The 72089-nt window shown below is 45.1% G+C and overlaps 2 protein-coding genes across 29 annotated transcripts; both read right to left on the bottom strand.

Moving 5' to 3' along the window:
- Positions 1 to 11236: 11236 nt before the first annotated feature.
- LOC123043793 (tobamovirus multiplication protein 2A) lies at positions 11237 to 22403 on the bottom strand. The gene is made up of 7 exons (XM_044466376.1): positions 22230 to 22403; positions 21825 to 22097; positions 13349 to 13448; positions 12431 to 12511; positions 12231 to 12335; positions 11686 to 11898; positions 11237 to 11565 (listed from the first exon to the last, which is right to left on the bottom strand). Exons 2-7 carry the CDS (start codon positions 22073 to 22075, stop codon positions 11458 to 11460), a joined length of 858 nt encoding a protein of 285 aa, XP_044322311.1. The 5' UTR covers positions 22076 to 22097; positions 22230 to 22403; the 3' UTR covers positions 11237 to 11457.
- Positions 22404 to 61971: 39568 nt separating this feature from the next.
- Positions 61972 to 70042, bottom strand: LOC123043801 (uncharacterized). Of its 28 annotated transcripts, XR_006419626.1 has the most exons (9): positions 69554 to 70042; positions 68387 to 69181; positions 68232 to 68291; positions 67851 to 67962; positions 67448 to 67550; positions 67011 to 67294; positions 63700 to 66011; positions 63266 to 63335; positions 61972 to 63103 (listed from the first exon to the last, which is right to left on the bottom strand). XR_006419626.1 is itself a non-coding variant. In XM_044466393.1 (5 exons), the coding sequence occupies exons 1-5, from the start codon at positions 68674 to 68676 to the stop codon at positions 65925 to 65927; spliced, it is 516 nt and encodes a 171-aa protein (XP_044322328.1). In that variant the 5' UTR covers positions 68677 to 68764; the 3' UTR covers positions 61972 to 65924. The 28 variants fall into 28 exon arrangements, 2 of the variants coding, with proteins under 2 accessions (XP_044322328.1, XP_044322319.1); XR_006419616.1 differs by having other exon boundaries at positions 61972 to 66011; positions 68387 to 68782; positions 68865 to 69181; XR_006419597.1 differs by having other exon boundaries at positions 61972 to 66011; positions 68387 to 68467; positions 68538 to 69181.
- Positions 70043 to 72089: the final 2047 nt, after the last annotated feature.

Raw genomic sequence — 72089 nt, forward strand, 5'->3', positions numbered from 1 at the left:
AGTCATTGTGTCCTCCACGGTTGCGATCAAGGCGTTCGGCGCCACATCCCGGTTATCGCCCTTCTTGGAGTTGGTCTTCCCTCGCGGACATGGCTTCTCGCCGTCCCCAACCTCCTCCACAGCATTCTTTGTTGGGAACGTAGTAATTTCAAAAAAAATCCTACGCACACGCAAGATCATGGTGATGCATAGCAACGAGAGGGGAGAGTGTTGTCCACATACCCTTGTAGACCGAAAGCGGAAGCGTTAGCACAACGCGGTTGATGTAGTCGTACGTCTTCACGATCCGACCGATCCAAGTACCGAACGCATGGCACCTCCGAGTTCAGCACATGTTCAGCTCGATGACGTCCCGCGAACTCCGATCCAGCAGAGCTTTACGGGAGAGTTCCGTCAGCACGACGGCATGATGACGGTGATGATGTTACTACCGACGCAGGGCTTCGCCTAAGCACCGCTATGTTATGACCGAGGTGGAATATGGTGGAGGAGGGCACCGCACACGGCTGGGAGAGATCAACAGATCAACTTGTGTGTCTAGAGGTGCCCCCTGCCCCCGTATATAAAGGAGCAAGGGGGGAGGCCGGCCCTCTATGGGCGCGCCAGGAGGAGGAGTCCTCCTAGTAGGAGTAGGACTCCCCTTTCCTACTCCTACTAGGAGGAGGAAAGGAAGGAGGAGAAGGAGAAGGAAGGAGAGGGAGGAAAAGGAGGAAAGGGGGGCCAGCCCCCTAGTCCAATTCGGTTTGGGCTAGGGGGTCGCGCGCCCTTCCTCCTCTCTTCCACCACTTGGCCCATGAGGCCCATTACTTCTTCATCGTATTCCCGTAACTCCCCGGTACCCCCGAAAATACCCGAATCACTCGGAACCTTTCCGATGTCCGAATATAGTCGTATAATATATCGATCTTTACGTCTCGACCATTTCGAGACTCCTCGTCATGTCCCCGATCTCATCCGAGACTCTGAACTACCTTCGGTACATCAAATCACATAAACTCATAATATAAACGTCACCGAAACTTTAAGCGTGCGGACCCTACGGGTTCGAGAACTATGTAGACATGATCGAGACACGTCTCCGGCCAATAACCAATAGCGGAACCTGGATGCTCATATTGGCTCCCACATATTCTACGAAGATCTTTATCGGTTAAACTGCATAGCAACATACGTTGTTCCCTTTGTCATCGGTATGTTACTTGCCCGAGATTCGATCATCGGTATCTCAATACCTAGTTCAATCTCGTTACCGGCAAGTCTCTTTACTCACTCCGTAATACATCATCCCACAACTAAATCATTAGTTGCAATGCTTGCAAGGCTTTAAGTGATGTGCATTACCGAGAGGGCCTAGAGATACCTCTCCGACAATCGGAGTGACAAATCCTAATCTCGAAATACGCCAACCCAACAAGTACCTTTGGAGACACCTATAGAGTACCTTTATAATCACCCAGTTATGTTGTGACGTTTGGTAGCACACAAAGTGTTCCTCTGGTAAACGGGAGTTGCATAATCTCATAGTCATAGGAACATGTATAAGTCATGAAGAAAGCAATAGCAACAAACTAAACGATCAAGTGCTATGCTAACGGAATGGGTCAAGTCAATCACATCATTCTCTAATGATGTGACCCCGTTAATCAAATGACAACTCATGTCTATGGCTAGGAAACTTAACCATCTTTGATTCAACGAGCTAGTCAAGTAGAGGCATACTAGTGACTCTCTATTTGTCTATGTATTCACACATGTATTATGTTTCCGGTTAATACAATTCTAGCATGAGTAATAAACATTTATCATGAAATAAGGAAATAAATAATAACTTTATTATTGCCACTAGGGCATATTTCCTTCAGTCTCCCACTTGAACTAGAGTCAATAATCTAGTTCACATCGCCATGTGATTTAACATCAATAGTTCACATCACCATGTGATTAACACCCATAGTTCACATCGTCATGTGACCAACACCCAAAGGGTTTACTAGATTAAATAATCTAGTTCACATCGCTATGTGATTAATGCCCAAAGAGTACTAAGGTGTGATCATGTTTTTCTTGTGAGAGACATTTAGTCAACGGGTCTGCCACATTCAGATCCGTAAGTATTTTGCAAATTTCTATGTCAACAATGCTCTGCACTAAGCTACTCTAGCTAATTGCTCCCACTTTTAATATGTATCCAGATTGAGACTTTGAGTCATCTGGATCAGTGTCAAAACTTGCATCGATGTAACCTATTACGACGAACCTTTTGTCACCTCCATAATCGAGAAACATATCCTTATTCCACTAAGGATAATTTTGACCAATGTCCAGTGATCTACTCCTAGATCACTATTGTACTCCCTTGCCAAACTCAGGGCAGGGTATACAATAGGTCTGGTACACAGCATGGCATATTTTATAGAACCTATGGCTGAGGCATAGGGAATGACTTTCATTCTCTCTTTATCTTCTGCCGTGGTCGGGTTTTGAGTCTTACTCAACTTCACACCTTTGTAACACAGGAAAGAACTCCTTCTTTGACTGTTCCATTTTGAACTACTTCAAAATCTTGTCAAGGTATGTACTCATTGAAAAACTTATCAAGCGTCTTGAACTATCTCTATAGATCTTGATGCTCAATATGTAAGCAGTTTCACCGAGGTCTTTCTTTGAAAAAACTCTTTTCAAACAGTCCTTTATGCTTTGCAGAATAATTCTACATTATCTCCGATCAACAATATGCCATACACATATACTTATCAGAAATGTTGTAGTGCTCCCAGTCACTTTTTTGTAAATACAGGCTTCACCGCAAGTCTGTATAAAACTATATGCTTTGATCAACTTATCAAAGCGTATATTCCAACTCCGAGATGCTTGCACCAGTCCATAGATGGATCGCTGGAGCTTGCATATTTTGTTAGCACCTTTAGGATTGACAAAACCTTCTGGTTGCATCATATACAACTCTTCTTTAATAAATCCATTAAGGAATGCAGTTTTGTTTATTCATTTGCCAGATGTCATAAAATGCGGCAATTGCTAACATGATTCGGACAGACTTAAGCATAGATACGAGTGAGAAACTCTCATCATAGTCAACACCTTGAACTTGTCGAAAACCTTTTTGCGACAATTCTAGCTTTGTAGATGGTAACACTACTATCAGCATCCGTCTTCCTCTTGAAGATCCATTTAATCTTAATGGCTTGCTGATCAATGGGCAAGTCAATCAAAGTCCATACTTTGCTCTCATACATGGATCTCATCTCAGATTTCATGGCCTCAAGCCATTTCGTGGAATCTGGGCTCATCATCGCTTCCTCATAGTTCGTAGGTTCGTCATGGTCAAGTAACATGACCTCCAGAACAGGATTACCGTACCACTCTGGTGTGGATCTCACTCTGGTTTACCTACGAGGTTCGGTAGTAACTTGATCTTAAGTTACATGATCATCATCATTAGCTTCCTCACTAATTGGTGTAGTAGTCACAGGAACAGATTTCTGTGATGAACTACTTTCCAATAAGGGAGCAGGTACAGTTACCTCATCAAGTTCTACTTTCCTCCCACTCACTTCTTTCAAGAGAAACTCCTTCTCTAGAAAGGATCCATTCTCAGCAATGAATATCTTGCCTTTGGATCTGTGATAGAAGGTGTACCCAACATTTTCTTTTGGATATCCTATGAAGATTTACTTCTCCGATCTGGGTTTGAGCTTATCAGGTTGAAACTTTTTCACATAAGCATTGCAACCTCAAACTTTAAGAAATGACAGCTTAGGTTTCTCGCCAAACCACAGTTCATACGATGTCGTCTCAACGGATTTAGATGGTGCCCTATTTAACGTGAATGTAGCTGCCTCTAATGCATAAGCCCAAAACGATAGTGGTAATCGGTAAGAGACATCATAGATCGCACCATATCTAATAAAGCACGGTTACGACGTTCGGACACACCATTACACTGTGGTGTTCCACGTGGCGTGAGTAGTGAAACTATTTCACATTGTTTTAACTGAAGGCCAAACTCGTAACTCAAATATTTTACTTCTGCGATCATATCATGGAAACTTTTATTTTGTTACGATGATTCTCCACTTCACTCTGAAATTCTTTGAACTTTTCAAATGTTTCAGACTTGTGTTTCATCAAGTAGATATACTCATATCTGCTCAAATCATCTGTAAAGATCAGAAAATAATGATACATGCCGCGAGCTTCAATATTCATCGGACCACATACATCAGTATGCATGATTTCCAACAAATCTGTTGCTTGCTACATTGTTCCGGAGAACGGAGTCTTAGTCATCTTGCCCATGAGGCATGGTTTGCAAGCATCAACTGATTCATAATCAAGTGATTCCAAAAGCCCATCAGCATGGATTTTCTTCATGCGCTTTACACCAATATGACCTAAACGGCAGTGCCACAAATAAGTTGCACTATCATTATTAACTTTGCATCTTTTGTCTCCAATATTATAAAAATGTGTATCACCACGATCGAGATCCAACAAACCATTTTCATTGGGTGTATGACCATAGAAGGTTTTATTCATGTAAACAGAACAACAATTATTCTCTAACTTACATGAATAACCTTATTGCAATAAACATGATCCAATCATATTTATGCTCAACGCAAACACCAAATAAAATTTATTTAGGTTCAACACTAATCCTGGAAGTATAGGGAGTGTGCGATGATGATCATATCAATCTTGGAACCACTTCCAACACACATCGTCACTTCACCCTTAACTAGTCTCTATTTATTTTGCAACTCCCATTTCGAGTTACTACTCTTAGTAACTGAACCAGTATCAAATACCGAGGGATTGCTATAAACACAAGTAAAGTACACATCAATTACATGTATATCAAATATAGCATTGTACAATTTGCCATCCTTCTTATCCGCTAAATACTTGGGGTAGTTCCGCTTCTAGTGACCAGTCCCTTTGCAGTAGAAGCACTTAGTCTCAGGCTTAGGTCCAGACTTGGGTTTCTTCACTTGAGCAGCAACTTGTTTGCCGTTCTTCTTGAAGTTCCCCTTCTTCCCTTTGCCCTTTCTCTTAAAACTAGTGGTCTTGTCAACCATCAACACTTGATGTTTTTCTTGATTTCTACCTTCGCCGATTTTTGCATCACGAAGAGCTTGGGAATTACTTTTGTCATCCCTTGCATATTATAGTTCATCACTAAGTTCTAGTAACTCGGTGATAGTGACTAGGGAATTTTTTCAATTACTCTCTTATCTGGAAGATTAACTCCCACTTGATTCAAGCAATTGTAGTACTCAGACAATCTAAGCACATGCTCACTGGTTGAGCTATTCTCCTCCATCTTGTAGGCAAAATACTTGTCAGAGGTTGCATACCTCTTGACACGGGCATGAGTCTGAAATACCAATTTCAACTCTTGGAACATCTTATATGCTCCATGGCGTTCAAAACGTCTTTGAAGTCCCGATTCTAAGCCGTTAAGCATGGTGCACTAAACTATCAAGTAGTCATCATATTGAGCTAGCCAAACATTCATAACGTCTGCATCTGCTCCTGCAATAGGTCTGTCACCTAGCGGTGCATCAAGGACATAATTCTTCTATGCAGCAATGAGGATAACCTCAGATCACGGATCCAATCCGCATCATTGCTACTAACATTTTTCAACATAGTTTTTCTCTAGGAACACAATAAACGGGGAGCAACATCGCGAGCTATTGATCTACAACATAGATATGCTAATACTGCCAGGACTAAGTTCATGATAAATTAAAGTTCAATTAATCATATTACTTAATAACTCCCACTTAGATAGACATCCCTCTAATCATCTAAGTGATCACGTGATCCAAATCAACTAAACCATAATCGATCATCACGTGAAATGGAGTAGTTTTCAATGGTGAACATCACTATGTTGATCATATCTACTATATGATTCACGCTCGACCTTTCGGTCTCAGTGTTCCGAGGCCATATCTGCATATGCTAGGATCGTCAAGTTTAACCTGAGTATTCTGCGTGTGCAAAACTGGCTTGCACCCGTTGTAGATGGACGTAGAGCTTATCACACCCGATCATCACGTGGTGTCTAGGCACGACGAACTTTGGCAACGGTGCATACTCAGGGAGAACACTTTATACCTTGAAATTTTTAGTAAGGGATCATCTTATAAAGCTACTGTCGAACTAAGCAAAATAAGATGCATAAAAGATAAACATCATATGCAATCATAATATGTGACATGATATGACCATGATCATCTTGCGCCTTTGATCTCCATCTCCAAAGTACTTTCATGATCTCCATCGTCACCGGCATGACACCATGATCTCCATCATCTTAATCTATATCAATGTGTCATCACATGGTCGTCTCGCCAACTATTGCTCTTGCAACTATTGCTATCGCATAGCGATAAAGTAAAGCAATTATTTGGCGCTTGCATCTTATGCAATAAAGAGACAACCATAAGGCTTCTGCCAGTTGCCGATAACTTCAACAAAACATGATCATCTTATACAACAACTTATATCTCATCACGTCTTGACCATATCACATCACAACATGTCCTGCAAAAATAAGTTAGACGTCCTCTACTTTGTTGTTGCAAGTTTTACGTGGCTGCTACGGGCTTTAGCAAGGACCGTTCTTACCTACGCATCAAAACCACAATGATAGTTTGTCAAGTTAGTGTTGTTTTAACCTTCGCAAGGACCGGGCGTAGCCACACTCGGTTCAACTAAAGTTGGAGAAACTGACACCCGCCAGCCACCTGTGTGCAAAGCACGTCGGTAGAACCAGTATCGCGTAAGCGTACGCGTAATGTCGGTCCGGGCCGCTTCATCCAACAATACCGCCGAACCAAAGTATGACATGCTGGTAAGCAGTATGACTTATATCGCCCACAACTCACTTGTGTTCTACTCGTGCATATGACATCTACGCATAAAACCTGGCTCGGATGCCACTGCTGGGGAACGTAGTAATTTCAAAATTTTCCTACGCACACGCAAGATCATGGTGATGCATAGCAACGAGGGGGAGAGTGTGTCTACGTACCCTCGTAGACCGAAAGCGGAAGCGTTAGCACGACGCGGTTGATGTAGTCGTACGTCTTCATGATCCGACTGATCCAAGTACCAAACGCACGGCACCTCCGAGTTCAGCACATGTTCAGCTCAATGACGTCCCGCGAACTCCGATCCAGCGGAGCTTTACGGGAGAGTTCTGTCAGCACGACGGCATGATGACGGTGATGATGTTACTACCGACGCAGGGCTTCGCCTAAGCACCGCTACGATATGACCGAGGTGGAATATGGTGGAGGGGGGCACCGCACACGGCTGGGAGAGATCAACAGATCAACTTGTGTGTCTAGAGGTGCCCCCTGCCCCCGTATATAAAGGAGCAATGGGGGAGGCCGGCCGGCCCTCTATGGGCGCGCCAGGAGGAGGAGTCCTCCTCCTAGTAGGAGTAGGACTTCCCTTTCCTACTCCTACTAGGAGGAGGAAAGGAAGGAGGAGAAGGAGAAGGAAGGAGAGGGAGGAAAAGGAGGGAAGGGGGCCCGGCCCCCTAGTCCAATTCGGTTTGGGCTAGGGGGACCGCGCGCCCTTCCTCCTCTCTTCCACCACATGGCCCATGAGGCCCATTAATTCTTCCTCGTATTCCCGTAACTCCCCGGTACCCCCGATAATACCTGAATCACTCGGAACCTTTCCGATGTCCGAATATAGTCGTCCAATATATCGATCTTTACGCCTCGACCATTTCGAGACTCCTCGTCATGTCCCCGATCTCATCCAAAACTTTAAGCGTGCGGACCCTACGGGTTCGAGAACTATGTAGACATGACCGAGACACGTCTCCGGCCAATAACCAATAGCGGAACCTGGATGCTCATATTGGCTCCCACATATTCTACGAAGATCTTTATCGGTCAAACCGCATAACAACATACGTTGTTCCCTTTGTCATCGGTATGTTACTTGCCCGAGATTCGATCGTCGGTATCTCAATACCTAGTTCAATCCTCGTTACCGGCAAGTCTCTTTACTCGTTCCGTAATACATCATCCCGCAACTAACTCATTAGTTGCAATGCTTGCAAGGCTTTAAGTGATGTGCATTACCGAGAGGGCCTAGAGATACCTCTCCGACAATCGGAATGACAAATCCTAATCTCGAAATACGCCAACCCAACAAGTACCTTTGGAGACACCTGTAGAGCACCTTTATAATCACCCAGTTATGTTGTGACGTTTGGTAGCACACAAAGTGTTTCTCCGGTAAACGGGAGTTGCATAATCTCATAGTCATAGGAACATGTATAAGTCATGAAGAAAGCAATAGCAACAAACTAAACGATCAAGTGCTATGCTAACGGAATGGGTCAAGTCAATCACATCATTCTCTAATGATGTGACCCCGTTAATCAAATGACAGCTCATGTCTATGGCTAGGAAACTTAACCATCTTTGATTCAACGAGCTAGTCAAGTAGAGGCATACTAGTGACTCTCTGTTTGTTTATGTATTCACACATGTATTATGTTTTCGGTTAATACAATTCTAGCATGAATAATAAACATTTATCATGAAATAAGGAAATAAATAATAACTTTATTATTGCCACTAGGGCATATTTCCTTCATTCTTCCCCCCACGCGACATGAGGGCGGCATATTGCGCCTTGGACTCCTCGTCTTTGATGACCCTCCAACAATGGGAGAGGTTGAAGGTCTTGCCATCGTGTTGGACCTTGAATGCCTCCAAAGCTTGGACTGCCTACAAATGAATTGCATGCAAGCATATTGACAAATGGATATGGAAATGGACATGCAAACATAAACGAAATGACACAAAGAGGGGCGCATGCTCTTGCGCTTCAGCTTCGCCCCGGCGGCTTGGTTGGCGACCTCGTCCTCGAACAAAGGCTCCCTGTCGATGTCCAACTCGTCCTCTTCTCGAGGTCGTAGTCCTCCGGAAACTCGTGGTCGAGCAGGAAGTTGTCCAGGTCTAGGCTGACCTGATCATGCATGAAGGCGACCTGGTCTTGACCAAAGGTCGACGGCGTGGCCCTCGGCCGTCCTGGCTTTGTGTCTCGTCGGGATCATAGCCAGCCCCGGCAGCATCGCCAGCAGCCGTCGCACCATCCTCGAGGATGATGTTCTGCATTAAGTCACCGTCACCGGAGGCCGGCATTCCGTCAAACAGGTTGCATGCGCCCGACAGCACGTCAGTTGGCATCTATCGCGCATGTTTCCTTGCCCTCCGGATGACGAGCCACCGGCCACACCGAGGTTGATGGGCGCGGGCGTGGAAAGCGCCACCACGCTCACCTCGAGCGAGTATTCCCCAGAGAGTCGGGAGGCTTGCAGGTAAACGTGGAAGCTGGGTATCGGTTCCGTCGCCGACGCGCGGGGTGACTTGAACAGCTGTCGGCGTTCTAGAAATCAGGGTACCCAGACTTGCCTGCCTGCGGCCCACGACGTGGCTCCGTCAACGGCCTGGTACGTCCCATCTACACGACCATCAAGACAACACCCTCGCAAGGGGCCAAGGCTCGTGAGGCGGACGACACCAAGAACTCCGAAGGGAGCAGCCATCCCAGGAGGCCTCCTGAGGAGTAGAGATTTCTATGCATGTGCCCAACCACATGAGGTTGGGGTGACGCAAGCCATGACGACCAAGGCCAGGCGGGCGCCAGCGGGCGCAGAGGAGCCAGTTTCCTCTTTGGTGCTAAGGAGGCAAGCGCAGGCGCGGGGTCCCGAGGAATTAGACAAAGGTTTCCATTCCCGTGTAACAAGACCAAGACCGTTAGGATGGCAGGACAGATGTCATCACCGAGCCCACCACAGCGTCACGACTAGAAGCTTTGCACGCGAAGACCAACTTTCATCAGGATTAGGTGTACTACTTGTCCCCTTTCACATTGGCCACTATGGGATCTCTTCCCGCCTTCGTTTTGGGGGAAGAGGACCGAGGCCACTATAAGTATAGGTTAGCCACCACCGTAGAAGGGGATCCGAAGCTGGTCAACCCATTCCCCCACCAGAGCAGACCTAGCGAGGTTGTTCTTCCCTTGTACTAGTTCATCCTCAGCCCCTTGTGAGGCAAATCCACCACAAAGCAGGAGTAGGATCTTACACGGCAAGGTGGCCCGAACCTGGGTAAAACTGTCGTGTCCATCTTCTTCCTTGTTCATCGAGCTAGGCCGTGGGGGCGACGAGCTGGTTGGCTGGAGAGGTTGAGTTCTTCGCACACGCCCCAGAGTTCTAACCTTTTCTTGGGTCTGCGGAGCCCTGAATCCGACAGCAGCACCATCCGAGGAAACGCAGATGACCCGGTGCTGGCCGGGGCCACGACGACGTTGACGGGGCCGTGCTGGTCAGGGTTTAACCCTAGGTACATCAACGCCTCCCTCGTTGCCGCCGCGACACGGGCGTTGGTGGCCTCCTGCTGCGCGGCGGCGACGATGGCGGCCGTGGCCGCTGCTTTGTCCCTCGCGTCCGCCGCGTGCCTCCGACCCTTCCTCTTCGCAGACTCCCTGGCCCGCTCCTCGGGCATCAACTTCTTCTACGACTTCCGTGGTGGCGGTCTTGCGAGGGCCACAGGGCTTGCCTTTGCCGGAGGAGGCGGTCGTGATGCCGGACGAGGCGAGGTTGGCGAGGCCGGCGGCAACATCAAGACCGTCGTCCATGGCGAGCGGGAGGGTTTTGGGGAAAGTGGAGGAAAATGGTGAAGGCTGCCACCAACTAGCGAGCCAGGGAGAGTAGTTGGCACGCGTCGCAGGCCTCCATGTCCATGCCGACAAAAATGAGGCTAAAAAATGAGCTGGGGCAAACGAAAAGCAGACGCGCATCCGTTTGAGTCGGCGCATTGGGCCTGACTTTTCTATCCACCATGACCCAAGCGGACGCGCGCGGACAAAATGAGTCGGCACGTTGGAGTTGCTCTTGCCCACCAATAAAAAAATACGTCTTTTAATTGTATTGTATATTGCATTAACAGATTAGATGACAATTGACGATGGAGTGACAATTTGCCATCACAGATCTAAATTGTCGACATACATACTCCACCAGGCACTCTCTCACCCATAAACAAATTAAACACCAACGCATCAAGCACACATTGACCAATCTGCGAGGCGAAGTTCGCCATTTACTCTAGTTCATGATACAAGTTGAAAGGGTAAACAAGGCAAAAATGGAATGCCAACAAAAGGAATCTGAGGAAAACATGAAATATAATGAGATATCAATGGCCAATACTCGTTCACACAAAAATTACAGGTGCATGGAGTTGTTCAGAAGACAGCAGATAAGATGAGCATTAAGGTAAAAAGACCTCCTATTCATACACCACTCTGAACAACACGGTATAGCCAAACTGTGCAAGCTGAGATGGCCTGTTCAAGAACCAACAATTTGGATAACGTCGTGAAGGATCTTCACATTACAGTGCAACGGCTCCTTTCTTCAGCTGGAGGTGCCCCATTTTGCTGATATCTGGTTGCATCTGATGGGTTGTAAGTAAATTGGCTTGTGTCCAGACCATACTGCATCAGGTAGAATAATTACATGTTTTGTAATGAAAAATAATAATAAGTACGATCAATGAGTTGAAAACATGTATGAGAATGATCAATGATGTTGAAACCGGTCTATGATGTATGTACCTTCTCTCGCATCCTTTGGCTCCATGCATCATTTCTGCTCGCACGTTGATCAAGTGTTGGGACGGGAACACCAGTAGCCGGAGCATTCTGGGAATGGATGAGAGGCTGACGGATGCTAGTGCTTCGAGCAGTTCCAATGATTTCATCATCACTGTCATACTCGGCAGGTTTGTTCATTGCCCTGACAGCAAGAGCTAACAAGAAAAGCAATACCTGCATACTGGTAAACATTAGTCTACCTGCACTAGACCAACTATAGCTAAAAGAGTACACACTGCAACTGACTGTCCACGACTAAAAATCATCACCAATTTCTATTTTCCCGCTCACCAGTACCGCAGGGTACGTCAAAACTAAATTTATTCACAACAAGCAGATCAAAGACAGGACACAGTAGAATGAAATATTTATCAGATGAAAAGAATGCACCTTAAGCCGGTAACAACTACACATTCGGAACATGATTAATAAACTATTAGTGTTTAGGAAGGCCCAGTGCTATCCAAAAAAAGGCACAACAAGAATAGACTTGAGTTTGCTCCTACCTCAAAAACAACAACACCAAGAGCAACCCATCTTGCAATCTTCCAGTTTTCATTCAGAAAGTCATACATGGCATCAAAGTTTTGTGTCTTATCCACTGGAATTACCTGAAAAGGAAGTTACAAAGAAGTACTTACAATGATTAAATAAAAGGATGAGACTATAACATAGTTTCCAAATTAGCACCAAACAGAAGCCTCACATCTTTCCAGCTATGGTCAAAGAATATGAATGCAGCACCTCCAGCCTCAGCAAGGATTAATAATATGACCAAGAAAGAATACTTATAACGTCAAAGGAAACAAAATTATGGATTACTGAATGGAATCACTAAACATCAAAGAAAACAAATTTAAGGATTATTGAATGGAATCACTAAACATCAAAGGAAACAAATTGTGGATTATTGAATGGAATCACTTAACATTCGAAGGAAACAAATTTATGCATTATTGAATGGAATCACTAAACATTATTCAGATCTCAGAAACAACTAAATCCTGCTCATTATCTACCTTTTACATTTTATGCCTCTGAATACAGCTTTAAGTAAAAAAAATTAAAAAGGGCAGCCCGGTGCATGTAGCTCCCGCTTGCGCAGGGTCCGACCACTTTGGGTCTATTGTACGCAGCCTTTCCCTACATTTCTGTAAGAGGCTGTTTACCACTGCGCCAAGGCTCCCCTTCAGCTTTAAGTAATTTACATATTGACAATTTACAGGGTAGCACTTTGACAACGGTTTTTTTAACTACATTTTTTATATCACAATAGTTATACGTTATGCAAATAACATTTCGGGATCAATCCCATAAAATACCAACTGCATGTCAGTAATTTAAATGTATATTTTTATATTCCGGGCCAAATACTTGGCCGGCATGGATTCTAGAATGACTCATGTTCATATAATAGGACATAGTATGGTGTATGCCTTTTCACTTACGTCACAGCTGGATCAAAAGTGCGTCATTTTTGCACTGCATGTTGTGTATCTAACGCATGCCATATTTGGAATTACCGATGATTTTAATAGCTGTTTTCTTCCTTTATTTGTACATTCAGTGGTCGTCTTTAAAAAACGAGAGTACTAATAAAATGGAAGACCAACTGTCAGGATACACAACACAAGCAACACGTATTCCTTGTCCCTGCTCCAATGCAGCCAAATAGAGAAACGACGAAGATAACAGCACCAACACCAATGAACAAATAGATGAACCTGCCAGGAAATCAGAAATTCTTTACTGAATGCAATCATTCACTTTCAAGGTAGAACTTAATCTTTTGGTAGAATAAACAAATGATTGACAAACTGTTGTGGTTTATTTTCTGTGTCAGGTCTATCAGCGTCGCCTCAAGGGCCGCGGCTCTAGTCAGGTTCAGGCCCTAGCCAATGCGGACTGAAGTCCAAGCTCAGGAGCAGCAATAGGAGTCACATACATGTTTTCGAATCGTAGTTAGTGTGCCAGGTGGAAGCACAGCTATTAGGGAAGTACTAATCTCGTAAGGAAGTAGAGGGGGTAAACGTGTACATGTTGGACACTAATTCAACTGAGTCGGTAGTCTAGTTGGGTATATAAGGTCATGTATCGTTTCTCCTCCCCTTTCGAGGAAGATGGAAAAAGTGTGCTTTGAGGAACGCACTCCGAGAACGCACCCAGCTCCAAGCATATAGGCACGTGGATGAATATTGTCTACAATTCATGTTGTTCATCTGTTGCTGTGAGAGATTGTCTCGTCAGCAAGTTGGCATATTCACAGCAGGACTCCTAAAGCCATTGCGTACAGATGTAGAGCCTTAAAATCCATCAAACCTTCAGACTGCTATGAGCTTTGCAAGGGCACATGAACAACCCCTGTGGGATGAACCTCATTCCAAGCCTGTTGTGACTCCTCAGGCAACAAGTCTGCACAAACTTCATATCATATTCTGTACCAGCACCCACCTGCTCACCAGTCAGTACTGCACTGAGCGCAGGGCCCCGGCATAAAGCAAGCACGAGCATACCTGGCCGCACGGCAACTGCTCCGGCGGTCGTGACTGCCATGGAAAATCCAGCCTCACGGTTCCACCGTCTTACACCGGAGGAGATGGCTGATCGGAAAGCCCAAGGACAATGCTTCAATTGCCCGGAGAAGTTCCATCACAACCACAAGTGCACACTAAAGGGGATGTACTGGATCGAGCTTGATGAAGACGATGTGACAGGGGATGACCATGGATGACGTCCAAATTTCCCTGCATGCCCCGACTGGGTTCCGGACAAGAAAGACAATGCAGCCCAGGGTGCTTGTCAACAGCGAGCCTGGAACAAACTCTAATTACTCTAAGGCCAAAAAGATAGTAATATTCTGAATTCTGATGCTTTATTGATCGTGGGAGAAGCCCCATATATAACAGGAATAGCTTGGCTGACAAGCCGACTCAAAGGGAATACAATCTGGACTCTCGAACAAGTTTTAATCTGGACTCTGCACCTATTTCGAATCTGGACTTACTAACTAATCTGGACTCTGAACCTAATACGAATCTGAACCTCAATAATTACTTGTAGCAGTACAGGAATCCTAGCCACTTTGGGCTGGACCAGGGGGTGGTGCGACCAGGGCTGGGGCCCTCCGACCATATGTGGTTCCCCATATAACATCTCTCCCTCCCTCCACAAACAGCTCGTCCTCGAGCTGAAACGTGGGAAAACGAGCAATGAACTCATCCAGCGGCTCCCATGTTGCATCATCTTCAGAAGCCCCAACCCACTGCACAAGAACATGCTTCACGGGCTCACGCCGCATCGAATGCTGGATCGAAGAATCTTGGTTGGTGCAGGCAGCACACGGCCATCCTTAATGGCGGGAAGTGCAGCAAGAGGGTGGTTCGCCATGAAATGTTTTAAGGAGACTGAGATGGAATACATCATGGAGCCGAGTACCAGCAGGCAGCGCGAGTTTATATGCAACAGAACCAATGACTTCAGTGAGTTGGAAAGGCCCATAGAAGCGAGGAGACAACTTGCCATGCTTGTGACCTGGTAACGATGCTGATGCAAGATGGTGAAGGCGAAGCCACACCCAATCACCGACGCCAAATGCCAGCTGCCGATGCTTGTCATCATAATAATGCTTTGCCCGCTGCTGCGCTTGATGGAGATGCTCACCAACCTCATGAACGAAGTTGGCGCGATCCTGAAAGGCGGTGCCCACAGCTGCCACCTTGGCCTCACCAGGAACATAGTCACAAAGACGTGGCGGTGGCCGACCATAGACAACCTCGAATGGAGTGGCACGAAGAGCAGAGTGGTAGGACGTGTTGTAGCAGAATTCCGCCCAGGGCAACCATTCGACCCAGCGGCGTGGCCGGTCAATAATGAGGCAACGCAGGTACATTGCGATGATTTTGTTGACAACCTCGGTCAGACCATCAGACTGGGGTGAAAGGCTAAGCTCATGTGAAGCTGAACGCCGGACAAGTTGAATAATTCACGCCAAAAATTGCTGGTGAAGACAGGATCTCAGTCACTGACGATAGACCGTGGAAGTCCATGGAGGCGCACAATGCCCTCAAAAAACGCCTTTGCCACGGAGGCAGACGTGTATGGATTGGACAATGTTTGGAGAAACGTCCAATGACCGAGAGGATCTCAGACTTGCCAGCACCCTTGCAGTGCCTCGATGAAATCCATGGAGATATCACTCCACACAGACGTTGGGACCGGCAGAGGCTGAAGTAACCCAGCAGGCAGGAGTGTTTCTGTCTTGTTGCGTTGGCAGACTACACAAGCAATTGGCGATCGCCAAGGACATGGAAATCAGCTCGGAGTCGATGTTGCAAAATCACTGGTATGGTCAGGGAGGTGGGCAACATGAAGAATCAAGTTGTCAACACAACTCCAGTGGTGGTCGCGATCACCAGCGCGAATACCATCACGAAGGGAGGTCAACTCAGGTGAAGCGTCGATCTCACGCCGTAGGTCCTCGAAGATGGTGAAGATTGGCAGCAAGAGAGCACAAAGCGCAGGTGCTGCAGGCATCACGACGGGAGAGGGCATCAGCGATGATGTTGAGGCGGCCCGGGCGGAACTCGACAGTGAAGTGGAATCCAAACAAATTGCTCACCCATTGGAGTTGAGGGATTGTCGAAAGCCGCTGGTCGAGGAGAAACTTCAGGTTATAATGGTCGGTGCGTACGGCAAAGCCTGAACCAGTCCAATGAGTTCCCGCTCATATGCAACAAGTTTGGCATGGCGTGGAGCAATGGGCTGACTAAAAAAGGCCAAGGGCCCTGCACCTAGGTGAAGAACAGCACCAAAGCCAGTCCCAGAGGTGTCGCACTCAACAATGAAGTGATTGTCAAAGTCCAGTGTCTGGAGCACCGGGTCTTGACCAAGGGCATGCTTGAGCGTCTGGAAGGTATCCTCTGCCTCTAGGCACCACCGAAATCCCTCCTTGCTGAGTAGGCACGTGAGAGGAGCAGCGAGCATGCCGAAGTCCTTGATGAACTTGCGATAGTAGCCGGCCAGCCCCAAGAAGCCGCACAACACCCAGACCGAACAAGGCATAGGCCAGTGCAACCGCGCGCACCTTATCCTTATCCATGGCCACCCCATCAGCATCAATGACATGAACCAGGTAGGCCACGGAGGACTCACCAAAGCAACACGTTTTGCGCTTGAGGAAGAGGGACTGCTACCGCATGTCCTGAAAGACAACACGAAGGTGGCGCAGGTGCTTCGACCAGGATGAGCTGTAGATTAAGATGTCATCAAAGAAAACAAGGACAAATATGCACAAAATAGGGCGCAAGATGTCATTCATCAAAGCCTGGAAGGTTGTCGGTGCGTTGGTTAAGCCAAATGGCATAACCAAGAACTCATAGTGGCCATCATGTGTGCGAAACGCCGTCTTAGCAACATCACCAGGGTGCATCCGTGCCTAATGATACCCCGAGCGCAGGTCAAGTTTGGTGAAGAACCTGGCGCCCCGGAGTTCATCCACTAACTCGTCAACAACAGGAATCAAAAACTTATCCTTCACAATATGATCGTTCAACGCCCGATAGTCGACGCAAAAGCGCCATGAGCCATCCTGTTTTTTGACGAGGACGGGTGAAGAGAAGGCCGAGTCGCTGGGGCGGATGATGCCTGGGACCAACATCTCCGTGCACTGGCGCTCGAGCTCATCCTTCTGAAGTTGCGCATAGCGGTATGACCGGACAGCTACTGGCGTGGTGTTAGGTAGAAGCCGAATGCAGTGGTCGCGAGAGCATCCTAGAGGCAACATGGTCGGAGTGGCAAAGAGGTCAGCAAACTCGTCGAGCATGTCACCCATGAGGTCAGAGTCCTCGCTCATGATCGTGCGAAGAGCAGGCAAGGCAGGCATCACCAGTCCGTTCCATGTGACTTGGGAAACAGCAAGGACAACAGTCACTCTGTGGTGATCAAAATCCCACAAAATCGGTCCGAGGGAACGGAGCCAGTCAACCAAGGACAAGGTCGAAGCCGCCAAGTGGAAGTGTGAAGCAGTCAACCCGGAAATGGCAGCCGTCGATGTTGATGGAGATGCCGCGACATAGGCCAACACTAACAAGTGTGTCCCCATTGGCAACCATGCCCCGCAGACCGGGACAAGTCTCTGGAGTTAAGCCGAGCGCGTTGACCACGGCTGAGTCAATGAAACCGTGTGTCAAGCCTGTGTCCAGTAAGGCAGTGAAGGTATGAGTGCCGATGACGACAGGCAGTTGTATGGTGTCAATCACACACATACTCCAAAGCCCGGTGATGGCGTGAAGCGAGATGTGTGGCATCTCTGGGTCCTCCTCCAAAGGTGCATCCTCAGGAGCAAAATCATCAAGCTCGATGGAGAACAAGCGTGCACATCGATGACCGGTGACGTACTGCTCAACACAATTGTAACAAAGACCTTGGCGGCGGCGGCCAACCATATCGATATGCATGAGGCGGCGCGTAGCGCGAGGAGCCGTCGATGTAGGGGCAGCAGTTGCAGCAGTAACGCCTTGTGGCATGGGACATGTAGCAGGCGGCAAGGTTGGTCCCCTTGCCCAAGACTTCGAACCTCAGGAACGTGACGGGGGCATGAGTGGTGGGAACGGATGGCGTTGTTCATATGCCTTAGCGAGGATACTGTTGTGGGAGGTCCACAAGTTGCTGAAGCTCGACATCGACTTTGAGGCCTTCGGAATGTCTGGCTGTGTACAGGAAACGCTGTTGGGCTGAGCTTAATGGTTCGCTGGTCCTGCACAACAGCACCATAAATCTGCTGGTGTAGTCAGCAACAGTAGAGGTGAACGGAAGCCGAGCAACTCGCCCAGGGGGTTGGCGCGTACAGATGGCCCAAACTAAAGGTGACACGCCTCCTTGAAGTGCTGCCAGGAGGGAATGCCATGATCACGCTCAAACTGGAGGTACCAAAACTGAGCATTGTCGACTAGGTGGTATGCCGCTGTCCACACCTTGTCAGCCTCCTCTGTGCCCTGTCCCCAAAAGAATTGCTCACACCGATGAAGCCAGCCAAGCAGATCGACGGAACCATCGTAAGTAGGAAAATCGAGCTTGTGAAAGCGTGGGACACCACCGGAGCCAGAACCAAGGTGTTGGTATGCAAAGAGGGCAATTGACGTGAGATACGGTGAGGCGGCATAGGTGGGCTGGGTTTGTAGTGTTTGAGGAAGTGGCTCGTAAGGATTGGCGGGTGGCTATTGGTAGGGAAGTGGTGGCGAAGATGCGTTGTGGAAAGCTTGGTTGAACGGAGGGGGGTAAACATGAGGTTGTTATGGGAAGAACAGAGAGGCCAGAAATTGGGGCAGTGACAGCGGTGGGGAAAAGCGTGGATCAAATCATGCGCTCAAGAGGATGGGGACAATGGTGGGGCCGGTGGTGGCGAGGGCGGCGGAGGTACTAGACGGTGTGGAGGAGGCGGCGGAGGAGCCGATGGATGTCGGCAACGCCAGCCGCAGGTCGACCAAGGTGGAAGGTAGAGCGCTGGTGCGCTGCTGTGTTGAGACGCTGGACGAGGCCCTCCATGAAGACCTGATTCGTGGCCCGTTGCACCACCATCTCCTTCAGCTGGGTCGCTAGCTCCTTGAGCACGAGGTTGACGTTGCCACCGTCGTCTTTGTCATCGTCCACCATCCTAGATGACGCTGATACCAGATGGAACAAACTCTAATTACTCTAAGGCCTAAAAGATAGTAATACTCTGAATTCTGATGCTTTATTAATCATGGGAGAAGCCCCATATATAAGAGGAATGGCTTCGCTGACAAGCCGACTCAAAGGGAATACAATCTAGACTCTCGAACAAGTTTAGTCTGGACTCTGCACCTATTTCGAATCTAAACCTACTAACTAATCTGGACTCTAAACCTAATGTGAATCAGAACCTTAATAATTACTTGTAGCAGTACACGAATCCTAGCCACTTTGGGTGGACCGGGGATGGTGCGACCAAGCTGGGGCCCTCCGATCATATGTGGTTCCCCACATAACAGAGCCACCCATGGCATTAGTCGATTCTGGCTCGACACATAACTGCATTCCCCAGGATGCACCACCTGGCATTCAATTGGAACCACGACCTAGACTTTACATTACTGTGGCCAACGGGACCGGGTTGCTAGCACTCGCATCTGTCGTACACTAGGCGTGGGCGTGGGCGTTGGCAATGAGCACTTCCCAATCAAGTGTTATGCTATTCCGCTCGAAGGCTTTGAGGTGGTACTCGGTGTCGAATGGCTTTGTTCACCGGGCACAATCTTGTGGTTTGAACTTCATTTTGGCACAAAGGTCACAAGGTCATTTGGCATGGAGTAGCGGCTACAATAGATTCTCCAATGCTCCAGGCGTGTGAGGTTGATGATCTTATGCCAGCAGTGCTACAGGAGTTTGCCTAAGTTTTCAAGGAGCCGCGTGGTGCCGTGGTGTACCTCCACCCTGCCATCATGATCATGGCTTCCACCTTCCCAGAACACCACCCTATTCTTTCTCAAGTCTGGGCTGACATTTCACTTCATTTTGTTGGCTCATCGGTTCTCCAAATATGCTCATTTCAACGCACTTGGTCACCCCTATTCAGCTGCATCGACGGCACGAGCCTTGTCTATTATAAGTGATTGTGATCCAATCTTTACTAGCGGGTTTCGGTCAGAATTGTTCCATCTTGTTGACGTCAAGCTTCAATTGAGTTCAGCCTTTGACAGTCAAACTGGCGGTTAGATGGAAGTCATCAACCACATCATTGGCATGTATCTTTGTTGCTTATCAGGAGACCGACCCAAGGATTGCATATAATGGCTACCTTATACAGAATTCTGCTACAACTCTCCTTTCCAAACGGCCTTGCGTGGTACACCTTTCCGTTTTGTTTATGGCAGAGGTCCACCTTCACTCATATCCTATGACTATGAGCCTGGGACTGCTGAAATGGCTGTAGTTGATCAGCAGCTTTTGGAGAGAGATGGATTTTTAGCCAGCATCAAGGAGCGCTTGCTGCTGCCTCAAGCCACAATGAAACAACAGTATGATGGGCATTGAGATATTGCGTTTGCAGTTGGGCAATGGGTTTGGTTACATCTTCGCCATCAACAAGCAACCGCCATCACACCGGCTATGCCTACTAAGCTCTCTCCACGTTTCTTTGGGCCATATCATATGTGGGAGTGGGTTGGCACCCTAGCATACCGTCTGCAGCTTCCTGCTCGCGCTCATATTCATGACATTTTCCATGTCTCCCTGCTAAAACAATTTCATGGTGAGCCTCCTGAGACTGTTGTGCCATTACCGGACTTATTATTGCATGGTCAGGTTCTTCCAATTCCACAAGCAATATTGCAAGCTCGTTCGAATAGAAGTGTTTGGGAGGTGCTGGTGCAATGGAAGGGATAATCCACCAAGAGACTTTGTGGATGACAGCACAAGCATTCCGTGACAGCTATCCTTTGTTTCAGCTCGAGGACGAGCTGTTTTCTGGAGAGGAAGTGTTGTGGACTATAGAGGGGTAAACATGTCCATATTGGACACTAATTCAGGTGTGACTGCGAGCCTACCTCAAAAAAAAGTTCAGGTGTTAGCAGGTAGTTTAGTTGGGTATATAAGATCATGTATCGTGTACGTTTGAGGAATGATACAGAAATCTTCTCCAAATAAGCGTAGCCCAGAGCTTCATCGCCACTGGCACACTAGCGCAAGTCATGGCAATATCCCGCCTGTTTCCATGCCAGAACTCACCACCTCCTCCGTTCCCCACTCAAGTTCCACCAAAAATCAGCCCGTAACACAAACTAATCTGGAAAATTGAAAGTGCGACTTCGAACCGTCCCAACAGAACCTATGGCAGAGTCAAACTAAATATATCAATTCTCTGAGCCCCCGGCAATTCCACGCTAGGGTTTGAGATCGCAGATTTGGTGATCACTAAATCTGCCGATGGACAGATGAAGAAGCCTTCAAATCCTAGGCATGCCGTTATTATTATTAAGCAAAGCTTCCAATTTCTCTCGATCTCAATCATTATCTAGTCACACAAACAGGAACATCAAACTATTGCGCGACAAGAAAGAAACAAGGATACGCAATTGTCTCACCATGCTTTGGGTAGCTTGTCGAAGAAACTGCCTCCTTCTCCAAGGGCCACGACCGTGAGCATCGGGCGGCCGAACGTAAGCAACTCAGCCGGCGGGGCCGGAGACGGCGGTGCCCCTCCGCCACCGCCGGAGATCCTCATCCACTCCACGAGCAGGTAGATCCCGTAGCCGACCACGGCAAGGCCGGCGACGGTGAGGAAAAAGTTGAGCAGCCTGAGCAGGCACTCGAAGAATCCCCGGCACGCCGCCATCTCGAAACAATCCAGGCACAATCTAACACAAACTCGCCTCAGATTTCAGAATTCCATAGAGAAAAATCAAAGTAATCAAATAGATTCGGAAGGAATTGTGCGCGGCGATCGTAAGCGGAGGAGGAGGAAGAGATGGGAGCAGATAGAAACCGACCTGTAAATTGATTAATACGGGATTTTCTTTTCCTTTGCCGTGGAGATCGAAGGAAGAAGAGGACGAGGGAAAGAGAGGGGAGATGCTTAGTGGTGGACGGGTGCGAAAGGGTCCACCTACTGCGGATGGACGGTGCGCCGTTGGCGGGTCGAGACCTGTAGATTGACGGTGATAAAAAAAAATTTAGGGAAACAACATACTTAAATTAAACAGAGTCAGGTAGCTCATCCGCTATTACAGAAAGGATACAATCAGAAGGTGCATGCCTCCAGACTTGAGAAAAGCCATCGCCTACAGCTACCTTAGCAAGCGTGTGAGCCCGCGCGATTCGCGGTTCTTCTTCTCCACGTGATTTTGCATCCTATCCAGCTCTGTATGAGATCTTTGATGTCTTTCACAACTGGCCGACAGGTTCCGAGGAGCCGAGTTAACCATGCTGACTGCCTCCCTATAGTCCATCTCGACATGAATCCGTTGAATGCCCAGCTCCCGCCCAAAAACTAGGGCTCGGCGACACGCCATCAGCTCGGCTAGCTCCGGTTTCGAGCAGTTTGGAAAAGGTTGAGCCAGATCCTATAACCGAGCCAAATCCTAGCCCTCTCACGATGTGATCGTTCTTGGCCGTTCGTTCATGTGACTTGCACGATCTTAACCATTGAATCTATTGTCGGTTTCGTCCTCCGAGCCTGTTATTTTTTACTGGGCCAAATGTCCTAAAGGGTAGGTGCTCCATGAAAAAAAACGGAGCCTTCTTGTTAATTGAGCCTTTTCTCAGCCCAATTAGAGTGCTCATCGCGGCAGTGATTACGAAGAAAGGCCGTATCGATCGATCGCAAACCATTCTGCGATACTCTCCGTGGCGGCGGACGACAGCTCCCGCTCGATCGAGAGGATGAGGGGACCGGTCATTGTTTCCAGATAGACGAGCGGGTCGAGGCGATTTGTGTCATGGTGGTCATGGGGCGAGTGCCGGACCACACGTTGATTCAGCTCGAGGCAAATCGGCGTCCGGTTGTTCGATGAAGCAGATCGTCCACTGGGAGTGATAGAGACAAAGGTGTCATGATGTTTCGATGAGATGGTGGCTATCATTTTCTGTGGGAGTCAACCTTGACGATCCGACTACGAACGTGCGAGATATCGCACCTTAGCAATCGCTAAACCAACTTTTGAGGGGTTATTGATCACATCGGAGCACGATCAACCTGAGCACGAGGGTCTGTTCCCTGTGAGCAAACGAAGAACAAGTAAGAAACTGAGATTGCAATCTTGATATTGCGAATATAAGATGAAATCTTTATTGATCAAGGTGGGGTTCTGTGACGTCTTGGTCTGGTCATTGAACACAAACGAAGTACGCGAAGTTGCAGCTATGGCGAACTTTTAATCTAAACAAACCCAAAGTCTAAACAATGCCCTAAGGGCTGTATATATGGAGGAGAGGGGGGGATTTCGTGGCCCTTGGAGGAGGGGTACGAAACCAACCCTAACTCTTGTTTTCACACACATACAGACTCTACAAACAGCCTATAATCAAGTATTTTAAAATTACATGGGCCTGGCCCAAAAATAAGGTGACGCATCACCTAGGATAGCCTCTGGACGAAATTTATGAAGTGGCATCTTCTGTATTTCGTCCAAGACTTCATGCACTCATTATGGTGGCTTCAAAGTCATGGAATCATCACTTGTAACTCCGTTCTTGTTCCCCTTGCGCACGCCATCATCTCCATGCTTAAACTTACTCCAAGGTTCATCTTTCTTGTCCAAGCTAGGCCCTTCATTTGTAAGCAAAACAAATATATCCAATTTAGACAGCATCATATTCTCATGAACATCAGAATCGTTACCAAGAAACGAAAGTACCTGGTAATTTAATTGGCGTGCGCGAGTTTTAGTAATTGGTCCAGTATGTATAGCAACAGGGGTTATGGGTGTAACAATGGTATTGATGTCCTCATCATCCTCCCCTTCTTGAAATGAAGTCGTCCTCGACGGAAGCTCATCTTCCTCACCCAAATAAGGCTTCAAATCTGCAATGTTAAAAGTGGGACTAACCCCAAAATCTGCAGGCAGCTCAAGTTTATATGCATTATCATTTATTTTCTCTAATACCTTAAAAGGACCATCAACACGTGGCATTAGTTTTGATTTGCGCAAATTAGAAAATCTATCCTTACGCAAATGTAACCAAACAAGTTCTCAAGGTGCAAACACAACATGTTTTCTACCCTTAACTCCAGTAAGTTTATATTTAGCATTCATACGCTTAATGTTTTCCTTAATTAACTCATGCATTTTTAAAATCAATTCAGCATGTTCTTTAGCATCAAAATTAATCTTCTCCGAAGATGGAAGAGGCAACAAATCAATAGGTGCACGAGGTAGGAAACCATACACAATTTCAAAAGGGCACATATTAGTAGTAGAATGCAATGAACAATTATAAGCAAATTCAATATGAGGCAAGCATTCTTCCCACATTTTCTTATTATTCTTCAAAACAGCCCTAAGCATAGTAGACAATATTCTATTGACTACTTCAGTTTGTCCATCAGTTTGGGGGTGACAAGTAGTACTAAAAAATAGTTTAGTCCCCAACTTAGCCCATAAACATCTTCAAAAGTGGCTAAGAAATTTAGTATCACGATCTGAAATAATAGTATTTGGCACACCATGCAAGCGAATAATTTCACAAAAGAACAAATCAACAACATTAACATCATCATCGCTTTTATGACATGGTACAAAGTGTGACATTTTCGAGAACCTATCCACGACAACAAATATGCCATCCCTCCCCTTCTTTGTTCGAGGTAAACCTAAAACAAAGTCCATAGATACATCCTACCAAGGAACACTAGGTACAGGCAAAGACATATATAAACCATGAGGATTTAGTCCTGACTTAGCTTTTTGACATGTAGTGCAGCGAGCAACAAAACGCTCAATATCACGTCTCATCTTTGCCCAAAAGAAATGTTTAGCAAGTATATCCTTCGTCTTCTTCACGCCAAAGTGTCCCATTAATCCTCCTCCATGCGCCTCCTGCAACAACAAAAGACGAACGGAGCTAGCTGGAATGCATAGCTTGTTAGCACGAAACACAAATCCATCATTAATGACGAACTTGTTCCACGCACTTCCTTCTTTACAATTCTGCATTACATCTTTAAAATCAACATCATGCACATATTGATCTTTGATAGTCTCCAAACCAAATATTTTGGAGTCAAGTTGTGAAAGCATAGTATACGACGAGACAATGCATCAGCAATAACATTTTCTTTACCCTTCTTGTGTTTAATGACATAAGGAAAAGTCTCAATGAATTCAACCCATTTAGCATGTCTACGATTCAGTTTAGCTTGACTTTTAATATGTTTCAAAGATTTATGATCAGAATATATAACAAATTCTTTGGGCCATAAATAATGTTGCCATGTTTCTAAAGTCCGAACAAGAGCATATAATTCTTTATCATAAGTAGAATAATTCAAACTAGGCCCACTCAATTTTTCAGAAAAGTATGCAACAGGTTTGCCATCTTGTAATAACACACCTCCTAATCCAATTCCACTAGCATCACATTCAGCCTCAAAAGTCTTATTAAAATCAGGAAGTTGGAGTAAAGGAGCATGTGTCAACTTATCTTTCAATACTGTGAAGACTTCTTCCTGTGCGGTACCCCAAACAAAAGGCACAACTTTCTTTGTAAGCTCATTGAGAGGTGCAACAATGGTGCTGAAATCTCTCACAAAACGCCTATAGAATCCAGCGAGGCCAAGAAAACTCCTCACTTGTGTGACCGTTTTAGGCTGCGGCCAACTCTCAATAGCTTCAATCTTGGCTTTATCAACTTCAATTCCCTGTGGAGTAACAACATAGCTAAGAAAAGATACTCGGTCGGTGCAGTAGGTGCACTTCCCAAGGTTACCAAACAAACGTGCATCATGTAGAGCAACAAAAACAACACATAAATGTTCCAAATGTTCCTCCAAAGATCTGCTATAAATCAATATATCATCAAAATAGACTACCACAAAGCGTCCAATGAAAGCACGTAAAACTTCGTTCATTAGTCTCATGAAAGTACTAGGTGCATTAGTTAACCCAAAAGGCACGACTAACCACTCATATAAACCAAACTTAGTTTTAAATGTTGTTTTTCATTCATCTCCCAATTTCATATGAATTTGATGGTATCCACTACGCAAATCAACTTTGGAGAAAATTGTAGAGCCACTCAATTCATCAAGCATATCATCTAGCCTAGGAATAGGATGACGATAATGAATAGTAATATTATTAATGCCTCTACAATCAACCCACATACGCGACGTGTCATCCTTTTTAGACACTAGTATAATAGGAACATCACAAGGGCTAAGAGATTCGCGTATGTAAACTTTGTCGAGCAGCTCATGTACTTGACGCTTAATCTCCTTCGTCTCCTCTGGATTGGTACGGTATGGTGCACGGTTGGGTAGCGATGCACCGGAAATTAAGTCAATATGATGCTCAATCCCTCGAATATGTGGCAATCCCGGTGACACGTCTTGTGGGAAGACGTCAGCGAACTCCTGCAAAATGTTAGTGACAGCAGGGTGCAAAGAGGAAGGCACGTCCTCGAATGAAAATAATGCCTCTTTGCATATAAAAGTTGTAACACCCTCGATGCGACTATAGCTCCCACGTGTCGAGGCACGACTTAGAGGCATAATCGCATTGAAGGCATAAGTCGCAAGTTAGGTAATCTTCACAACATCCCATGTAATATAAATAATAATAAAGGGGAGAAAACATAGTTGGCTTACACTCGCCACGTCAATCAAGTACATAAATAACATTACATCATCCAAACACTCATGGCCCGACTACGGCGCCAAAATAAAAGATAACCCAACATGCGACACCGTCCCAATCACCCCCAACTGGGCACCACTACTGATCGTCGGGAAAGGAAACATAGTAACATTGAGAGTCTTCGTCGAACTCCCACTTGAGCTCATAAGCGTCTCCTGGAGCGGAATCATCAGGCCCTGCATCTGGTGTAATAGTAATCTGTGAGCCACAGGGACTCAGCAATCTCGCACCCTCGCGATCAAGACTATTTAAGCTTATAGGTAACGCAAGGTAAAATATGAGTGGAGCTGCAGCAAGCGTCTAGCAAGTATGGTGGCTAACTTATTTGCAGAAGAGAGTGAGAAGAGGAGGCAAAGCACGAGCGAGAAACTAGAGAGCAACCTGCGCAAACATTACTCCAACACCGTGTCCACTTCTCGGACTCCGCCGAGAAGATGCCATCACGGTAACACACTTAGTTGATTCATTTTAATTAAGTTAAGGTTCAAGTTATCTACAACCGGACATTAACAAATTCCCATCTACCCATAACCGCGGGCACGGCTTTCGAAAGTCCAAATCCCTATAGGGGAGTTCCAACTTAGCCCATGACAAGCTCTCACAGTCAATGAAGGAATAGACCTCCTCCCAAGACGTTCCGATCAGACTCGGTATCTCAGTAATTCAAGACACTTCGACAGGTTAAAACAAGACCAGCAACACCGCCCGAATGTGCCGACAAATCCCGATAGGAGCTGCACATATCTCGTTCTCAAGGCACACTCAGATGAGACTAGCTACGAGTAAAACCAACCCTCAAGTTTCCCCGAGGTGGCCCCGCAGGCAGCTCAGTTCGGACCAACACTCAGAGGGAGCACTGGCCAGGGGGGTTAAAAATAAGATGACCCTTGGGCTCCGGTAACCCAAGGGAAAAAGAGGCTAGGTGGCGAATGGTAAAACCAAGGTTGGGCATTGTTGGAAAAGCTTTAATCAAGGCGAACTATCAAGGGGTTCCCATTATAACCCAACCACGTAAGGAACGCAAAATCCGGGAACATAACACCGATATGACGGAAACTAGGGCGGCAAGAGTGGAACAAAACACTAGGCGAGAGGCCGAGCCTTCCACCCTTTACCAAGTGTATAGATGCATTAAGATAACAAGATAATATGATGATATCCCAACAAGAAAATAAATATTCCAATAAGGAACGGCCTCCGATCTTCACCTGCAACTAGTAACGCTATAAGAGGGGCTGAGCAAAGCGGTAACATAGCCAATCAACGGTTTGCTAGGACAATGGTGGGTTAGAGGTTTGACATGGCAATTTGGGAGGCTTGCAAGCAAGTGGTAGGCATCGTAGCATTGGCATAGCAAAAGAGCGAGCAAACTAGCATAGCAAAGATAGTAGTGATTTCGAGGGTATGGTCATCTTGCCTGCACAGTTGTCAGAGTTGACTGGATCCTCAAAAGCAAACTCAACGGGCTCCTCGTTACAGAACTCGTCTCTCGGCTCTACCCAAACAAGACAAACAAGCAACAAGGATACAATCAACCACGTGCAAGACCAAGCAATATGATGAAATGATGATATACTATGCGGATTGCGATGCAGGATGCAAAATGCAAGATATGACAGGAAATGCATGAACCTGGCCTCAACATGGAAATCCAAGTGTTCCACAGGAAAGATGAGATGAAATCGCTTGAAAACGATATAAAGAACGCCGGAATCGGAGTTACGGTTTGGAAATGGCAAGCGATTCAAAAATGACACCGGTCTGCGATTTACAGCAAGTAGGCATCTAAATGCAACGCAATGAACATGCTACAGCCACCAAATATGACAACAAAATACATGGCAGGGATGCACACAAGATGCTTAATAAAAGTCTAGCACTGAGCTACAGCCAAATCATCCATTAACAGGTTCAAACAAGCATGGCAAAATGCATATGACAAACAGTTCTCAGACTTAGTGAAATTAGCACTTGTCTGGAATTTCAGACCAGGTAGCCCTCTTCGGAGCAACAAAACTACATGCTACAGGACCTGAACATGACAAAGTAAAGCATGGCATGGAGCTACTCAAAGAGCTTAACAAAAGTCCCTTAGTGACCTTGAGCCAAAAGGGATCAGAAAATACAATTGCAAGCATGTGAATATAGCAAAAACATAATCAGTTTTCGGACTTAGTGAAAACTGACACAAGCTGAAATATAACTCAAGTAGGCATGTTTACGAGCTCGATGCACTCACTACGGTGCAAGTCATGGGAAGAAAAGCATACCTCCATCAAGAAGGCACAAAATGCAAGCTAGAAATGGCAAGAACAACAGCATAGCATGCACGGATCAACTACAACATCACCGGCAAAATTGCAAACAAGTTGACAATCTGCCCAGATTCACAAAGTAGCAAAAGTAGAGCTCAATTGACTCAAGCTAGGGTGCTCCACAATTGCAAACAAAGGCATGGATGGATAGACACTACAATATTAACAAAACATCCTTACTGATCATCCTCAAAAGAGGCACGGATCACTAGGAAACAACAAGAACATATGGCATCATGAGATAAACCGCTCCAGGACTTAGTGAAATTACTAAGTCCCTGAAAACAGAATTAGCAAGTGCACCACTTTGCAAGCTTGCACTAGTCACCACACACATTCTAAAAAATACATGGGTTGCACCTATGGAGAGATGACAAAACCCTTAACAAAACACATGTAGAACTCACGGGCATAGCATGCACACATTAATCATGGCAAAAATGATAAAAGTGCTAAACGGAGTAGCAGATCTGACAATTAACTCAAGTAGTCCTCTTCTAACAGCATTTCGGGCATCAAGATGAGCTCAAATGAAAATGATGCAATGGAATGAAATGATGTACTCTCTGAGATGAACATTTTGATATGCTATATGCATAAATCGGAGCTACGGATGCAAAGTTACGGAGCCGTGAACAGAAGCACTTGAATCTGAGATTTGAGCACTTAGAGAAAAAAACATCTCGCGGGATCTAGGGTTTACTGTACATGCACACGAGCCGAGGCAGCGGCGCGGTTCGCCGGAGATGGTGAGGACGGCGGCGGCCGAGGTCGGCGGCGGCGGATACGGCCGGGGCGGAGTCGGCGGCGGCGGCTGCGGCGGGCGGCGCTGTGGAGGCGGCTGGAGGCGGCGGCGGCTCGGGCGGCGGCGGATCCGGCGGCGGCGGCAGGGCGGCGAGAGGCGGAGCGGGGCGGCGCGGCGGTGGCGGGAGGCGGCGCGAGGCAGCGTAGGAAGCGGGCCGCGGGGGCCGGCTCCGGGCTCCCGGGCCGCGCGGTGGGAGGCGGCGGTGGCGGCGCGGACGCGTCCGGTCGGATTCGGACGCGTCCGGCCGGCACAGAGAGGGAAAAATTAGGGTTTCGGGGAGGGGGATCCGAGATTTTTGAGGAGGACCTATTTATAGGCATAGAGGAAGCTAGGAGAGTCCAAATGAGGTGCGGTTTTCGGCCACGCGATCGTGATCGAACGCTCTAGACGATGGAGCAGAGTTAGGTGGGTTTTGGGCCAAATTTGAGGGGTGTTGGGCTGCAACACACACGAGGCCTTTTCGGTCCCTCGGTTAACCGTTGGAGTATCAAACGAAGTCTAAATGATACGAAACTTGACAGGCGGTCTACCGGTAGTAAACCAAGGCCGCTTGGCAAGTCTCGATCCAATCCGGAAATGTTTAAACCCCACACACGAAAGAAAGTTAGAAATGACCACCGGAGGAGAACGAAGCGCCGGAATGCAAAACGGACAACGGGGAAAATGCTCGAATGCATGAGACGAACACATATGCAAATGCAATACACATGATGACATGATATGAGATGCATGACAACGACAACAACACATGGAGACAAAAACCCGAACCCGAGATAATAAATTAACTTAACGCCGAAACGGCAAGAGTTGGAGTACAAATAGGGAAAGTTACATCCGGGGTGTTACAACACTCCACCACTACGAAAGGATCTCGTCCCGAGATCTAGGACTGAAAGAACGCCGGGTACTCAGAACGGAGATGATCCTCACGTTCCCAGGTAGCTTCACGGTCGGAATGGTGTGACCACTTGACTTTGAGAAATTTGATTGACTTGTTGCGAGTCTTGCATTCAGTCTCTTCAAGAATAGCAACTGGGTGCTCACGATAAGAGAGATCTTCTTGGAGCTCAATGTCCTCGAAGTTGACGGTGCGGTCAGGAGTCTTGAAGCACTTTCGAAGCTGAGAGACATGGAACACGTCATGAACATTTGCAAAGTTTGAAGGAAGCTCGAGTTGATAGGCGAGGTCGCCTCTCTTGCTGATAATCTTGAAAGGTCCCACGTATCTAGGGGCAAGCTTCCCTTTGATACCGAAGCGACGAGTACCTTTCATAGGAGAGACGCGGAGGTAAACATGATCTCCGATCTCGAAAGCCAAATCGCGGTGCTTACTATCATAGTAGCTCTTCTGACGGGATTGGGCTGCTTTGAGATTATCTCGAATGACTTTGCACATTTCTTCTGCCTCTGTGATTAAGTCATTACCCAAAAGCTGACGTTCACCGGTTTCAGACCTGTTGAGAGGGGTACGACACTTCCTGCCATACAGAATTTCGAATGGGGCCTTGCCCGAACTTGCTTGAAAACTGTTGTTGTAGGAGAATTCAGCATAAGGAAGACAATCCTCCCACTTCATGCCGAAGGAGATCACACAAGCCCTGAGCATATCTTCAAGAATCTGGTTGACACGCTCGACTTGACCGCTAGTTTGAGGATGGAAAGCTATGCTGAAGCGGATGTTGGTGCCCATGGCCTTCTGAAAAGAATCCCAAAACTTCGAGGTAAAGATGCTGCCACGGTCTGAAGAGATCACTTGAGGAGTACCGTGCAGAGAGACAATACAAGAGGTATAGAGTTCCGCCAATTGGGCTGCAGTGATCGACTCTTTGATAGGCAGAAAGTGAGCCACTTTGGTGAGTTTGTCGATGACAACGAATATAGCATCATTGCCACGCTTGGACTTTGGAAACCCAGTCACGAAGTCCATTTCAATGTGGTCAAACTTCCATTCTGGAATGGCAAGAGGTTGGAGGAGACCTGCTGGCCTTTGGTGTTCTGCCTTCACTCTTCTGCAGACATCACATTCATTCACGAATTGAGCGATCTCGCGCTTCATTCGAGTCCACCAATAAGCTTGCTTGAGGTCCTGATACATCTTCGTGCTCCCAGGGTGGATGGAGAGGAGAGAATTGTGAGCCTCGTTCAAGATCACTTTACGGAGGTCACCTTTGGGTACAACAATACGATCCTCGAACAAGAGAGTGTCCTTGTCATCAAGGCGGTAGCACTTGTACTTGGACTGACTCTTGGCAATCCCAATCTTCACCTTTTTCACCATAGCATCAAGAAGCTGCGCTTGGCGAATCTGGTCTTCTAAGGTAGGCGAGACTTGAAGGTTGGCGAGGAAACCTTGAGGAACAACTTGCAGGTTAAGTTTGCGGAAAGCTTCACAAAGCTCGGGTTGATAAGGCTTGAGAATCAGACTGTTGTAGTAAGCTTTCCTGCTCAATGCGTCAGCAATCACATTAGCCTTGCCTGGAGTGTACTCAATACTCGGATTATACTCTTGAATCATTTCGACCCATCGAGTTTGCCTGAGGTTGAGATTAGGCTGAGTGAAGATGTACTTGAGACTCTTGTGATCAGTGAGAATGTCCACTTTTCTTCCCAATAGAAGATGTCTCCAAGTCAAAAGAGCATGCACAACTGCCGCCAAGTCGAGATCATGAGTGGGGTAATTCTTCTCATTAGGCTTCAACTGGCGAGAGGTATAAGCAACAACTTTCTTCTATTGCATCAACACTGCGCCAAGACCTTGGAGAGAGGCATCACAAAAGACCTCGTACGGCTTGGATTCATCAGGCGGAGTCAGAACTGGAGCAGTGATCAATTTCTATTTCAAAGTGTTGAAAGCAATGTCACACTCCGGAGACCAAACATACTTGACGTGCTTCTGGAGAAGATTAGAGAGAGGCTTCGCGATCTTAGAAAAGTTTTCAACGAATCTTCGGCAATAGCTTGCGAGACCGAGGAAGCTACGGAGTTGCTTCACGTTCTGAGGAGGTTCCCAATTCACAATTGCAGACACCTTCTCAGGATTCATGGCAATGCCCTTGGCAGAGATGATATGACCAAGATAAAGAACCTCATCAAGCCAAAATTCACACTTGGAGAACTTGGCGTAGAACTTGTGTTCTCTGAGCTTATCAAGAACCAAACGCAAGTGCTTGGCATGGTCTTCCTTGTCCTTCGAGAAAACCTGAATGTCATCGAGATAGACCAAAATGAAGTCATTGGTGTAGGCGTTGAAGATGAAATTCATCATGCCAGAGAACGTCAGAGGAGCGTTGGCGAGGCCAAAAGACATGACAGTGTATTCATATGAACCAAAGCTTGTCCTGAAGGCCGTCTTGGGATTATCTTCTTCACGAATGCGAATCTGGTGATAACCCATACGGAGAACAAGCTTGGAGAATACTTGGGCACCTTTGAGTTGTTCGAACAGCTCATTGATGTTGGGAAGTGGGTATTTGTTCTTGATGGTCTTCTTGTTCACTGGACGGTAATCAACACAAAGTCGGTCCGTTCCATCCTTCTTCTTCACAAAAAGAACACCACAACCCCACGGAGAAGAACTAGGCCGGATGAGACCCATTTTCTCTTGAATATCAAGTTGCTTCTTCAGCTCCTTCAACTCTTCAGGTCCGAGCTTGTAAGGACGCTTGCACACAGGTTCCGTACCAGGCTCAAGATCAATAACGAATTCAACTGGCCGGTGCGGAGGCATTCCTGGAAGCTCTTCTGGAAAGACGTCTTGATATTCGCAAACGACTGGAATTTGAGAGATGGCATCCAATTCACCCTTCTCATTGAGAGAAAATAGACGGATGGTATTATCCCGAGCGGCAAAGACAATTACATCCTCAGACGAATGAGTCAATTGAATCTGCCTGGCTGCACAATCAAGCTGAGCCTTGTGCTTAGAAAGCCAATCCATCCCGAGAATAAGATCAATATCCGAGTTACCAAGAACCATTGGAGAAGCCAGAAACTTGAAATCACCCATCAAGATAGAAATATCCGGAACCATCAAACTAGAACTCAGACGCTTAGCCAGAGAGACGACTTGCATAGCTCTGGGTAAAGCCTTAGTACTAAAATTGTTCTCCGATGCAAATGGGAATGACATGAAGGAATGCGATGCACTAGAGTCAAAAAGTACTTTTGCGGGAATATCATTAACAGGAAGGTTACCCATGATCACATCTGACGAGTCCTCTGCCTGAGCTGCATTCATCAAATTGACCTTGGCATGCTTGGGGTTATGCTTGACCACAGCTGTACTTGCCGTTCTGACAGGAGGAGGAGGAGGAAGACGCCTCTAGTTGAAACACTTGTTGGCATAGTGACCCTTCTGTTGGCACTTGTTGCATGTGACCTCTGAAAGCGGACGGTGATACGGAGCACTCGATCTTGGAGCTTGAGACGAAGTCTTGTTCTGAAAGCCAGGGTTGGGTGGGTGGGAAGAACCACTGCCACCTTTGCTCTTTTGCTGATACGGCTGACGGAACGGAGGAGGAGGAAGCCAATACTTCTGCTGCTTGGCCACTTGAGTAGAGGAAGAAGGAGTAACATCTCTGACTCGCTTCTTAGTAGCATCACACCTCAACTGAGCAGCCTCTTGCTTCAGTGCCATGTTGTAGAACTCATCGTACCTCAAGGGCTCAAAGAGAACAAGAGCGAGCTGGATATCTTCTCTGAGACCACCCCTGAACTGGTATATCATGCTCTTCTCATCAGGGACGTCCTGCTTGGCAAAGCGGGCGAGCTTCTGGAACAACTTGTTGTAGTCATAGACAGACAAAGAGCCTTGCTTCAGATTGCGGAATTCCTCACGCTTGCTTTCAACCACGCTCTGCGGAATATGATGAGCTCGGAAATCTCGACGGAAATCATCCCAAGTGATAACACGTCCACCTCTGGAATCCTTGTACTGCTGGAACCATTCTGCAGCTTGATCTTTGAGTTGGAAGGAAGCGAACTTAACAAAGTCCTCAGGCCTGACGTTACTGCACTCGAAATGCTTGCACAGATCCACTAGCCAATCGTCAGCATCAGTTGCCTCAACACAATTGCTGAAAGTCTTTGGCCCGTTAGCAAGGAACTGGTTGAGTGTAGCAAAGTGACTCTGATTGCTGCCTTGATTCCCTTGGTTGCGCTCTTGAAGAATTTGCATGATCAACTGTGTGTTTGCATTGGTTGCGGCCATCACAGCTTGCCATGCCTCCGGAGGAGGTGGAGGTGGTGGCGGATCAGGATTCGGAGTCGTGCGCGTTGGAGGAGCCATCCTGAAGAGGTTGACCACCATTAGCACATTGACAGATAAATATTGAAGCTGAATCCAATGGAATGAAAATTGCAACATATAGTCTTCACATCGGAACAAAATGAATGAATGCATTCCTCTTGAAATGGTCACATATCCATAAATTGAGAAGCCACATAGAATTAAGGTAGAGAAATAAATCAACAAGGTACGGATCAAGAACGAATAATCGGTAAGAAATCCCAATCTCAAACCAATATCCGTGGAAGAAGAACTAGAGCTACTAGAATTCCCACCTATGAAACTCCCGAACCTTTCCGGTTATGCAATCAGGTGTTGGGGATACAGGGGAAGCATAATATCTCACCCAAACTAGCAAATCCTACATCCAGCTGTATCCATCCTTCAACACATAACCAAGAAACCTTCGGAAACCATCTACCTCAACCTTCGAAAAGCATCCGTTATACAAGTTATGGCGATACTCCCGAACTCCCGCCCCAGTACTGGGTGGCGTCGAGGTTATCTCACCAACGAACTGCATAAAAGAGATTTTCGATGTCGGCGTACTAAACTCAGGTATTCCAGAACTGCAATGATAAAATTATGATGACAACACCTCAGAGCTCAACTCCCCGGGACACTTCCACTATACCCCTGACAGGAGGCACCAAGACAATGTTCTCATCATAAAACCATCGGAACGATTCCAAGATACTGGCGTGATCCTAAAAAAAATTTAGTGAAATTTGAGAAGAGAAAAGTCAAAACTCAACGTCAGGATGCCTTACCAGAGCGATGAGGAGACTGGGAAGTAAAAAAGAATTCCTAAACTCTCCGATATATAATTCCTAAAAGACTCAAAACATTTTTCTAGACACAACTCGGTCGCTAATAACGATCAAGCAATGGGGCTCCTAAGGTCAGGGAAGGCTCTGATTACCAACTTGTAACACCCTCAATGCAACTATAGCTCCCACGTGTCGAGGCACGACTTAGAGGCATAATCGCATTGAAGGCATAAGTCGCAAGTTAGGCAATCTTCACAACATCCCATGTAATATAAATAATAATAAAGGGGAGAAAACATAGTTGGCTTACACTCGCCACGTCAATCAAGTACATAAATAACATTACATCATCCAAACACTCATGGCCCGACTACGGCGTCAAAATAAAAGATAACCCAACATGCGACACCGTCCCAATCACCCCCAACTGGGCACCACTACTGATCGTCGGGAAAGGAAACATAGTAACGTTGAGAGTCTTCGTCGAACTCCCACTTGAGCTCATACGCGTCTCCTGGAGCGGAATCATCAGGCCCTGCATCTGGTGTAATAGTAATCTGTGAGCCACAGGGACTCAGCAATCTCGCACCCTCGCGATCAAGACTATTTAAGCTTATAGGTAAGGCAAGGTAAAATATGAGTGGAGCTGCAGCAAGCGACTAGCAAGTATGGTGGCTAACTTATTCGCAAAAGAGAGCGAGAAGAGGAGGCAAAGCACGAGCGAGAAACTAGAGAGCAACCTGCGCAAACATTACTCCAACACCGTGTCCACTTCCCGGACTCCGCCGAGAAGATGCCATCACAGTAACACACTCAGTTGATTCATTTTAATTAAGTTAAGGTTCAAGTTATCTACAACCGGACATTAACAAATTCCCATCTACCCATAACCGCGGGCATGGCTTTCGAAAGTTCAAATCCCTGCAGGGGAGTTCCAACTTAGCCCATGACAAGCTCTCACGGTCAACGAAGGAATAGACCTCCTCCCAAGACGTTCCGATCAGACTCGGTATCTTGGTAATTCAAGACACTTCGACAGGTTAAAACAAGACCAGCAACACCGCCCGAATGTGCCGACAAATCCCGATCGGAGCTGCACGTATCTCGTTCTCAGGGCACACTCAGATGAGACTAGCTACGAGTAAAACCAACCCTCAAGTTTCCCCGAGGTGGCCCCACAGGCAGCTTAGTTCGGACCAACACTTAGAGGGAGCACTGGCCCGGGGGGGGGGGTTAAAAATAAGATGACCCTTGGGCTCCGGTAACCCAAGGGAAAAAAAGGCTAGGTGGCGAATGGTAAAACCAAGGTTGGGCATTGCTGGAAAAGCTTTAATCAAGGCGAACTATCAAGGGGTTCCCATTATAACCTAACCGCGTAAGGAACGCAAAATCCGGGAACATAACACTGATATGACGGAAACTAGGGCGGCAAGAGTGGAACAAAACACTAGGCGAGAGGCCGAGCCTTCCACCCTTTACCAAGTGTATAGATGCATTAAGATAACAAGATAATATGATGATATCCCAACAAGAAAATAAATATTCCAATAAGGAACGGCCTCCGATCTTCACCTGCAACTAGTAACGCTATAAGAGGGGCTGAGCAAAGCGGTAACATAGCCAATCAACGGTTTGCTAGGACAATGGTGGGTTAGAGGTTTGACATGGCAATTTGGGAGGCTTGCAAGCAAGTGGTAGGCATCGTAGCATTGGCATAGCAAAAGAGCGAGCAAACTAGCATAGCAAAGATAGTAGTGATTTCGAGGGTATGGTCATCTTGCCTGCACAGTTGTCAGAGTTGACTGGATCCTCAAAAGCAAACTCAACGGGCTCCTCGTTAGCGAACTCGTCTCTCGGCTCTACCCAAACAAGACAAACAAGCAACAAGGATACAATCAACCACGTGCAAGACCAAGCAATATGATGAAATGATGATATACTATGCGGATTGCAATGCGGGATGCAAAATGCAAGATATGACAGGAAATGCATGAACCTGGCCTCAACTTGGAAATCCAAGTGTGCCACTGGAAATATGAGATGAAATTGCTTGAAAACGATATAAAGAACGCCGGAATCGGAGTTACGGTTTGGAAATGGCAAGCGATTCAAAAATGACACCGGTCTGCGATTTACAGCAAGTAGGCATCTAAATGCAACGCAATGAACATGCTACAGCCACCAAATATGACAACAAAATACATGGCAGGGATGCACACAAGATGCTTAACAAAAGTCTAGCACTGAGCTACGGCCAAATCATCCATTAACAGGTTCAAACAAGCATGGCAAAAATGCATATGACAAACAGTTCTCAGACTTGGTGAAATTAACACTTGTCTGGAATTTCAGACCAGATAGCCCTCTTCGGAATAACAAAACTACATGCTACAGGACCTGAACATAACAAAGTAAAGCATGGCATGGAGCTACTCAAAGAGCTTAACAAAAGTCCCTTAGTGACCTTGAGCCAAAAGGGATCAGAAAATACAATTGCAAGCATGTGAATATAGCAAAAACATAATCAGTTTTCAGACTTAGTGAAAACTGACACAAGCTGAAATATAACTCAAGTAGGCATGTTTACGAGCTCGATGCACTCACTACGGTGCAAGTCATGGCAAGACAAGCATACCTCCATCAAGAAGGCATAAAATGCAAGCTAGACATGGCAAGAACAACAGCATAGCATGCACGGATCAACTACAACATCACCGGCAAAATTGCAAACAAGTTGACAATCTGCCCAGATTCACAAAGTAGCAAAAGTAGAGCTCGATTGACTCAAGCTAGGTTGCTCCACAATTGCAAACAAAGGCATGGATGGATAGAGCACTACAATATTAACAAAACATCCTTATTGATCATCCTCAAAAGAGGCACGGATCACTAGGAAACAACAAGAACATATGGCATCATGAGATAAACCGCTCCAGGACTTAGTGAAATTACTAAGTCCCTGAAAACAGAATTAGCAAGTGCACCACTTTGCAAGCTTGCACTAGTCACCACACACATCCTAAAAATACATGGGTTGCACCTCTGGAGAGATGACAAAACCCTTAACAAAACACATGTAGAACTCACGGGCATAGCATGCACACATTAATCATGGCAAAAATGACAAAAGTGCTAAACGGAGTAGCAGATCTGACAATTAACTCAAGTAGCCCTCTTCTAACAGCATTTCGGGCATCAAGATGAGCTCAAATGAAAATGATGCAATGGAATGAAATGATGTACTCTCTGAGATGAACATTTTGATATGCTATATGCATGAATCGGAGCTACGGATGCAAAGTTACGGAGCCGTGAACAGAAGCACTTGAATCTGAGATTTGAGGACTTAGAGAAAAAAACACCTCGCGGGATCTAGGGTTTACTGTACACGCACGCGAACCGAGGCGGCGGCGCGGTTCGCCGGAGATGGTGAGGACGGCGGTGGCCGAGGTCGGCGGCGGCGGATCCGGCCGGGGCGGAGTCGGCGGCAGCGGCTGCGGCGGGCGGCGCTGCGGAGGCGGCTGGAGGCGGCGGCGGCGGCGGCTCGTGTGGCTGCGGATCCGGTGGCGGCGGCAGGGCGGCGAGAGGCGGAGTGGGGCGGCGCGGCGGCGGCGGAGGCGGCGCGGGAAGCGGGCCGCGGGGGCCGGCTCCGGGCTCCCGGGCCGCACGGTGGGAGGCGGCGGCGGCGGGACAGGTGGCGGCGCGCGATTGGGCGGCGGTGGTGGCGCGGACGCGTCCGGTCGGATTCGGACGTGTCCGGCCGGCGCGGAGAGGGAAAAATTAGGGATTCGGGGAGGGGGATCCGAGATTCTCGAGGAGGACCTATTTATAGGCATAGAGGGAGCTAGGAGAGTTCAAATGAGGTGCGGTTTTCGGCCACGCGATCGTGATTGAACGCTCTAGACGATGGAGCAGAGTTAGGTGGGTTTTGGGCCAAATTGGAGGGGTGTTGGGCTGCAACACACACGAGGCCTTTTCGGTCCCTCGGTTAACCGTTGGAGTATCAAACGAAGTCGAAATGATACGAAACTTGACAGGCGGTCTACCGGTAGTAAACCAAGGCCGCTTGGCAAGTCTCGGTCCAATCCGGAAATGTTTAAACCCCACACATGAAAGAAAGCTAGAAATGACCACCGGAGGAGAACGAAGCGCCGAAATGCAAAACGGACAACGGGGAAAATGCTCGAATGCATGAGACGAACACGTATGCAAATGCAATGCACATGATGACATGATATGAGATGCATGACAACGACAACAACACACGGAGACAAAAACCCGAACCCGAGATAATAAATTAACTTAACACCGAAACGGCAAGAGTTGGAGTACAAATAGGGAAAGTTACATCCGGGGTGTTACAAAAGCATAGCAAACAGATTTGCTAAAATCTAGCTCATCAATATCAGATTTTATGGCAAGTAAACATGCACTTTTCAATTTAATTTCAGAAGCAACTCTAGATGGTTTATTATTATGTTTCATTTGTTGCTCAAATTCTTTTGCCACAATCTGATTTTCACTCTTATTTTTCTCCTGTTTTGCTTTATTAGCTCTATTAATGTCATCTTTCAAAATGAATTCAGGAGCCATAGGAAGCAAAGTAATATGGCTATCCTTATGAACAAGAGTATACTGATTATTTCTATCATGGTGTATAGAATTTTTATCAAATTGCCATGGTCTACCAAGTAATAAGGAACAGGCTTGCATGGGTACCACATCACAATCAACATAATCAGCATATGTAGAGATACTAAAATGCACACGAACAATATGTGTTACCTTAACCTTGCCGCTGTTGTTGAACCATTGAATGTAGTAAGGATGTGGATGCGGTCTTGTGGTGAGAGAGAGCTTCTCCACCATCTCCATGCTAGCCAAGTTGTTGCAGCTCCCTCCATCTATGATGACGCGAATAGAATGTTCCTTCACAACTCCCTTTGTATTGAACAAATTATGCCTCTGATTTTGCTCAGCTTGTGTAACATGCACACTCAAAACACGTTGAGCAACTAAACATTCATACCTATCAGCATCTTCAGTAGCCATGTATTGTGTTTCATGATCAGAATCATCTCCACCGTGTTCTTCATGTGTAATAAGAGCCAAAGTCTCCTCATCATAGTCACTAGCGGACTCATACCCACCATCCTGAGTAGCAATCATCACACGCTGAGATTTGCATTCTCTCGCAAAATGTCCTCTTCCCTTACAACGACGACAAATAATAACACTTTGTGTGCCCTGTTGATGCCATGGAAGAAGAAGAGCTCTGCGCAGGCCCGGCAGGTGTGCTCTTGGCAGATAGTGGTGGTTGTGCCTGCTTTCTTGTATCACAGCTGGAGGTGGCACCTAATGGAGATGCTGGTGTAGTGGAAGTAGAGGATGCACGTGGTGTCCATGATGAAGATCGACCTGCAGAAAAGTTAGTTCGCGTCAATGCCTGTCGATCCTGCACTTCACGTTCAGCTTTACAAGTAAGATGGAATAAACGAGTGATATTATTATACTCCTTATACTCTAGAATGGTTCGAATCTCTCTATTTAATCCACCCATAAAACGTGCAAGCATAGCTTCATTCTCCTCAATAATACCACATCTAATCATGCCAGTTTGTAATTCCTGATAATATTCTTCTACAGAAATTTTTTCCTTGTCTTAAATGCTGCAATGTTTGAATTAATTCACGTTGATAATATGGTGGAACCCAACGAGTACGCATAGCAGTTTTCAAAGCAGCCCAAGTAGCTGGAATAGGATATAATCTACAATGTTCAGACCACCAAACACATGCGAAGCTAGTGAAAGCACAAACAGCAGCAGGAACACGTCTCTCCTCAGGATATTGTAAACATGTAAAACGTTGTTCAGTTTCTAACTCCCAAGTAAGATATATATCAGGAACAGATCTACCCCCAAATGGTGGAATATTCAATTTCAGTTTAGGAAAATGGTCATGATCTCGTACCTCATGTGGTGGTGCAGCCCTACCATTGCGATGATATACCTGAGGACGACCTGGTGGTGGTGGTGCTGGTGGTTGCATGTAGTTCTGATTTTGATCAACCTCATCCTCGTAATGGTCCTCCACCTCTGCAGTAGCAGTAGGAGCTGCAGAAGCATCAACAGCGGCACCAGAATTTTTCCCATGGTCAATGGGATCGCATTGTGCTTGTCCCACTTGATTTGGAAGGTGACGTTGTTGTTGTTGTTGTTGTTGTTGTAGAGGTGCGTTAGGTGCAGCCGGTGGTGGTGGTGGAAGACACGCGGGCAATTCATTAAACTTCTTATCGAGCTTTGTTTCGAACGTCTTCTCCATGCCATCTATCTTCTCCATGGCCTCTTCAAATCTGTTTAGCACATCTTGCGCATGCCCACTCATCATTTGCTGAAATTTATCATGCAACTCCTTATTCGTCATGTTCTCCCAGTCAGTGTCGCTGGCTTGTGATCCTGCCATGGTTAGCAGCAATACAAACACACAAGAATATGATCCTACAGACTGCTAACAAGAGGTGGTGGTGGGTGTCACAAATTCGTCAAGCAAATCTCAAATTCTTACCAGTTCTTACCCAACAGCAGGCGGTGATCGGCAACCGTCGTAGTCAAAACTCTCAAAGCTTGGATAGAGCGATTACCAGAGAGAGTCAAACGCACGACGTAGATGTATGTGGAGCTGGGAAGGCTTAAAATATGGTAGCAAAAAGGGTCAGCAATAATCAATTCAGAGATGCAAAGTTGAATAAACGCTCAACGACGGTACTGTGCTGATCCTAGGCTAGATTGTGCTAGAGACGCGAGCCTAGAACACTAACAAAATCACAACGCTGCACGTAAACAAGGGAGGAGCACGCTCTAATTTTTTTTAATTTTTTTCACTTTTTTCCTATTCTTTTGGCTCCGCAACAATTTTTTCGGAAAAGTCTATAAATGGTCTAAAAACTGCCTACCAGAATTTTACAGACTTAGTTTTTTTTGAAACTGGAACTATTTTTCTACTGCTGGTAGCACGGAAGTTGGGGAGTCCGACTTGGTCACGACTCGAAGTATCGCGTGATTTGGAAACCGGAAACAAAGCAACAAATACTGGACTCGGACTAGGACTGGTGGCGGAGATAAATTTGGTGGAAACTCGGATTGGTGGCGGATATATGTAGGGCGGTGGAACACGGACTAGTGGTTAATCTGTGATGGAGGTGGACTCGGATTATCGTGATGGCGGTGGATATGTGGTATATGGTAGCGGTGATGACGATGGTGATATATGGCAGCGGTGATGACAATGGTGGTATGTGGCAGTGGTGACAATGATGGTGGTATATGGCAGCGGTGACGATGATGATGCAATGGCGGCGTGACAAATTGTGAACAGAACTCGAAACTCTAAAGGACTAGACACTAAGACCAACAACTAGACACGACGATGCAACCGCAAATTCAGCAATGCAAAACCCTAAAAAGATTATGCAAAGGCTCAGATTGGTTCGGATATGATGAGCTAACCCTAAATATTTTTTTGCTTTTTCGTGGACTGTAGGTATGAAGAACAGACTCGATCTAAACTACGAAAAACTGTAAAATCTCACCGAGCAACCTGGAAATCTGATACCACTTAATAGAGGCAAAGATGTCCCGATGTTTCGATGAGATGGTGGCTATCATTTTCTGTGGGAGTCGACCTTGACGATCCGACTACGAACGTGCGAGACGTCGCGTCTTAGCAATCGCTAAACCAACTTCCGAGGGGTTATTGACCACGCCGGAGCACGATCAACCTGACCAGAGGGTCTGTTTCCTGCGAGCAAATGAAGAACAAGCAAGAAACTGAGATTGCAATCTGGATATTGCGAATATAAGATGAAAGCTTTATTGATCAAGTGGGGTTATGTGACATCTTGGTCTGGTCGTTGAACACAAACAAAGTACGCGAAGTTGCAGCTATGGTGAACTTTTAATCTAAACAAAACCCAAAGTCCAAACGATGCCCTAAGGGCTGTATATATGGAGGAGAGAGGGGGAATTTCGTGGCCCTTGGAGGAGGGGTCCGAAACCAACCCTAACTCTTGTTTCCCCACACATATGGACTCTAAAAACAGCCTATAATCAAGTATTTTGAAATTACATGGTCCTAGCCCAAAAATAAGGTGACGCAACACCTAGGATAGCCTCTAGACGAAATTTATGAAGTGGCATCTTGTATATTTCGTCCAAGGCTTCATGCACTCATTATGGTGGCTTCAAAGTCCTGGAATCATCACTTGTAACTCCGTTCTTGTACCCCTTGCGCACGCCATCATCTCCATGCTTGAACTTGCTCCAAGGTTCATCTTTCTTGTCCAAGCTAGGCCCTTCATTTGTAAGCAAAACAAATGTATCCAATTTAGGTAGCATCATATTCTTATGAACATTAGAATCATTACCAAGAAACGAAAGTACCTGGTAATTTAATTGGCATGCGCGAGCTCTAGTAATTGGTCCAGTATGTATAGCAACAGGGGCTGTGGTGTAACAATGGTATTGATGTCCTCATCAAGGAGCGAGTGCCGGACCGCATGTTGATTCAGCTCGAGGCAAATCGGCTTCCGGCTGTTCGATGAAGCAGATCATCCACTAGGATTTGAAGGAGGCAATAATTCTTCAGTTTCTAGAGGCATTCATACGGGATTATGCGCGCCACTCGCAGTGATTAATAGAGGTGTGCCTTTTCATTTTTCCCAGCCTGTTGCTATATATATATATATTGCATCCTCGCCGTAGCACTCTCCGTCGCATTTGATTTGGTCACTGGGCGATTCACGCGCGGGCGAGGCTAGGAGATTCAGGCTTGTCAATGAGGCATGGCAACCATAGAACACGTGCAGCAGCCGCGCCAGAGAAGGGCGGAGCACCAGCCCAAGGACGAGTTGGGGATGTTGGGCGGGGGTGGCCAGATGACGCTGATCGACGGATAGATAACGACACTAGGATAGGGCAGGCGATGTTCCCCCTGTCCATCTCTACTTGCGAGTGCTTCATTCTCATTTATTGTAATTATATGTTGACGAGTTCGTGCAGAATAGTTGGAGATCCCAGTTGGGAAAAGCTTCAGCACATCGATTCAGCTCGAGGCAAATCGGCGTCGGGTTGTTTGGTGAAGCAGATCGTCCACTGGGAGCGAGTACTGGACCGCATGTCGATTCAGCTCGAGGCAAATCGGTGTTCGGTTGTTCGATGAAGCAGATCGTCCACTGGGATTTGAAAGAGGCAATAATTCTTTAGTTTCTACAGGCATTCATACGGTATTATGTGCGCCACTCACGGTGATTAATAGTGGTGTGCCTTTTCATTTTTCCCAACCTGTTGTTGTATATATATTGCATCCTTGTTGTAGCGCTCTCCACCGCATTCAATTTGGTCACTGTGCGATTCACGCGCATGCGATGCTAGGAGATTCGGGCCTGTCAATGAGGCATGGCAACCGTAGAACACGTGCAGCAGCTGACCAGAGAAGGGCGGAGCACCAGCCCAAGGACGAGTTGGGGATGTTGGGCGGCGGTGGCCAGATGACGCCGATCGGTGCCTTGATAGCGACACTAGGATAGGGCAGGCAATGTCCCCCGTCCATCTCTACTTGCGAGCGCTTCGTTCTCATTTACTGTAATTATATGTTGACGAGTTCGTGCAGAATAGTTGGAAATCCCGGTTGGGAAAAGCTTCAACGCATTTCTGAAGCATATGTTGATGGTAAATCAAGTCGCTCTCACAATAATATAATTTTGTTTGTGTTGCACCATTTCTTCCATGTCAAGAGTTGTTGTCATAGTTTCTTAATTTGTTTGCTAAACTGTCAAACACCAGTCAGTATGGTGGAAATGATTTGATCTATGTATGTCACTGATTTTGTGGGTTAAGCGAAGTGGCAGTAACTGCATCATCAGCTAGCTACGCGGTGCAAGGTTTGCTCTATGTATGCAAATGATGCACACTGGTCTTTTATTTGTTCCCTCCCTATGTCCCGTAATAATGATGTGAGAACATGGACATTGAACTTGCGTGTTTTTCCCTTGGTTTGTAATATTGCAGGAGTGATGTTGAACATCTAAATTTATTTGTTTCCGATGATTTGCATTGAATTGTTGTGATATTAGCTGGATTGTTACAGTTTCACATATTTTCTTCCTTGGCCCAAACCCAAAAACATCACTGTCTCTGTGCTGTCATTTCCCTACTACATAGTATATATGACATTGCATGTATAATTAATGGAGAAGTGATTAACTTTTTTAGGGTATGGTGAGTGATTGTTTGTCACGACAAGCTGAGCATGTCGTCCTTTGGGAGGTTGGTGAAGATTATAGTAATGCACTATGCATACAATGTATGATTACAACTCATGTCAATTGTTACATGTTTATTTCTGTTGTTGCTTATTACCCGCCTTGACAGTATTGACTACCTGTATGAACTAAGTGTACATTGTTCTTTGGTCACATCAAAGCCAATTTGTACATGTGAACTTACATACTTTCTTCATTTCAAAATAAATGTTGTGATTTTAATTCAAAGAGAGTGGGTATGCACATTACCTCAAACCATTGGTGCAAGGAAGAAACATAGAAGAATTATGACTATGCATTCTCTCACTACATCGTCTACTTCATTTGCATCAGCAAGAGGATTGCAGCTGATGCCTTCCAAAAAGATTACAACGGATGCCACCATGGAGATTGGGCTAACACCGCAAGGTCTATATCTTCTTGGTGTTACACAGAAGAAGCTCTAGCAAGATTCTCACACAAAAATAATCTAAGGAACTAATAGACACTTATGTTTATGCAAAAAATATTATGTTTCATGCATCAATATATTTAATTGTACAAATAGATGGGCACGGTAACATGCACCAAATTATCTGTAGACCATACCTTAAACTCTCATACCAGTTTAAAAAATTCTCATACCGCAAAATTAGCTTATAGTATACCTTTTCTTCGAGTGTGGTTTACAGTATACTACAAAATGTATTTACACGTTTCTACAACATGGCATGTGTGTTGCCAGAACACATTCCGTAAATATCGTTCCAGGTCAGATGTGAAGCCCATTTGTCAATGGCACGCACGCACTCCACGCACCCATAGACGATGACGCACAAGCGTGACTGTGATGGCCTGACTTATTAGGAATGATAGACTACTCATATCAATAAGGAATTCCTTCTTTTTCGGGAGCCCATTCGGACAGAACTCCAAAGTTAAGCGTGCTCAGCTTGGAGTAGTGTCAGGATGGGTGACCGACCGGGAAGTTGCTCCCGGGTGCGCATGAGTGAGGACAAAGTGCACAGAAAAGACTAGTATTGATCTATGGGGCCAGTCTAGATCCCGCCAGGAGTAACAACCACCGGCGGGTGTGTCCGGGGTGTTACAAGTTGGTATCAGAGCCGACCCTCGCGGTTACACGGATGGTTGCGGACAGGTGTGTGGTCATGTTGTTCATGACGTTTGTGACCCGTCGTGGCACCCGACATGACACATGTACTGGACTGGAAGCACAGACGTATGTGCCAAGAGGGAACGTTCCTGTGGCTCGACAAGGACGTCGGTTCCTCTGAGTGGGGGTGTATGTGATGGCCTGGCTTATTAGGAATGATAGACTACTCATATCAATAAGGAATTCCTTCTTTTCCGGGAGCCCATTCGGACAGAACTCCAAAGTTAAGCGTGCTCAGCTTGGAGTAGTGTCAGGATGGGTGACCGACCGGGAAGTTGCTCCCGGGTGCGCATGAGTGAGGACAAAGTGCGCAGAAAAGACTAGTATTGATCTGTGGGGCCAGTCTAGATCCCGTCAGGAGTGACAACCACCGGCGGGTGTGTCCGGGGTGTTACAACGACGGTCCTCCACAACACACCGCTGACAACCACACGGCCCTCCATGACGGCCTAGCCTCCACCAATGGCACGCACACACTCCACGATGGTCGCGACCCGCCAAGACGTTGTGCACGCACTCCACGCACACCGTGGACGACGACGCACAAGTGCGACGGTACTCCACAACACTGATAGAGGTGAGGGTCCCGATCTTTCGATGAGATGATAACTATCGATTTGGTGGAGACGACTTTGATGATCCGACTACAAACATGCACGACGTTGCGCCTTAGCAATCGCTAAACCAACTCCAATAGGTTATTGACCATGCTGGAGCATGATCAACCTGACCACGAAGGTCTATTCCTGCAAGCAATCAAAAAACAAGCAAGAATATGATTAAGCAATCTGAATATTGCGAGTATGATGAAGTATTGATAAAAGTGGGGTTTCATAAGCGGTCTTGGTCTGGTCGTTGGACACAAACAAAGTACACGAAGTTGCAGCGATGGCTAACTTTTAACTATATAAAACTCAAGTCTAAACGATGCCTTAAGGTCTATATTTATAGGGAAAAGAGAGGGGATTTCATCCACCCTAGGCAAGGTGGGACTAAAACACCTCCTAAGTAATTTCCCCTACAACATGGACTCTAAAAATGGATTACATGGGCCTGGCCCAAAATAAGGTGGTGCAACACCAATAATAAGCTATGGACGAAATTTATGAAAGGCCATCTTGTATGTTTCGTCCATCTTCTTGTATGTCATCATGGTGGCTTCAAAGTCCGGAAATCTCCACTTGAACCTCTGTTCTTGTTCTCTTGGCATGCACCTTCATATTCGTGCTTGACGATGCTGTTGGGGAACGTAGTAATTTCAAAAATTTCCTACGCACATGCAAGATCATGGTGATGCATAGCAACGAGGGGGAGAGTGTGTCCACGTACCCTCGTAGACCGAAAGCGGAAGCGTTAGCACAACGCAGTTGATGTAGTCGTACGTCTTCATGATCCGACCGATCAAGTACCGAACGCAGGGCACCTCCGAGTTTAGCACACGTTCAGCCCGATGACGTCCCTCGAACTCCGATCCAGCCGAGTGTTGAGGGAGAGTTTCGTCAGCACGACGGCGTGGTGACGATGTTGATGTTCTACCGATGCAGGGCTTCGCCTAAGCACCGCTACAGTATTATCGAGGTGGACTATGGTGGAGGGGGGGGGGGGCACCGCACACGGATAAAAGATCAACTTGATCAACTGTTGTCCCTATGGGGTGCCCCTGGCCACGTATATAAAGGAGTGGAGGAGGGGAGGGGCCGACCCTCTCTATGGCGCGCCCTAGGGGAGTCCTACTCCCACTGGGAGTAGGATTCCCCCTTCCCTAGTAGAACTAGGATCCCTTCCAAGTAGTAGGAGTAGGAGAGAAGGAAAGGCAAGGGAAAAGGAGAAGGAAGGAAGGGGGCGCCCCCTTCCCTAGTCCAATTCGTACCAGCTCATGGGGAGGGGTGCGGCCACCCTTTGAGGCCTTTCTCTCCTTTCCCGTATGGCCCATTAAGACCCAATACGAATTCCCGTAACTCCCCGGTACTCCGGAAAATACCCGAATCACTCGGAACCTTTCCGATGTCCGAATATAGTCGTCCAATATATCGATCTTTACGTCTCGACCATTTTGAGACTCCTCGTCATGTCCCCGATCTCATCCGGGACTCCGAACTCCTTCGGTGCATCAAAACACATAAACTCATAATATAACCGTCATCGAACTTTAAACGTGCGGACCCTACGGGTTCGAGAACTATGTAGACATGACCGAGACACGTCTCCGGTCAATAACCAATAGCGGAACCTGGATGCTCATATTGGCTCCTACATATTCTACGAAGATCTTTGTCGGTCAAACCGCATAACAACATACGTTGTTCCCTTTGTCATCGATATGTTACTTGCCCGAGATTCGATCATCGGTATCTCAATACCTAGTTCAATCTCGTTACCGGAAATTCTCTTTACTCGTTCCGTAATACATCATCCCGCAACTAACTCATTAGTTGCAATGCTTGCAAGGCTTATAGTGATGTGCATTACCGAGTGGGCCCAGAGATACCTCTCCGATAATCGGAGTGACAAATCCTAATCTCGAAATACGCCAACCCAACAAGTACCTTCGGAGACACCTGTAGAGCACCTTTATAATCACCCAGTACGTTGTGACGTTTGGTGGCACACAAAGTGTTCCTTCGGTAAACGGGAGTTGCATAATCTCATAGTCATAGGAAAATGTATAAGTCATGAAGAAAGCAATAGAAATATACTAAACGATCATGTGCTAAGCTAACGGAATGGGTCAAGTCAATCACATCATTCTCCTAATTATGCGATCTTATTAATCAAATGACAACTCTTTGTCTATGGTTAGGAAACTTAACCATCTCTGATCAATGAGCTAGTCAAGTAGAGGCATACTAGTGACATACTATTTGTCTATGTATTCACACATGTATTATGTTTCCGGTTAATAAAATTCTAGCATGAATAATAAACATTTATCATGATATAAGGAAATAAACAATAACTTTATTATTGCCACTAGGGCATATTTCCTTCAGTCTCCCACTTCCACTAGAGTCAATAATCTAGTTCACATCGCCATGTGATTTAATACCAATAGTTCACATCACCATGTGATTAACACCCATAGTTCACATCGTCATGTGACCAACACCCAAAGGGTTTACTAGATTAAATAATCTAGTTCACATCGCTATGTGATTAACGCCCAAAGAGTACTAAGGTGTGATCATGTTTTGCTTGTGAGAGACATTTAGTCAACGGGTCTGCCACATTCAGATCCGTAAGTATTTTGCAAATTTCTATGTCAACAATGCTCTGCACTAAGCTACTCTAGCTAATTGCTCCCACTTTTAATATGTATCCAGATTGAGACTTTGAGTCATCTGGATCAGTGTCAAAACTTGCATCGATGTAACCTATTACGACGAACCTTTTGTCACCTCCATAATCGAGAAACATATCCTTATTCCACTAAGGATAATTTTGACCAATGTCCAGTGATCTACTCCTAGATCACTATTGTACTCCCTTGCCAAACTCAGGGCAGGGTATACAATAGGTCTGGTACACAACATGGCATATTTTATAGAACCTATGGTTGAGGCATAGGGAATGACTTTCATTCTCTCTTTATCTTCTGCCGTGGTCGGGTTTTGAGTCTTACTCAACTTCACACCTTTGTAACACAGGAAAGAACTCCTTCTTTGACTGTTCCATTTTGAACTACTTCAAAATCTTGTCAAGGTATGTACTCATTGAAAAACTTATCAAGCGTCTTGAACTATCTCTATAGATCTTGATGCTCAATATGTAAGCAGTTTCACCGAGGTCTTTCTTTGAAAAAACTCTTTTCAAACAGTCCTTTATGCTTTGCAGAATAATTCTACATTATCTCCGATCAACAATATGCCATACACATATACTTATCAGAAATGTTGTAGTGCTCCCAGTCACTTTTTTGTAAATACAGGCTTCACCGCAAGTCTGTATAAAACTATATGCTTTGATCAACTTATCAAAGCGTATATTCCAACTCCGAGATGCTTGCACCAGTCCATAGATGGATCGCTGGAGCTTGCATATTTTGTTAGCACCTTTAGGATTGACAAAACCTTCTGGTTGCATCATATACAACTCTTCTTTAATAAATCCATTAAGGAATGCAGTTTTGTTTATTCATTTGCCAGATGTCATAAAATGCGGCAATTGCTAACATGATTCGGACAGACTTAAGCATAGATACGAGTGAGAAACTCTCATCATAGTCAACACCTTGAACTTGTCGAAAACCTTTTTGCGACAATTCTAGCTTTGTAGATGGTAACACTACTATCAGCATCCGTCTTCCTCTTGAAGATCCATTTAATCTTAATGGCTTGCTGATCAATGGGCAAGTCAATCAAAGTCCATACTTTGCTCTCATACATGGATCTCATCTCAGATTTCATGGCCTCAAGCCATTTCGTGGAATCTGGGCTCATCATCGCTTCCTCATAGTTCGTAGGTTCGTCATGGTCAAGTAACATGACCTCCAGAACAGGATTACCGTACCACTCTGGTGTGGATCTCACTCTGGTTTACCTACGAGGTTCGGTAGTAACTTGATCTTAAGTTACATGATCATCATCATTAGCTTCCTCACTAATTGGTGTAGTAGTCACAGGAACAGATTTCTGTGATGAACTACTTTCCAATAAGGGAGCAGGTACAGTTACCTCATCAAGTTCTACTTTCCCCCCACTCACTTCTTTCGAGAGAAAACTCCTTCTCTAGAAAGGATCCATTCTCAGCAATGAATATCTTTCCTTCGGATCTGTGATAGAAGGTGTACCCAACATTTTCTTTTGGGTATCCTATGAAGACGCACTTCTCTGATTTGGGTTTGAGCTTATCAGGTTGAAACTTTTTCACATAAGCATTGCAACCTCAAACTTTAAGAAACGACAGCTTAGGTTTCTTGCCAAACCATAGTTCATACGGTGTCGTCTCAACGGATTTAGATGGTGCCCTATTTAACGTGACTGTAGCTGTCTCTAATGCATAACCCCGAAACGATAGTGGTAAATCGGTAAGAGACATCATAGATCGCACCATATCTAATAAAGTACGGTTACGATGTTCGGACACACCATTACACTGTGGTGTTCCAGGTGGCGTGAGTAGTGAAACTATTTCACATTATTTTAACTGAAGGCCAAACTCGTAACTCAAATATTTTACTTCTGCGATCATATCGTAGAAACTTTTTTTTTGTTACGATGATTCTCCACTTCACTCTGAAATTCTTTGAACTTTTCAAATATTTCAGACTTGTGTTTCATCAAGTAGATATACTCATATCTGCTCAAATCATCTGTGAAGATCAGAAAATAATGATACCTGCCGCGAGCCTTAATATTCATCGGACCACATACATTAGTATGTATGATTTCCAACAAATCTGTTGATCGCTCCATAGTTCCGGAGAACGGAGTCTTAGTCATCTTGCCCATGAGGCATGGTTCGCAAACATCAACCGATTCATAATCAAGTGATTCCAAAAGCCCATCAACATGGATTTTCTTCATGCGCTTTACACCAATATGACCTAAACGACAGTGCCACAAATAAGTTGCACTATCATTATTAACTTTGCATCTTTTGGCTTCAATATTATGAAAATATGTATCACCATGATCGAGATCCAACAAACCATTTTCATTGGGTGTATGACCATAGAAGGTTTTATTCATGTAAACAGAACAACAATTATTCTCTAACTTACATGAATAACCGTATTGCAATAAACATGATCCAATCATATTTATGCTCAACACAAACACTAAATAATATTTATTTTAGGTTTAATACTAATCCCGAAAGTATATGGAGTGTGCGATGATGATCATATCAATCTTGGAACCATTTCCAATACACATCGTCACTTCACCCTTAACTAGTCTATGTTCATTCTGCAACTCTCGTTTTCGAGTTACCACTCTTAGCAACTGAACTAGTATCAAATACCGAGGGGTTGCTATAAACACTAGTAAAGTACACATCAATAACATGTATATCAAATATAGCTTTGTTCACTTTGCCATCCTTCTTATTCACCAAATACTTGGGGCAGTTCCGCTTCCAGTGACCAGTCCCTTTGCAGTAGAAGCACATAGTCTCAGGCTTAGGTCCAGACTTGGGCTTCTTCACATGAGCAGCAACTCGCTTGCCGTTCTACTTGAAGTTCCCCTTCTTCCTTTTGCCCTTTACTTGAAACTAATGGTCTTGTCAACCATCAACACTTGATGTTTTTCTTGATTTCTACCTTCGTCGATTTCAGCATCACGAAGAGCTTGGGAATCATTTCTGTTATCCCTTGCATATTATAGTTCATCACGAAGTTCTAGTAACTTGGTGATAGTGACTAGAGAACTCTGCCAATCACTGTCTTATCTGGAAGATTAACTCCCACTTGATTCAAGCGATTGTAGTACCCAGACAATCTGAGCACATGCTCACTGCTTGAGCTATTCTCCTCCATCTTTTAGCTATAGAACTTGTTGGAGACTTCATATCTCTCAACTCGGGTATTTGCTTGAAATATTAACTTCAACTCCTGGAACATCTCATATGGTCCATGACGTTCAAAATGTCTTTGAAGTCCCGATTCTAAGTCGTTTAAGCATGGTGCACTAAACTATCAAGTAGTCATCATATTGAGCTAGCCAAATGTTCATAACATCTGCATCTGCTCCTGCAATAGGTTTGTCACCTAGCGGTGCATCAAGGACATAATTCTTCTGTGCAACAATGAGGATAAACCTAAGATCACGGATCCAATCCGCATCATTGCTACTAACATCTTTCAACTTAGTTTTCTCTAGGAACATATCAAAAAAAATAGGGGAGCTCAACGCGAGCTATTGATCTACAACATAGATATGCTAATACTACCAGGACTAAGTTCATGATAAATTTAAGTTCAATTAATTATATTACTTAAGAACTCCCACTTAGAAAGACATCCCTCTAATCTTCTAAGTGATCACGTGATCCAAATCAACTAAACCATAACCGATCATCAAGTGAAATGGAGTAGTTTTCAATGGTGAACATCACTATGTTGATCATATCTACTATATGATTCATGCTCGACCTTTCAGTCTCAGTGTTCCGAGGCCATATCTGCATATGCTAGGCTCATCAAGTTTAACCCGAGTATTCTGCATGTGCAAAACTAGCTTGCACCCGTTGTAGATGGACGTAGAGCTTATCACACCCGATCATCACGTGGTGTCTGGGCACGGCGAACTTTGGCAACGGTGCGTACTCAGGGAGAACACTTTTTATCTTGAAATTTAGTGAGAGATCATCTTATAATGCTACCGTCAATCAAAGCAAGATAAGATGCATAAAAGATAAACATCACATGCAATCAATATAAGTGATATGATATGGTCATCATTATCTTGTGCTTGTGATCTCCATCTCCGAAGCACCATCATGATCACCATCGTCACCAGCGCGACACCTTGATCTCCATCGTAGCATCGTTGTCGTCTCGCCAATCTTATACTTCTACGACTATCGCTACCGCTTAGTGATAAAGTAAAGCATTACAGGGCGATTGCATTGCATACAATAAAGCGACAACCATATGGCTCCTGCCAGTTGCCGATAAATCGGTTACAAAACATGATCATCTCATACAATAAAATTTAGCATCATGTCTTAACCATATCACATCACAACATGCCCTGCAAAAACAAGTTAGACGTCCTCTACTTAGTTGTTGCAAGTTTTACGTGGCTGCTATGGGCTTAGCAAGAACCGTTCTTACCCACGCATCAAAACCACAAAGATAGTTTGTCAAGTTAGTGCTGTTTTAACCTTCGCAAGGACCGGACGTAGCCACACTCGGTTCAACTAAAGTTGGAGAAACTGACACCCGCCAGCCACCTGTGTGCAGAGCACGTCGGTAGAACCAGTCTCGCGTAAGCGTACGCGTAATGTCGGTCCGGGCCGCTTTATCCAACAATACCGCCGAACCAAAGTATGACATGCTGGTAAGCAGTATGACTTATATCGCCCACAACTCACTTGTGTTCTACTCGTGCATATGACATCTACGCATAAAACCTGGCTCGGGTGCCACTGTTGGGGAACGTAGTAATTTCAAAAATTTCCTACACACACGCAAGATCATGGTGATGCATAGCAACGAGGGGGAGAGTGTGTCCACGTACCCTCGTAGACCGAAAGCGGAAGCGTTAGCACAACGCAGTTGATGTAGTCATACGTCTTCATGATCCGACCGATCAAGTACCGAACGCAGGGCACCTCCGAGTTTAGCACACGTTCAGCCCGATGACGTCCCTCGAACTCCGATCCAGCTGAGTGTTGAGGGAGAGTTTCGTCAGCACGACGGCGTGGTGACGATGTTGATGTTCTACCGATGCAGGGCTTCGCCTAAGCACCGCTACAGTATTATCGAGGTGGACTATGGTGGAGGGGGGGTACCGCACACGGCTAAAAGATCAACTTGATCAACTGTTGTCCCTATGGGGTGCCCCCTGGCCACATATATAAAGGAGTGGAGGAGGGGAGGGGCCGGCCCTCTCTATGGCGCACCCTAGGGGAGTCCTACTCCCACCGGGAGTAGGATTCCCCCTTTCCTAGTAGAACTAGGATCCCTTCCAAGTAGTAGGAGTAGGAGAGAAGGAAAGGCAAGGGAAAAGGAGAAGGAAGGAAGGGGGCGCCCCCTTCCCTAGTCCAATTCGGACCAGCCCATGGGGAGGGGTGCGTCCACCCTTTGAGGCCTTTCTCTGCTTTCTCGTATGGCCCATTAAGGCCCAATACGAATTCCCTTAACTCCCCGGTACTCCCGAAAATACCCGAATCACTCGGAACCTTTCCGATGTCCGAATATAGTCGTCCAATATATCGATCATTACGTCTCAACCATTTCAAGACTCCTCGTCATGTCCCCGATCTCATCCGGGACTCCGAACTCCTTCGGTACATCAAAACACATAAACTCATAATATAACCGTCATCGAACTTTAAGCGTGCGGACCCTACGGGTTCGAGAACTATGTAGACATGACCGAGACACGTCTCCGGTCAATAACCAATATCGGAACCTGGATGCTCATATTGGCTCCTACATATTCGACAAAAATCTTTATCGGTCAAACCGCATAACAACATACGTTGTTCCCTTTGTCATCGGTATGTTACTTGCCCGAGATTCGATCGTCGGTATCTCAATACCTAGTTCAATCTCGTTACCGGCAAGTCTCTTTACTCATTCCGTAATACATCATCCCGCAACTAACTCATTAGTTGCAATGCTTGCAAGGCTTATAGTGATGTGCATTACCGAGTGGGCCCAGAGATACCGCTCCGACAATCGGAGTGACAAATCCTAATCTCGAAATACGCCAACCCAACAAGTACCTTCGGAGACACCTATAGAGCACCTTTATAATCATCCAGTTACGTTGTGACGTTTGGTGGCACACAAAGTGTTCCTCCGGTAAACGGGAGTGGCATAATCTCATAGTCATAGGAACATGTATAAGTCATGAAGAAAGCAATAGCAACATACTAAACGATCGTGTGCTAAGCTAACAGAACGGGTCAAGTAAATCACATCATTCTCCTAATGATGTGATCTCATTAATCAAATGGCAACTCTTTGTCTATGGTTAGGAAACTTAACCATCTCTGATCAATGAGCTAGTCAAGTAGAGGCATACTAGTGACATACTGTTTGTCTATGTATTCACACATGTATTCCGGTTTATATACAATTCTAGCATGAATAATAAACATTTATCATGATATAATTAAATAAATAATAACTTTATTATTGCCTCTAGGGCATATTTCCTTCAGATGCTCCAATGTTCATCCTTCTTGTCCATGCTAGGCCCTTCATTTGCAAGCAACACAGATGTATCTAAGTTAGGCGGCATCATATTCTCATGAACACTAGAAACATTACCAAAAAATGGAAGTACCTGATAATTTAATTGGCGTGTGCGAGCTCTAGCAATTGTTCCAAGAGGTAAAACAAAAGGGGATATGGGTGTAATTGCGGTAGCCATGTTCTCATCATCCTCCCTTTCTTGAAAACAAAGCCGTCCTCGGCGTTGATTAGTCTGAAATGTGGCTAACAAAAGAGATAAGGTGTACACGTTGTATATGTATATGCCATCCATTTTTGCTGATCTCGGTTAGGGCACATGTGACATGGTTATACAAGAGCACCCTTCAAAAGTCGTGAAATATAAAGCCAATATATTATCACAAGAAGTCAAAGGCATGAAAATATTTCAACTCAGTTTGCACATATAAGAAGCTCTTATTCATATCAGAAGATTAACAATGCTTATCATTAAACCACCCCAACATTGATGAACCATCACCAAGATTAGAGGTCATATCAAAATGATTAAACATTGGCACAATTATTTTCAAACGTATTTGATCCAAATTTGAGTTATTCCCTGATTCACGTGATTCTTTCGCATCGATAGTTAATTCAACGGATTCACTCAAAATTGCTTGATCACATGGCAAAGTCAAATCATCAACAGAGTCCTCTAAAAAAGCTGGTGTGATCAAAGTAGTAGGTAGCTCATCGCATGGTGCATTTAAATTAACAAGACATTCACCATACTCATGTGGAGGTGGAAGAATAATACATTTGACATTACCTATTATGGTTAACTCAGATGATGTAGGCACTCTAGGTGGCGACAGGTCATGTGGTGGAGGTGATGTAGTGCTCACAATAATGGATGTTGTTGTCATAGTAGGCGCAGTGGTGGAAGGAACAACCATCGCAACTCTTGGGATTTGCACCTTCCGCTTGTTTGTTTTCTGGGCAATCTCCTATTCAACTTTGCAAGCAAGACGAAACAAACGGTCCATAGGATAACATTGTTCATGAATTAGTATCTCCTGAATGTCACAGTTTAATCCTTCCCAAAATCTATCCATAAAAATCATCTTCGATTTCTTCTAAAGAGGAATGCAACAATGTAGTTTGTAAATCATCATAATATTTCGTTACAGTGTCACTACTTGTTTTAAATGTTGCAACTTTTTAATCATGTCACGAGTATAATAAGCGGGGACGAATGTATGTCGCATGGCAAGTTTCAAATCATCCCAAGTAATAGGTATATAATCAGGGTGTAACCGACAATATTCACTCCACCAAACTAAAGCATAACCAGTGAAAGAAACAACTGCAACCTTAACTTTTTACGTTCATCAAAATTATGGGAAGCAAATATATTATTTATGTCGAACTCCCATTCAATATACAAAGCAGGTCTAAAACGGTCATTAAATGATGGTATAGGAACATTAACATGATCATATGCATTTGGATGTTCATGCACCTCTCGTGATCGTTGTGGAATTTGCATAGGTGGTGGCACGTCTCCCGCGACCGACAAAGCCCATGAATTGACTCTAGATCCTGTCACGATTAGTAGAAACAAGAAAAAAAATCCAAAAATAATGTTCCTATAACTACTAGGATGTGGTGGTAAAACGCTCACAGTAACGCAAATATCAATGTCTTACAAGTTCTTACCATGCAGCAGGCGGTGATCGGCAACCAGCGGTGTCAAGTAACTCCAAAAGTTGGGTAAAACGATTGCCAGGTGAAAGTATGGATACATAGTGTAGAAATATGTGAAGCTGGGTTGGCTTTATATATGTGGAAAAAAATGCTATAACCACGTTAATTAATGCAAGCTGAAAATTCGTTTAAAGTGGTCGAATGCTGGTCTTAGGCTACCAGACTAGAGACACGAGCCTAACACACAGACGAATTCACAGCCGGAACCAAAGTGAAAATCCCGAGTGCTAGATCAAAAGAGGATATACAAACAAGTAGCGCTAGCAAGCCACTTAGGGCTCGTTTGGTTTGTAGGAATTTCATAGGATTTCTAGAGGATAGGATTCTTATAGGATTTTTTCCTTTAGAGCCCTTTGGTTCATAGGAATGGATTCCTATTCTTACATAGGATTGGTTCCTATCCTGCATATTTCATAGGAAAATAAAAATGAGCCTAGACTCAATAGAAAAATTCCTTTGATGTCAACCAAATGACATCTTGTTTCATATTCCTACTCATAGGATTTGAGATACATGTCATCTCATTTCCTACAAGATTCCTATTCCTACGATAATTCTATCCTATGAACCAAAAGAGGCCTTAACTTTTTTTTCTCCTTTTCGCCTCTTTTTTTTTCTCCTTTTCGCCTCACAACGATCCAAGTAGTAGCACCACTAGCCACTTGTACTTCTTTTTTTTTTTGAAAGTCCACTCTCCAACCGAACCAAAATATTAGCACTATATTCCCTTTCAAACACCTGCTCTTTTGTTTCTATCCAATGTCCAACGTGGGCTCCAGCCAACACACAACATTGGTGCAAACCTCCTGGTACCACTCTTTTTTTATTAAGTCACAAGGGATGCACAACGAATAGCTACAATAATCAATGCGAACCAACCTGTGGTTGGATGGTTAGAGAGATTGTGGTATCCCCAGCCCATCAGGGTTCAAATCCTGATGCTCGCATTTATTCCTGGATTTATTTCAGGATTTCCGGCGATGCGCATTTAGTAGGAGGAGACGTTTCCATCGACGACGAGGTGCCTACGTTGACTTCGTAAATTTCAAGATGATATGTCGGCTCAGTCTTTCGAAGGTGCTCATAGGGGTAGGGTGTGAATGTGTGCGTTTATAGGGGTGAGTATATGCGCGTGTATATGAGCGCTTGTGTGTACTGATGTTTAAAAAAGCTACAATGATCACTTTCCTCACGTGAATCAATGGATGGGACCTACAGCCAGAATAACCGGAAAAAAATACTAAATATATCTCCATCGAAATTATGTGATGCCTGAACTGTGGACGAGACTTGCCTGCTCCCCTTCCGTGTGCCCATCCGTGCTCCCGCATACGTGGCTTGATTTGATTGGAACAAAATAAAGCCCGTGGCTTGATTTGATTGAAACAAAATAAAGCCCGGCCCCACCCCATTAAAATCAAGAGGTGAGATGATTAGATTAGAAAGAAAAAAGAAAAAAATACAATTGTTGGATGAGGTGAGAGCACGGATGGAAACATGGGAAGGGAGCAGGCAAGCCGGATCCCTGAATTGTATCACGATAGAAGGAAACCATCGTGGACTTCCAAAGAGCGACACTTCCTCCTTTTTTTTTGAAATATTCTTATATCTCTTCCGGATGCACACTTGCCAAAACAATTCTCCTTCTTTCCTTGTTCAAATCTCTCTCTCTCTTCTCAAGAGAAAATCCCACCACGTATGGTTTTTTTTTCAAGGACAGGTCCAGACTTGAAAACCTCCAACGAAATCTTACTTTTTTTTGTGGATCAAACGAATCTAGACTTTATCTCTTCAAAGAACCACAACCAACCTTGCTTTTTTTTCAAGCGCCGGAACAAATGTGCCTATTATTTCTCCTACAAGTTAGCTGACCATGTATGCGCCCGGCAGTTTTTTCCTCCTCCAAACGAGCAAGGAAAATCTGATTTTTCTCCTTTCCTTTTACATCTCTTTCTTTTTACCTCCTTTCTTTCCAACTAGTAAGGTTGCACGTGCAATACACGTCTCGACTAATATACGAATAATACAATGAGCAAACCAACTGGTGAGACCACAGTTTTATTTTATGAGAAGCACCACTCCCAATCACGCACACATAAGTAAACCATGACAAACATGCTCAAGATCACTAATATGTAAGAGTGCTTGCAGATTAATAAAGCCACCAATCACCATACACGGTCCATTATCCATGGAAAGCTATTAAAAACAAACAATTTCTCACAAAACAGACTATGAGTAGGAATATATATGACATAAATGAATAAACAAGTTATAAAAGCAATACGAACACATATTAAGGGTGCATAATTGTGAGAAAAAATGAAACATAATGTATAAGACAGCAATGTCCAACCATATTATGAAACGTATATAAGTTCAAACCTATGTGTGAGGTATCTATCATCTATTCCATGCTAATAATACATAAAAAATACATCAGAAAGAGAATATAAGAACCAAGCAAGATTTTTTTCTATTTCCCCAAAACAATAAATCCACCTGTGCAACACTCTCTCATCTCCATTGAGATGCCCTCACCAAGATCATGTTCTCTGCTTCGTCTTTATCCAAAGTCATTACTGAAAAGGTATTTAAGTTATTCGGTGATCATCACACAAAATCCCGTGGAAAAACAATTAAAAGAAAAATCACTTCGCTAGCAGTATCGGAGTACTGTATACATTGTTGGTACTGCAAGGGTAAGAAAATTAGAACATAACAAAAATCTAATGTTACATCATGAGTACCCGGACACCTCATGAGCACACATACACCAAGTACTACATAAAAAATTTGAAGTATCTTCTTTTTTCATAGGTACACAGCCTTTAGCATATGACAACCAGAACAAGAAAAAAAACGATCTATGAGAATGTCCTACCAACAGGATGAGCATAGTTAGTTCTATATCCATTACTTCTTTCCGAAACCTGCTTCAACATGTATGAACATCATCTCATCAGTCTATATCCGTTTCAGTATTCTCATAACTGAGAATAGTTGTGACATTGTAATTTCTCTTATTTGCTCCTCTGCCCGTAACCATTAGTATATGTTTCTTGCAACCCCTAAGAAAGGAACAAAAGTGAAGTGATACAGGCATGCCAATACCAATAAAGAGCATGTGATATATGAATCATCATTTTACAATAGCCATGAAGGAAACCAACAATGGTCGGCATCGAGTAGTCACCCAGGAGCTTGCTGGAAAGCATCATCGATGGTAGCTACCCTGAGTTCTATCTTCAGAACTACCTTGTTTGAGGCATTACTCTTTTCTAATGGCCTTGGCACCAAACAACAACCAACAAAGAGGTGACAATGTAAACAATAGGAAGAAAATGAACGCAATAATAAGAGGTTTTGGCAAGATAGAAGTCTCGATTTACGTTGTTTGGACAAATAGACATGTAATAGTTTTCCATTTTCTCTTTTGGCTTTCCTAAAGAGCTTGTGCATTCATATACCGCTAAGCCTAATTGGATTAATATCCGAAGAGAGCACAAAACAATCCTATTTTTTAACATTGTTTTAACTATCAAATCAAAACTTGAGCCATTGTTTTAACCATCCCTATTTTATATTCGTGTACTGTTAAAATGCAGACCATCTTGCTTCATAGAGAAAAATTGAAAAAGCAACAAAGTTTTGCTTCATGATTTACCTATGAACCAGAACGCATCTTACGCTTAAGGAAGGATGTACTTCAGCTACCCAAGGCTCCATGTTCTCCATCTCTCCCAAAATTTCAGCACCATCCTTGAACAACCAACAGAAGGCATGAGAAGAACAATCCTTGATTTTTTTAACTAAATCCTTGGAAAGTTGAAATCGGAAACAAAGAACATAAGAATAGACAAAAAAAAGGAACATTCAAGAGTGAGTAGTAAAAAAGAATAGGTCATTGAGATTTGAGAACACCTCAACTTTGCACCATCGAGAAGAGCACAGACATTTTCTTATCTAGGAAGTCCGTCCTCGTGCACCATCACTTCATCGCCAGATAAAACAAATTAATAAAGCAAGTTTTTCTTGAACAGAAAAATGTATTCCACTTAAACTTGTGCACACGTAAATCGCTTAAGTAAGGGGCTTGAAATGCCCAAACGCTAAGGGGAACATCAGCCAATACCAAACTTCTGGCTTCAAGATAAAGGACTCCCAGTTCAGCAGCATCATAATCCCTTCCCTTAAGTGCATGGATCATAGTCTGACTCAAAAATCATACTACTATACAACAAAGCAACAACAGCGGGCCATCAGCGACAAGCTGGAAAGCACTCAGCATTAAGCACCCACACAGCACACCACACACACGCAGCAAGCAGGGCGTGATGACCGGGGAGGGCAGTTACCTTGCCGTCGATGGGATTCCTGGCGGCGGAGGAGGAGGTGACTCGCGGTGGTGATGGAGGTGACCGATGCAGATGAGCAGATCACAAACTGGAGGGAGCAGAGGGCTCCGCGCCGCCTCGCCGCGGTCTCGCGTGCGGCCTCGTTCGCCGGCGACCGCCCTGCGTCTGCATGCACCCACGTCGTGCCTAGGGAGGAGACCTGTGCAGCCGGAGAGGCGAGGTGGAGCGGGAGCCGCCGCGCCGCGCGGGATCGCGCGCGACCTCATCGCCAGTGGCCGCCCACGGCGCGTCCACTCTGCTTGGAGGAGATTTGTGCGACCAGAGAGGTTAGCGCTAAATTTGGGGTGAGATTGGGAGGTTAGCGCTAATTTAGGGGTGAGATTAGGTGGGTGTCGAGAACTTTTCGTTCGCTCGTGCGTACGATGGCCGGCAGAGTTTTCGTCCGCCCACTAAAATTGATAGATGTACTTTTGGTTGAGGGTTAGTTGTTATTCTGACGGCTAGATCTAAATGAGTATCCCTAATCATGTGGCTCTAATAGTCTGAAATTATTGTGTGTACGTTTGATGGGGTGCGTTTAGAAAAGAATATGTTTGCTTGTTTAATAGTAGTAGAGATGATTTTTTTTAACTAAATCCTTGGAAAGTTGAAATCGGAAACAAAGAACATAAGAATAGACAAAAACAAAAAAAAAAGGAACATTCAAGAGTGAGTAGTAAAAAAGAATAGGTCATTGAGATTTGAGAACACCTCAACTTTGCACCATCGAGAAGAGCACAGACATTTTCTTATCTAGGAAGTCCGTCCTCGTGCACCATCACTCCATCGCCAGATAAAACAAATTAATAAAGCAAGTTTTTCTTGAACAGAAAAATGTATTCCACTTAAACTTGTGCACACGTAAAATCGCTTAAGTAAGGGGCTTGAAATGCCCAAACGCTAAGGGGAACATCAGCCAATACCAAACTTCTGGCTTCAAGATAAAGGACTCCCAGTTCAGCAGCATCATAATCCCTTCCCTTAAGTGCATGGATCATAGTCTGACTCAAAAATCATACTACTATACAACAAAGCAACAGCAGCGGGCCATCAGCGACAAGCTGGAAAGCACTCAGCATTAAGCACCCACACAGCACACCACACACACGCAGCAAGCAGGGCGTGATGACCGGGGAGGGCAGTTACCTTGCCGTCAATGGGATTCCTGGCGGCGGAGGAGGAGGTGACTCGCGGTGGCGATGGAGGTGACCGATGCAGATGAGCAGATCACAAACTGGAGGGAGCAAAGGGCTCCGCGCCGCCTCGCCGCGGTCTCGCGTGCGGCCTCGTTCGCCGGCGACCGCCCTGCGTCTGCGTGCACCCACGTCGTGCCTAGGGAGGAGACCTGTGCAGCCGGAGAGGCGAGGTGGAGCGGGAGCCGCCGCGCCGCGCGGGATCGCGCGCGACCTCATCGCCAGTGGCCGCCCACGGCGCGTCCACTCTGCTTGGAGGAGATTTGTGCGACCAGAGAGGTTAGCGCTAAATTTGGGGTGAGATTGGGAGGTTAGCGCTAATTTAGGGGTGAGATTAGGTGGGTGTCGAGAACTTTTCGTTCGCTCGTGCGTACGATGGCCGGCAGAGTTTTCGTCCGCCCACTAAAATTGATAGATGTACTTTTGGTTGAGGGCTAGTTGTTATTCTGACGGCTAGATCTAAATGAGTATCCCTAATCGTGTGGCTCTAATAGTCTGAAATTATTGTGTGTACGTTTGATGGGGTGCGTTTAGAAAAGAATATGTTTGCTTGTTTAATAGTAGTAGAGATAACTCACGTTATTTCCTTCCGAACTCTACCAATTAAGTCGTCCTCTCTCTTTTTATTCTGATTCTTTCCAAAGTCAAACAACACACGTGGGAAGGATCACGTCCCAAATCCCAACAGATCTGCCACACCTTTTTTTTTTGCTATTTTACCACGAAAAGAAACAGGGCTCCAAAGGAAAAACGAATCTGCAATCAACTCTCTTTCCTATTCAATGCTTTTCTTTCCTTACTAGTAAGCGTGCCCGTGCAAATGCACGTCTCAACTAATATATATGTAAGAATTAACATACCCAGAAAGATATTTTAATTGCACTAAAAAGTACTATTATAAATCAAGAAGACACTTCAATGTATCATCGACTCATCTTATTCATAGAGCCAAAAAATTATAGCAGTATTTCCTGATGAAGCTGATCAATTCTCTCAAACATCCGAAATGTTGTGTGCAGCTTCACTGTTGATGTAGTTGAGTAGGTGCACCAAAAATTGCTTCATTATCTGGTTACCATCCTGAATGAAAATAGCAAGTCAATCTAAGTTTTTGCATAGTAGAACATAAAATCATGAAATAATGAATATTGACCCTGCAAATTGGTAGATTTAGTTCCTTCGCATTCCATGAGTGCAATAAACTAAAAGCAAAATAATCAAACCAGTTCTTGTAGATATATGCATTATCATTATCTTGAGCGTTAGAAAAACTAAATAATATGCTTTAGTGGTTTGAAAGGTAGTCAGTTGTCTTTGTTTTTTGGAACACGAGCTGGTAATCGACGACGGCAGAAGAAAAAAAGACATCATCCCATTCAGGATTTGCTACTTGGGGTGTGCTTTAGGTATAATGAGATGCACATCTTTCAGAGTTGGAACTCGGTGGGCATCAACTCTCTTGCGCATCATACTAAACACGAGCAAGAAACTTAAGCATGCGATAAGAGAGGAAAGAATTCAGACAAGTTGATTTAATTTGGAAAGGCTTATGCATCACATTGATGCTATAGACTCCATATACCAAGCATCATGTCGAAACCACAGTGAGTACTTACAACATCTTAACATTAGAACATTGTACGCAATATCCCATTGATGTCACAATCAGTATAATGAAACAGAAAATCACATCTAATCCCATAAAAGATTACATTTGCTAAGTGCAATGTCTGAACGGATAGCAGCATATGATTATTCAAGAGGGACATCACTTTGCTAAACAAAAATTGTAAGTGATACAGAAAAATAAGTATATCACAAATATGAATGGAACTATGCTCCAACAAAAGTATAAAACGAATGAATCAAAAGCAAAGCTGCTTATGAGCTTGTTCATTTAGATTGATACTGGTAGCTAGTTCCTTACGTGCAGATGTATTCTCTTGAGAAACATGACACCTTAAAAACTATACACGGGACACTGTATATTGAACTCAACAACAAAAGTTTGGGTTCTATTAAGTTGAATATCATCAACCTAACTTGGAAACATAAAATTGTTACTGCCAGAGTTCGTACTTCCATATATGTTGTGCCTCCTTTCGTCTTCTCTACAATTGGGTACTCGAGATTGAAGCTGATTCTACCTCCAACCTTTACTGGGACAAAAAAGACCATTTCACTGTCGAGAATTACAACAGTGCTCAGTTTCATCAACTATTCATTTCTCATATTCATTACTCTAGTAATGGTTACTTTGCTCCTAAACTGGCAGTACTCCCACTGTACATGTTTTGGATGTTTTTTGGCTTTCAAAATCGATTGCTGCTTGTGGTGTTACCAAATTTCCAAAAAAGCACCAGCTGCAATCAAGAATAGTACATTACCTATCCACTTTTTAAAAAGGACATTACATATCCACTTAATCCACAAGACACTCCTACAGAAATCAAGTCATTTTTTCCTCTACTAATGTATACAGGAAGCAGCATTTTTTCAGGTTCAGTCATGACTACCTCTTTGCGAGGCAGGTAAGCCAGGAACCCGTCGGCTGCTCTGCTCCCACTGCTGGGGAGTGGTGAGGTGGAACACCGAATGAGGAGGGTAGCGAAGGAACCACTGTGAATTTTTAACATCATAAGATATTTATGTACTGCAAATATTCTGAAATTTGTACACCAGCCAGTATGCACTCTCTAGCAAGCAGCCAAATATTCTGAAATATGTACAGCAGCCAGTATGTACAACAACCAGTCTTCAGGGATAGCTAGCACCCAATGAACTATTTTATGAAAAAAAATCAGTGAATATGATACCGCAATTGTTGCCTCTAAAACAAAATCACTAAGTTGTAGTTTACAAATTATGATGCTATACATGTTACCAATTATCTAGCTTCCTACAGCACTAACTTCTTACCAGTTGACATCGAAGCGCCTAGCTGAGTTTTGACACACCCTCGTCGAAGGACCTCTTTGAACTCTAACTGTACCAACAACTGCCTTCTCAGTTAAAACATGGTGCGCCCAAACTGCAGTGCAAAGGAAAAATTCAATCACTTTGCCAAAAGGTCGGAATAACTCTGGCAAAAATGATTCCAGTTGTAAAACGTGAATGCTGCTGAACTAACTTGTTTATTTGTAACCAATCTCACTTGTTTTAATACCAGAAAAGTTTATGCATCTAATATAAAAAATACACAACATATGCACAACCATACATTATCCACTCTAAATGAAGCTTAATTCCAGAAAAGGATTATCTTCATCATTAGCTTTAGAAAGGGGATAAAAATCTTACATGTAAAGCAACATCCTATGACAGAGTACACGCCAATGAATTATGTATTATTTAAAATTCCTGATAGGACACAAAATAACTTGGTATGAATGTTCATGATATTCATTATGTGATCGAGTGGCGGAAAAATGGTATACGAAATGTTAATGGAATACCTTATGTGGACTTTGGAACTGCAATATGATGCAGGCAACGAACAAGTATAGTAGATAAAAATTCTCCAGTTTCCATGGCACCTATATGGTCAAAATAATAACCATGTATTCCCTCATGTGCAGTAACAGTAGCATCAATCTGGAAACTTACTGCATCGCTGCGGTGATTCGCAACAGAACCACATGTTTCTTCTTGCGTCATGCAACATCAGTCTCTGCAAATCTAACATATTGAATTTGGGAGCACGCCCATGGAGCGGAGGTTGATGATAGCAGCCGCATCCTCCCATGGGAGGAGTGGGTGGCGACGACGGATCACGCCTTGCCGGCGAAGTCCAAGGGAGGCGGCAGATCCCGCTGTTCAAGGGCGTCCTACGGCTTCAGTACATGTTGCATCTGGCACAACGCAGGAGACAAACTCCTAGCAAAATGAGCAAATGGTCATTCAATAATTATGATATGCAGAGTATGAACATACCATTTGTGTGTGTGTTGGTTATGTTTCTCAAAGGTGTACATTCCTTGGATCCTAACGGAGCATGTGCCTCAACTGTTAGTTGACCATTAACAATATTCAGAGCCTGAGACTTCTTTTCTTGTCGGGACATACAACGTTTTTCAAGGAATGTTGCTCTCTTCTCATCAGACATTCGGGCATACAATGTATTCTTTTTTGCTTCTTGACTATTAGTAGTGACATTTGCATTCTCAATCATAGACGAGTTCGTTATGTCTTTAAATGGGGAACGATGCGTAGTCGTTCCTGGAACTTTGTCTGGATTACTCTTGCTCATCCTTTAGGAAAAACACAAATGTTAAAGAAAAATCAACAAAGTACAGAAAGAGGTGAAAAAGCATATGTAATAATCAGACATTGAAACAGCATGTACAATGTGCGACTACAAAGTTCAGAGTAAGCAACATTGATAAAGTGCAGGAGCCTCAACATAGATAGACGGATCGGAATCATCTTCCCATTATGTACAACTATCCCATTATGCAGTCCATTGCTGCAATACATATGTTTGCATCTGTTTTAACTATGGCACTCTATGAAGCAAGCCTAGAACTCACAGCAGCAGAAATTAGAAGGCAGTGGTATTGAACATGCATACAATTAAACCAAAAATTGTCACTGCAACCAGGAAGAATGTGAGGGGAAAGCACCTGCAGTGTGGAGGACCGGCGGTGCCTGTGACCGGGCGGTGCGTGGACGCGGCGGCCCGAGCGGCTGGAGCGTGAGCGTGGCGGTCCGGGCGCCTGGAGCTATGGCGCCGTGGTCCGCCTGGAGCATGGAGGGGGCGGCCCGGGAGCCTGGAGCGTGGGCGCCGCGGTTCGCCTGGAGCGTGGATGGGGCGGCCTGGGCGCCTCAAGCGTGGGCGTGGCGGACCGGGCGCCTGGAGCGTGGGCGGCAGTCCGGGCTACGTGTGGACGCGGCGGTCCGGCGACGCGTGCAGATGGAGGCAGGCGGTGGCTGGCGGGGAGGGAAGAGGTGGGGCAAGGTGTGGGGCGCTGGGCAATGGAAAACTGCCCCGAGGGCGTGGTCGCGAGAGAGCAGAGGGCAGCGACCTGTTGGTGAGGATGTTAACCAATGGCATGGTGGGTAATTAAAGCATAAAACGCGTTTAGTATACTGAAGGGATATAGACCATCAGATTGCAGGTTTTGATGGATAGGATGATTTGGTTCTCCACCCTCTCGTGCTTTTATAATGGTAGTAGATAGTGGATAGTAGATAGTAGATAGACAGATAGTAGATAGTAGATAGATAGTAGAAGATAGTAGATACTGCCTCCGTCCGGAAAAGCTTGTCCCAAACTTGTCTCTCAAATGAATGTATCTAGCACTAATTTGGTGATAGATACATCCATTTGAGGGACAAGCTTTTTCGGACGGAGGGAGTAGTAGATAGATGATCTTAAAAAACGTGTGGATCCACGTGGGTTGCTATTTTTTTTTTGGTAAACTCCGACCGCATCAACACTTTTCTTCTTTCCCAAACTCCAACCAACCCAAGTTATAGGAGAGAATTCAAACGCATCACAACTTCCTCACGAGGTCTTCTCTACTTTTTCTTTTCGCTTCAAAATAAATCTCTCTCTGATTTTCTTCTCATGTAACCAATGTATTTTTTCTTCTTCTTGAAAACTCTGTCCTTTCTCTCTTACGGCAAACAACCGCAATAATTTTTCTCTCTCTTCAATATGAATCAAGATGGAACGACAACAATGGATGGATGGTGGTGATGGCGGCAGTGGCAGCGGAATATGACAATGAGGTGGATGGCAGTGTTTGCGGATGCGGCGTGAACAAAACGTGACTAGAACTCGAAACTCTAAAAGACTAGACACTAGAAATCAGCAACTCGACTCATGATGCAACCGAAAATTCAACAGAACAAAAACTAAGTGGTAATGGCAAAAAGGCTCGGACTGTCTGGGACAGGGATGAACTAAACTGCACTTTTTTTATTGCTTTTTCTTGGACTCTAGGTATGAAGAACAGATGCAATCTAGACTACAAAAAACTGGTGGAATCTCACCGAGCAACCTGAAAACTGATACCACTTGATATGGGCGAGGGTCCTGATCTTTCAATGAGATGATAACTATCGATTTGGTGGAGACGACTTTGACGATCTGACTACAAACGTGCACGATGTTGCGCCTTAGCAATCGCTAAACCAACTCCGATAGGTTATTGACCACGCTGGAGCACGATCAACCTACGAAGGTCTATTCCTGCAAGCAATCGAAAAACAAGCAAGAATATGATTAAGCAATCTGAATATTGCGAGTATGAATGAAGTATTTATAAAAGTGGGGTTTCATAAGTGGTCTTGGTCTGGTCGTTGGACACAAACGAAATATACAAAGTTGCAGCGATGGCTAACTTTTAACTAAATAAAACCCAAGTCTAAACGATGCCTTAAGGTCTATATTTATAGGGAAAAGAGAGGGGATTTCGTCCACCCTAGGCAAGGTGGGACTAAAACACCTCCTAAGTCATTTCCCCTACAATATGGACTCTAAAAATGGATTACATGGGCATGGCCCAAAATAAGGTGGCGCAACACCAATAATAAGCTATGGACGAAATTTATGAAAGGCCATCTTGTATATTTCGTCCATCTTCTTGTATGTCATCATGGTGGCTTCAAAGTTCAGAAATCTCCACTTGAACCTCTATTCTTGCTCTCTTGGCACGCACCTTCATCTCCGTGCTTGACGATGCTCCAATGTTCATCCTTGTTGTCCGTGCTAGGCCCTTCAATTGCAAGCAACACAGATGTATCTAAGTTAGGCAGCATCATATTCTCATGAACACTAGAAACATTACCAAGAAACAAAAGTACCTGATAATTTAATTGGCGTATGCGAGCTCTAGCAATTGTTCCAATAGGTAAAACAGCAGGGGATATGGGTGTAACTACGGTAGCCATGTTCTCATCAAACACACTCCGAACAACAGCGCAATAGCAGGACGGTCGGACGATGCCCAACGCTCTAGCGCATCAAGGTGCCCAAAGATGTGTCCGGTCATCGCGACTAGAGGCGTCGGCGCTGCGGTCATGGTGATGGCGGCGGGAGAATGGGCGGACATGGACTCGATTCTGATGGGGCGACCTTGGGATTGGATGCGGGATGCTCTATGACGGAGTCGATTCCGGCTGGTCTCGGGTAGGGGTTTCCGAGCTAGTAGC

Source organism: Triticum aestivum, chromosome 1A (genome assembly GCF_018294505.1).
Source record: "Triticum aestivum cultivar Chinese Spring chromosome 1A, IWGSC CS RefSeq v2.1, whole genome shotgun sequence".
Taxonomy (NCBI): Eukaryota; Viridiplantae; Streptophyta; class Magnoliopsida; order Poales; family Poaceae; genus Triticum; species Triticum aestivum.

Coding starts and splice junctions, on each gene's coding strand:
- LOC123043793 (XM_044466376.1), bottom strand. CDS start 22,075: ATGGCGGCGTGCCGGGGATTCTTCGAGTGCCTGCTCAGGCTGCTCAAC. Junction 12,512..13,348: donor ATACGTGTTGCTTGTGTTGT/GTATCCTGACAG, acceptor TGACGTTATAAG/TATTCTTTCTTGGTCATATT. Junction 11,566..11,685: donor GCCAAAGGATGCGAGAGAAG/GTACATACATCA, acceptor TACCTGATGCAG/TATGGTCTGGACACAAGCCA.
- LOC123043801 (XM_044466384.1), bottom strand. CDS start 68,676: ATGGGAGGATGCGGCTGCTATCATCAACCTCCGCTCCATGGGCGTGCT. Junction 67,963..68,537: donor CGAATCACCGCAGCGATGCA/GTAAGTTTCCAG, acceptor TTTGCACTGCAG/TTTGGGCGCACCATGTTTTA. Junction 67,551..67,850: donor AGGCGCTTCGATGTCAACTG/GTAAGAAGTTAG, acceptor AAAAATTCACAG/TGGTTCCTTCGCTACCCTCC.